The sequence below is a fragment of the Chinchilla lanigera genome, unplaced genomic scaffold (genome assembly GCF_000276665.1).
Source record: "Chinchilla lanigera isolate Chin_1 unplaced genomic scaffold, ChiLan1.0 scaffold00007, whole genome shotgun sequence".
Classification (NCBI taxonomy): Eukaryota; Metazoa; Chordata; class Mammalia; order Rodentia; family Chinchillidae; genus Chinchilla; species Chinchilla lanigera.
The window spans coordinates 2,454,766-2,509,693 of record NW_004955408.1 but is presented as its reverse complement, the minus strand read 5'-3'; the positions used below and the strand labels follow the sequence as shown (position 1 = coordinate 2,509,693).

The window sequence follows — 54,928 nt, the reverse complement described above, 5'->3', positions numbered from 1 at the left end:
CTTGCCAGGCAGGCGCTTTGCCGCTGAGCTAAATCCCCAGCCCCCTGCACAGAGTCTTGTGCAGTCACACACTGTGCTAAGTGGTGTGGGTGGAGCGGAGCAGGGAGCTCCAGGAGAGGAAGCCAGTACACAGTCCGGATCAGATCTCCGCTCAAGGACATAGCTGGAAATTCGCCAGGCCTCGGGCGGCTCCTGTGTGTCCGTTACTTGGGAAACATGGATTCTCTTCTTGGGAAACCTCTCCCCTGGGAAACTGTCCGCTAGAACTTGAGTTCACAGTGGTGACCCGCGAAGCTGCCAGGAACTCCCTCGACTTGACTGAGCCCGGGAGGCTGAAGCTAAGCCACCGCTCCCAGAGTGCCTGGCCCCTTGTGGGGCTCAGCATGGGAGGACGGAAAGCTCTGGAAGGCCGGGGTGCTAGGTGCTCGATGCCCTCCTTGGACAGCTGAGAAACATGGCACCCGGGGAGATGAGGAGGCACTAGGTCGGCCTGTGAATGGCAAAGCAAGAGCTGGAGTTTAAACTCAGCTCCTGAATCTCTGCGGCCTCTACCCACGATGGTGGACTGATTGCATCAGCTTGAGTCAGGAACGCCCAGCTAAGGGACCGGCTCAGCTCTGGGTGTGGCCGAGCGGATCTGCTGCATGTGAGTGATAGCGACCCCCGGGCTTGCCACCAGAATGGTTAAGAGGGAAAGGAGGAGGGGTGTGGCTGCTGTTCCCTCAGAGCCTCTCCAGTCTGTGCTCCCACCGTGGGCGTCCTCTCCTGCCTCTGTGCAGACCCTTCGCCTCCTCACATGGGCTCCAGCGGACACAGGGCTGAGCCCCAGGCCTCTGACTGCATCCTTCCCGTCCCTGTGTACAGGCAGTGGGGAGGGGAGTGGGTCAGCCAAATGGAATTTAAGCCTTCTTTTTTGGGGGAATAAATTTTATTTGTATATTGTTGGTGTACTATTTGTCTAAAATTAGTTTTTGGAAATACTACCTTTTTAAAAAATTTTATTATTTTTTTAATGCCACCTTTTAGAGCAAAGGTCAACAAACTTCCTGTGAAGAGCTAGACAGGAAGTATTTTAGGTGGGGTGGCCACACCATCTCCATCACGACATCACTCTGCTGTTGTAATGAAAAGCAGACCAGACAATGCTACAAGAATGGGTGTGAGCGGGGTGTGGTAGTGCAGGCCTGTAATCCCACACTCTGGGAGGCTGAGGCAGGCAGGTCAGAAAGTTCAAGCCTGACCAGGTTAGCCTAAGTTCAAGCCTAAGCTGCTCTTTAGTGGGCAGGCAAGACCCTGTTTAAAAATTAAAAATAATAAGGCCTGGGAATGTAGCTCAGTGTAAAGGCCCTGGATCCAATCCTCAGGTGTGTGTGTGTGGGGGGAGGCCATGTTCCAATAAAACTTTATTTGTGGACACTAAGATTAAATCATTCTTAGTTTATCAGCCACATAAAATAGCCTGGCAGCCAGATTTGGCCCGAGGACATCAACTGAGCCCAGCTGTATGGCCAGTACCAGTACATCTCCCACCCAGCCATCCCCCTGCTCTGTCCTCGGCCCTCCATAGCCCTCCCGTGACCCCCAGCAGCCCCTCCCGCTCCCTCCCAGCACTGCCTGTCCGTCCTCAGTGCCCTCCTTTTCTGGCTGCAGGACTGTTTTCTCCTGAGCAGGGCTCTGAGTAACCCCCTCACCTTGGCAGGGGGACCCAGAGAAAGGAATTTTGTTTGGAGTTCGGAGAAGCCGGGACCCGAGGCTGTGATTCACCTCTGAAATCACACTGTCGCTGGCCACACTGCACTGTCCTGCGTTCTGCACCACTGCTCCTGCCTCTCCGCTCCAGGCTGCGGCACTGGGGACCCCAGGGCCTCGGCTTCCTGGCCCCTTGCCTGCTCCCCTGTGTTATTTCAGGTAGTGATGTCTCCTTCCGTCCTGGACCCCAAGCTGCGCCCCAAGCTCAGCTCCTTTGCTCTGTGTGCATGACGGCTGGGCCCTCCCTCTCTGAGCTCAGCGTCCCCGTCCCTGCGTGACAAAGGTGGCCTTGGTGCTTTCCCAGGCCTTCTCACTGCCCTCTGAAGGCCAGGGAGCCTCGTGGCAAGTCCAGCAACCTGGGACTCTGGTGCTGGTTCACGGGGTGTGGCCCTCACTCTCAAACTGGATTGAACAGATTCAGGCTCCCTACTCACCCGCAAGGCTTAACAAGACCGAGTTTCAAAGGCCCTGTTACTTAGGAGTAAAATGGTATAACAATAATCTCAAAATTATAGCATGGTTTTAAAGATTAAATGATACACAGCACTCAGAGGCTGAAGCAGCAGGATCAGTGCAAGTTTGAGGCCAGCCTGGGCTACCAAGCGAGTTCAAGGCCACCCTGAGCTGCATGGTGAAACCCTATCTCAAAAAGACCAGAAAAAAAAAAAAAAAAAAGATGACATGATACAGCATTGAGAAACGTTCGTCTAGAGCTAATACATGCACACTCAGTAAGACCAGGACTCCCTACAGGAGTCCCTGATACCTGGCGCTTGGAAAGCGTCTTGGATATGCAAGGAGGTTGCTTTGCCCCCAGCCCCGTGCCTTGAGATTTTAGCTATGATCTTCCGCACCATCAAACTTGATGTCGACTACAAGCCCAGGAGCTCCAAAGCCAGGGCCCCTTGTGCCGGCTCCAGAGAGGCCTTCCCCAAGGGCGTGTAGACGAGGGCCTGGGACTGCTGATGAAGACGCATTTGCAGCCCTCCTGTAATCCGGGCTTGCTGTGGGCCCTGACAGAGCTGGGCCTTCACTGGCCCTGTCTCGGGAGCCGCTCCCGGTTGGATTTCAACTGCAGACTCAGACTGCAAGGTGGCCAGCGCACAGACCTCCTCCTGCCATCTGCTAGAATTCCCTCCCTTCAGGGCAATCAAAAAACCGACAGGTGCCCCTAGTCACCTCCCTGCAAGCTTGCTGAGTGAAAAAAAAAAGCAATTTTAAGAAAAACATGTAGTACGTAAAACCATTTACAGAAAAAATGCCACCAAACAATACTGTATCTTTCAATGGGTACACATCCGCATGTAGAAATGCAGGCAAAGGTCTGAAAGGCTTTTGATTGGCTAGCTTCTGCTTCACAGAAGGCCCCCTCCATGCGAGTCTGGCTGCCAATGCACTGGCTTTATATTTGTTTAAAATATACCACTTGGGGCAGGCAGACTACTGGCTCCTCAGAGATGATCCGAATCCTCAGAACCTTGCGGGGCTCATCGGAGCTGGGGTTGAAGATAGACTCAAGTTTGCTAATCAGCTCACATAAAAGAGGGGCCACCTACTGGGTTTTTCATGCCAGCGGTCCAGAGTCACCGCAAGTCCTTAAAAGAGGAAGAAGGACGCAGAGGAGAGAACCAGTCAGGTGTGTGGGGGGGTGCCCGTAACCCTGGCAACCTGTGAGGCCGGGGCAGGAGGATGGCAAGTTCGAGGCCAGCCTCGGCCACTTAGTGACACCCTGTCTGAAAATAAAAAAGGGCTGGGATGTGGCTCGGCGTGAAGGCCCTGGGGTTCAGCCCCCAGTACTGGAAAAGGAAGGAGATGCAGGAGGAGCAGGAGGAGGCCGGCGAGGGGGTGCCCTGGCTCCACAGTGTCGGCCTTGAAGAGGGGGAGGCGGCGCGAGAGCCGCGGTCCCTGCTCAGTGTGCACGGTGTGGCTCAGCCCAGCGAGCGGCTCCTCGGGCATCTGCCCCCCACAACTGTGTGACAGGAAGTCCGTGTCGTTTTGGTCGTTAGATTTGTGGGTTTTGTTTTGTTTTGTTTTTGGTCTTTTTGAGACAGAGTCTCGCTATGCAGGTCAGTCTGGCCTCGCGCTCACTTTGTAGCCCAGGCTGGCCTCAAACTCGCAATGATCTTCCTGCCTCAGCCTCCCAAGGGCTGGGATTACAGGTGTGCGCCACCAGGCCCTGCTGGTAATTTGTTACAGCAGCAAGAAGAAGCAACGCGCTGTCCACGCTGGCCTCTGTTACACGTGGAGCGGTGTCCTAAGGGCCTTGTACGTGTCTTCTCATCCGATGTCCAGAACAGCCCGCAAGGCAGGTCCTCCTGTTCTCATCGTCTAAGAGCAGAAAATGGGGCTCTGGGAAATTAAGTGTTTGGCTCGGGTCCCACAGCTAGTTACGGGGGAGCAAAGGGCTCCAAAGCCCACGCTCCCTCCGAGCGCTTGGGCTCCCAGCCTGCCCCCTCCTTAGAGAATCCTGCTCTTGGCTGCCAGGCTTCAGGGTCCTGGGTCACCTCGCGAAGTCTCTCTGTGACTGTTTTCGCGTGTGCACAAGGGGGTGTAGTGCTTGCTGGGTGCCCTTTGGGGCCTGGGACAAAGTCGAAGCTGGAACGTGGGTGGTGGGAGTCTCGGTGACCTGCTGAATGCTGTCCCCGGGGAAGAGACTCGGAACGCAGCTTGCCCGTATAATCAAACTCCCGGAAGCTGCTGTGACCTCTGATCTGTGACCAGGCCCAGGCCCAGGAGAGAGGTTCCCACGGGGACTCCAGCCAGATTGTTTCACTGGTGAGGCTCAGCGGCCTGGGGGTGGAAGCAGCGGCTTGGGCTCACCGTTAGCCAGCTGGGGGCCTGCGCAGGCTGCTGGTGTGGTTTGAGCCGTGCAGAAGGACGGCTCCCTGCATCGCTGCCGGTCAGCCCCATCATCCTCCCAGCGATGGGGTCGCCCAGGCACTGTGACTGGCTTTCACGCGGCTCTAAAATGCATCTGATGTGTGTCTGCAGACTGGAGGCTGGGGACAGCTGAGGCGATCCGCAGGGCTTAGGCTGAGTGGCGCTAGCAACAGTGACGGAGAGAGAGGGATGCCTCAGGGAACTCTGGGGAGGAAAGGAACGAGCCCGGGGACCCGGCACAAGTTGTACACCCTTCTCCGGATGAGGAGGGGGTTTGGGATTTGGGGTGCAGGGAGCACAGGGGATGATGCTGTTGCCGCTTCCTCAGGGCAGAAAAATGAGATGAGCGATAAAGGCTGAAGACAGCGGGTCTGGAAGGGCTTCGTAGCAGTCGCCGGGCTGCAGCAGGGCAGGCTATTAGCACGCGCTCCGGGCCAGGCTGACCGGGTTTGCGTTCGAGTCTCTCCTTGGCACAGCGCCTTGGGGAAGCTGGCGCCTTGTGCTTCAGGCCCTTCACCTACAGAATCAGAACAAGACTTAGCTTGCGCTCACTGAGAGGATGGGGTAAGGAAATGCACATAGAAGAGCTTATTCGTGTTCCGGAGATACCATAGGCCCCATCAGTGTTCTTTTGTTGTTGTTGTTCGTTTTTTCGTTTTTTTTTGTTTTTGTTTTTCTTCAGTACCGGGAATCGAACTCACGACCTTGCACTTCCCAGGCAGGCGCTGTGCCGCTGAGCTAAATCCCCAGCCCCTCCATCAGTGGTAGCTATGGATACCAAGTGCTGAGTTTCCCATTACCAGAGAATGTTCCAGAAGGTTTTAAAATACTGGTAAAGCTTGGATAAGGCCATGTATAAGGCTCCTCCCACTGCTCAGCTTCAGCTCTGAGGAATTCATAATGAGAAAGCAATCTCTTCAAGGCAGTGTGCAAGCCAGGCATGGTGGCACATGCCAGTCATCTCAGCACTTTGGGAGGCTGAGGCAGGAAGATTGTGAGTTCAAGACGAGCCTGAGCAACCTAGACACTTAGTGAGAGCTTGCCTCGAAATGAAAAAATAAAAAGAAGGCTGTGGATGTAGTTCAATGTAAAGGCCTTGGGTTCAGTTTCCAGGACCACAACCCCCGCTCCAAAAAAAATGTGTCCTCGAACTGTTTCATTTGGATAAAATGTGAAACAATCTAAATTCCTCACAACAATGAGATAAATTGGCTGGACTATAATCCCAGCCCTTTGGGAGGCTGAGGCAGGAGGATTACAAATTCAAGCTCCGCCTGAGTAGTTTAATGACTCAGTAAGATCTTGTCTCAAAATAAAAAACAAAAATACAAAAATGAAAAAGGGCAGGGGATGTAGCTCAGTGTAAATGCTTGGGCTTAATCCTCAGAACTGCAAAAGAAGAAAAAAAATTTTGTGATATATTCCTACCATAAAATATAATGGAAGTCACTTTAAAATGTTACTACATGTGTTCACCGACATGGAATGATAATCATAACATATTCCTAGATGAAAATGCTAAAATATGTATTATACTGTTCCATCTTAGTTTTAATAAACTATTAGTTTTTGGCCTTAGAAGTTAAAAAGTCTTAGAAAATATGCTTTGAAAGTGGTTATCTCTGGATGGCTTGCCGTGGGGAAAAGTTTAGTACTTTTTTGGGTTGTCTGCACGGTGTTTATTCACCGGTGCTGCAAGCAGAGAACACGTCCATCGCCGTGGAAAGTTCTGCTGGACGGCAGTGCCGACAAAGCTGCTCCCCAGAGAATTCCGGTTCATTGTGCCCTGGCGCCCCGAGAGCCTGACCTGAGACTGTTGTTAAAGTGCCTTGAAAAGGTGTGGTGAGTGTTTGCTTCCCCAGGCCGGGGCCTCTACCCAGTATCTCATTTGCTTCTTATCAGCTCTACAAAATAGGCCAGAATGGGATTATTGCTCCCAGCTGACACCTGAGAGGGCTGAGTCTCAGAGGAAGACAGTGACTTCTTCAGCCCCCGCAGGTAGTGGGCGGATAGCGGGACTGAGAATCAAACCAGAGCCGGGCGTGGTGGTGCACACCTGTAATCCCAACACTGGAGAGGCTGAGGCAGGAGGATCATTGCAAGTTCGTGACCAGCCTGGGCTACAAAGTGAGCTCAAGACCAGACTGAACTGCATAGCGAGACCCTGTCTCAAAAATACAAACAAACATAAAACAAACAAACAAACAAAACTTAGAACAAACAAACAAAAAAACTTAGAATGTGCAGACATTATATAAAATTGGCAACTGGAAAAAAAATAAAATAAATTAAAAAAAAAAAGACAGAATCAAACTGGAAATCTTGAATCAAGCCATCTGAACCTCTCGTCAGTTCTAATGATGACCAGAGAGGGAAAGAGAGCCAAGGCACACAGCAAGCTGAACACGGAGCTGGAACTACCAGGCCTGTCTTCAGTGTCCTGAGTCCAGGAGAGAAAGTGGAGTGCGGCTGAGCAGAGAAAGTGAGGTTTCAAGTCCCCCCGGGACCTCATGCTCATGGGTGCTGATAAAGCGCCAGGAAGCAGGGAGTCCTTCCCAAGCATATTTCTCTCCCTTTGTTCCCAGATGCAGAGGAGCTCTTTGTCCCCAGGGAAGACTGCTCTGAGGTGGTGCAGCCGGGGACCCATCCGCCAGCACTGCTTCCCACCAAGACCAGCGCCCTGGCCAGGAGACCACACTGGGAGTTCGCCCCGAAGAGGTCCGGCTGGGCAGAACGGACAGCTCTGATGTGAAGAAAGTCTTTACCCTCCACCAAGTCAGAGCTTCCCCTGCTAGCTGTCTCCCTCTTCTGCTTGGCCAGCCTGGGCGGCCCGAGGCAAATCTCTGCCAAGTACATGTTGACCTATATCAAGTGTGCGTGGGTCTTCGTGCTCAGTGTGGGCAGGGCAGGGGAGGATATGGGGACAGACAGCACCTTTGGGACCTCAGATCTGGAGTGCATGAGTTATGGAGCTCTCAACAACCCAACAGTTTCTTTGTTTGTTTGTTTGTTTTGGTCCTGGGAATCAAACTCAGGACCTTGCACTTGCCAGGCAGGCCTTGTGCCGCTGAGCTGTATCCCGGCCCAAGCCAACAGCTTTTAACAACGCTCTGTGCACTTAACCGTTTTGTCCAGAGCACCTGCGCGCTCCCTCTAGCAGCCAGTCGGCCACCAAGCAGGGCTGCATCAGTTCAGCCCGTCCGCCCAGCTCGTCTCAGCCCAGCCAACTCCTCGGTTCCTTCGTTCTCTCCCAGGCCAGCCACCCCGTCTATCGATGCTCCCCGAGGTTAAGTGCTCCATCACCCACCCATACTCCATTCATTCTTTATGTCTCCACCGAGCAGATCACCTCAGCCATTCAGTTCAACCTTTCCATCCATCCATTCGGTTCAGCTGAACCGTGCCACCCTTCGTGCCGTCCAGGCACCTCTCCATCTGTTTCCTGCCACCAACTCAAGCACTCTAATGGTTGGCCCTGGTCCCCCTCTTCTTGCTTTTCCTCCACAGCAGTCCCACCTTCCTGCCCCAAAGCCACCTTCTTTCCAAGTAGGGGAGGGCCGGGGATATAGCTCAGCAGCACAGTGTCTGCCTGGCAAGTGCAAGGTCGTGAGTTTGATTCCCAGTACTAAAAAAGAAAAAAAAAAAAACCAACTAGAGGAGAAGGTTGATGTCACCTGCAAGGTCCTGGGCGAGCCAAAGATTTTAGCTGGGCGTACCCAGGGAGGGCAGGAGGAGGCCGTGTGATGCGGATATGTGGTGGTCGTGCTGGGCAGGGGAGAGGAGGTGACCACTGCACCAGGGAACCACTGCCCGACTGGGAGTCTGCTGGATTCGAGTCCTGACACCGACACTGCTTTTCTGGGTGACCTGGAGCGGGTCACTCGCTTTGTCTGGGCCTCAGTAACCTCGTGTGTTGCACAGAGCCGCTCAGGGCCCGCCGAAGGACGTGTCACTCGTTCCTGTTCCTTTGTCCGATGCTCACTTTTGAGGCACCACCACATCCAATCACTGTACCGGATGCTGGGATTTCAGTGCTGGTCAAGGAGACGTGGACCCTGCTGCCCACACGCTTTGAGTCCAAGCAGGGAGGAGTGGGAATCATACGGGGCTGCCAAGTGCCAGCACGGAACAAGGCAGGCCCCCTGTTAGGTGCACTTCACACGGGGCTCAAGGACCATCTTCAAGGTGTGCGCAACCCCAACTACAGGCCGATGAGGCGCGCGAACGCTCCGGCCCTGGTGCAGTGAGTATGCGCCCGGAGATGGCCGGACTCATGACGACTGCTTCCCGCGCACACGCCCACCGTGGGCCCGGACTTCCCAAGGTGCTAGTGGTGGTGATGTTCTTTCCTCTCAAAGAACTTCAAACGTCTGGAGAGCAGCTGTGCCAAAGTGTGCTATGAACGCCGAGGGCTTTGGGAATTCTTAAAAGAACTTCCTGGAAGAGCTGGAATTTGACAGGTGCCTTGCAGGGCGGGCTTACGGGAGCGGAAGGCCTTGTGGTCCTTCAGCAACAGGAGCAAAGGCAAGGGAGCGTGTGTCCCTCACAGGAGAGCGCGGAGACTCAGCTTTCACACTGCGAGCTGCGGAGCAGGCCGGGGAGCAGAGGGGCCCGCGCAGGAGCCCAGCGCCACCGTCAGGATGCGCTGTTTCCCTGAACCTAAAATGCCACGCTCCGTGGGAACCTGGTATCCGTTCAATAATATCCTCAGTTATTGTGGGCTGATCACATCTGCAATCTCCTGAATGAGTATATGGTGAAGGCTAAATAAAAAGAGGCAAATGGAATGGTTTCAGAGCTCCAGGAGGGTCAAAGCCCTGTCACAGAATTGTAGATTTTCTCGGGGCTAAGACCATGACCTTCTCTGGGTGGCCCATATTTATCTGGCTATCAGAAGAAGGGAGGGGAGTACTCAAGAAGGGCACACTCACTCAAGGATTTCTCCACGTAAGGTATTAAATCAATCCTTAATAAGGTTTATGTTAATCCACCCAGGAGTGAGATGCCTGAAGCTATAGTCTTTATCTAGTTGAGCCCGGATTCACGTATCCTTTGCTGTGATCTTGTCTTATCCTTTGAGGCTTTCTGGCTTCATCTGCCATTACAGGCTTTAGTAGGGATTAGAGACACCCAGAGGTTCACTTACTACGAGTCCATCACCCACTTCCAGACAAGGGGCCGAGGCTTTGGACAGATTCACAAGTAAACACAAAAAGCCAGTTGGCTAATTTAAGTCCTGCTCTGGGCTGCTTCATAGTGGTCTCCATCAGCCCAGTCTCCGGGTGGCTGAGCCAGGGCAGCGGGAGCCCCCTGCCTTCACCTCCCTTCCCCCCCTGTGACTGGCCCATGCCTGCCCAGGCCAGGATGTCACGCAGGAAACTCAGAGGCCTCTGGGGATCATTCTTCCACCTGGCAGGAGTGGAAACTGAGATCCGAGGGGAGGAGAAAGACGCTTGGGAGCCCTGTGGCTTGGCCAGGCCAGTGTCCTCCCACGTGTGAAATATCAGAAAGTTCTCACTTAGAGAATCAGAACACACACACACACACACACACACACACATACACACACGAAAGAATCAGTGGTCTGTGTCCCCGTCCCCCGCCGTGTCAGTGTTTCCCAAACCCGGTGTTAGTGGAATGAGCACTTCACCTGCGGTGGGACAAACCAAGCACTCGTGACACTCCTTTAGAACCAGAGGACCACGCACCACCTCAGGAGGTGCTGTTCTGAGCCGAGTTACCTCCGAGTGCTTCTGGAGCAGGGAAGGGGACCCCAGCTACTCTCCAGGGTCTGAGAGGCATAAAGGTTTTGGCAGAGAACCCGGCCTCCAAGGAGCTTTGACACCAAGTGTCACCACGCATGACCTGGGACGAGTCCCTTCCCCTTTGCCTGAAGGGCTACCTGGTGCCTGGGCCAGAGATGGCCCCTGGAACAGCTAAGGGACAGTTACTTCGTGTCACCTGCAGCAGGGCCAACTCCCCATGCTAGCCAGCGGGGCAAAGTGACCCACCTCAAGGCCCAGGTCCAGCAGCGGCTGAGAGCACCTCGTGTGCGGTAAACGTGGGGGCTGGGCTGCTGGCGTCCCCAGGTCTGCAGGGCCACCAACCTGCTGGGCACAGCCTCTCGGCTGCTGGCAATCCTGCACAGAGCAGGAGGCACGGCCCAGTGGGTACCACGGGCACCGCAAGGTTCCTTTCGTGCAGGCTGTGTCCCCAGCAGAAGCCTTCTCACTCACCCGTGCATTCTCCCACCCCAGACTGTCCCCTCACCCTCAGCAGCCCTCCACCCTCACCCTTCAGTCCAGCCTGCACCTCACCCTGTTCCACCTCTGGTCTGGGAGCCGAGAGGGGAGCCCGGAAAGGTTGAGGGGCCCCAGGCCTCAGAATTTATTCCTTAACGGTCCTGATCACCTCTTTCTTCTCCCAGGAAAAGCAGACACAGAAACAAGGTACTTCGAGTTGATTTCAGCTTCCACAGCTTGCCTGCCCCGAGTAAGGGTCTGACCACGGTTTATTTCTGTCCACCACAGGCTGCGCGGGGGAAACCCCTGCTCCCCAGCCCTGCCCCTTTCGGCTAGCAGGTGCTTCCTCAAGTGCGTTCTGCAGCCGGAGGCAGTTTGGCAGGTGCTCCATACTCTGCCCCCTGCGTGAAAATTCGCAGGGCGCGGTAGCACATGAAAGGCTGCAGAGTCCCACAGACTGCAGATCTGCCTTGCTTTGGAAAAGCTGCATGAAAAACGACACGTGTGCTTCACCCCAGGGCTGTCCTCAGGCTTCGTGGAGAAGGCCCGGCCATGGCCGGAAAAGCGTCTCTGCATCCCAGCCTCTTGGTCCCCCTGCTCCCCGGGGAGGTGGAGAAACATGCTCGCAGGAACGTCTGGAGCTAAAGGGGCAGAGGCTGCGTCCAGGGCCCTGGGAAAGGCGGGTGGATGCTGACCCCTGCAGGGCAGCCACAGCGAACTCGGACCGGCTCCCTGCGAGCCGGTTCAGGGCTCATGCCGACGCTGGGCCTTAGCTCTGGTGATCTCCCTTTGCTCCGCTGCTGAGGACAAGAGCCTGCTTCAAGGACCGTTGAGGATTATGGGAGAGAGGGCTGTGCAAAAGCATCTCACAGACAGGCTCCGCGTAGGGCGAGCTTCCTGAGAAGAGCCTGAGGTCCACAGGCTGGCTGGCTGGGCCTGCTGAGGTCTCTCGCTGCAGCTCCCAAGCCCGTGTGTGAGTGTGAGTGTGAGTGTGTGTGTCATCCTGGGGACCGAGCTACAACCCCACACCTTTTTATTGTGAGGCAGGGTCTAGCTCAATTGCCCACGCTGGGCTTGACTTGCAATTTTCCTGCCTCAGCCTCCCAGAGTGTGGAGATTTTAGGTATGCACTACATGCCTGGATTGCAGTCACCCTTTTTCACAGATGGGGAAGCCGAGGGCCATGGGAGCCCTGGATGGCCGGAGGATAAAGGCAGACAGCAGAGAGAGCGGGTTGGGGTGGGGTAGGTAGAGAAGGGCCTCGTCACAGACTGATGTCCCCGGAGCCCAGGAGAAGGAAAAGAGCAACAGGGTCAGCCATTCTGACTCTGGCGTCTGCTCCCCACTCCTGTTTCCACTTCTGTTCAGGGACGAGGTTCCTGCTCGGCCTGTTGAGGGTCCTCAGACCCCCGAACGTGGCCCCTGAGACTGAAGGACCTGGAGCGCCGGCCCAGCCGCTCCCTGGCCCGGTCTGAGGCATGAGCTATGTCCGGCCCCCAGCTGCAGCCTGACCCTCAGTCAGGCCTGGAATTGGACACTGCCGCGACTCGAGCCACCCAACAGCGACCTTAACAGTCTCAGAGCGAGGTAAACCGAGGCTGGGAAAGACCAGGCTAGAACTGAGCTGGCAGCAAGGCTGCACCCTGGGGCCCGGGCGGGCTCTTTCTCAGGGCCTCGGGAGAAGCCTCAGTTTCCCTGATCTGGGTGACAGAGCGGGAGGCAGGGTGCTCCTCTTGCGTGTTCCCAGGGCCTGCAAAGCCCACGGGGTGATCCTCGGGACCCCAGGGCCAGGGCTCTTGGGGCGCACACCTGGACTTGCAGCTCACCGTGCCCTCGCGCCTTCCTGGGAAGAGAACCCAGAGGTTCTCGCGTCTTCTCCGAGAGCCTCGGTGGGGTTGGAACCACAGGGCCCGCAGAGGGCCCGGCCCAGCCGCCCCCTAGGTGGCCAGGAAGGAGACCTCCGTGGGGGTGACAGAGGCCAGGGGGAAGGCGGACGAGGCGTCCGCCCCGAGGACCCGGTACAGCAGCTCCTCCTTCTCCTGCTGCAGCTGCCGCCGTATCTGCGACTCCTTCTCCAGGGCCTCGCGGGCCAGAAGCAGGTCCTCCGAGAGCTGCCTGCAGTGCAGACAGAGGCCGGGGCTGCTGCAGGGACTCAGCCTTGCTCCAGGCCAGCAGCCTCCTCGGGGTCCCCAGCCTGCCCGTGTCACTGTCATTCCTGGGGACGGGCTCGAGGTGCCTGTGACCGCTCAGGGCTGCTGCAGACCTCTGTCCGTGACATCCCAGACGGGTCATTTGCTGTCACTGAATTTCAGTTTCCTCGTTTGTAAGGTGAGAAGGACACCCGGGGACCTACCCCTTGGAATCATCGTGGGGAGTCCAGGAGTGGTGCGATCTCTCGGTTACTCACCCGCAGAGCCCTCAGAACTGCTTCACCCCACCTAGGCCCGTTTAGCCCCACACTTCCTGCTTCCTCCCCCTCTTCCCAGGAGCCCATGGAGGCAGCAGCAACAGACTCAGATAGCGGCCGCGATTCCGGCTGATCAGGTCCACGGGGTTTCCGGACTCCCAAGGAAAGGGGAACCACATTTCCTGTCAGCCCACCCCCAGGCTCTTAGAGACCCTCCCAGCTCAGGAGCTTGACCACAGGGGGCGGGAGGGCGGAAAGGAGGCAGGACGGCTACCTGGACACCACCACCTGGTTCTGGGCTTGGACGTGCAGGTCCTCATTCTCCTGTTGCAGGGTTGTGATCTTTTCCTCTAACATCAGATTTTTTTCTTTCTGTAACAAACCAGAATGAGCTCAGAAAGCCGCCAAACTCACACGGCCCAGCGCCTGCTGTCACCTCCCTCGTGTCCAGGGTCCCCCAAGCACGGGTTCATCCTTGCCTGGACGCTGCGTTTCACGGAACAGTGAGAGAACCTGTGATAAAGCTACAGAGCTAAAGCGGGCGGCCATCGTTTAATTTGGCTACAGAGAGATGTGAAAATGAACACAGCCGTTACCCTCACCCATCACCATCCGCTTATAGAAGAAAGCGTATTGTTCTTGGCCTCCAAAAATCAAAAGGACACAGTCTATGTAAACAAAATTATGTTGTGCATTCCCACAAGGATGGCTCCACAGAATTTACAGGGAACGTCTGACATGGTTTGGGGATAGGTCTACACAGGGGACCAGGGAACCTTCCAGAGCAATGCAGTCGGTTTGGACTCAGCCCCAGGTTTCTGAGGCTTCTGTCTGCAGACAAAGCCACCTGTCCTCAGCGCCCGCCTGGCTTGTGACGGCTGCCAGCCTCTCCTGGTCAGCCAGGCTACCTGTCCGAGTTACAGCGGCGTGAGTGCCAGTAAAGGCACAGGACCGACGACCAGGAGCCACTGCCCAGCCCAGCGGGCACGGACTGGCCTCGGCACACAGGCCGGTGGAAGCTGCGGTGCCCGGGTGGGAGTGGGGCTCCTTCGCACACTTTCACAAGGGAAACGCCCAGAAAGCAGAGGCCCCTGCGGCACTCCCGCGCTTGCAGCCACGGACCACGGTTTCCATGAGGGTCAGCCGCTTGTCCAGCTCGCGGATCCGCTCACTCTTCATCTCGATGACGAAGTGCAAGCTCTCCAGCTCCTGCTCCCAGAACTGGTTGGGGCTCCCGTAGTCCTAGGCAGGGAGGCGGAGGGACCTCGTGAGACCCTCAGGGAGAGAAGGGCACGGGCTGCCTCCCTTCTCCCCACTCTGCCACCACCAGCTCGCTGACTTTCCGAAGACGCCACCCCCTCTTGGCTCCCGGTGAGCGTTTTATCCCGGTGACCCTTACGGCTGCCCTAGCACTTTCCCAGGTAAGGCGGCTGCCTTTCACAGGCTGGGTCCTGTGCTACACGGCAGGTTTGCTGTGTGCACCTAGATCTCGCTGGATCCAGGGGCTGGCGCCTTTCCCACCCATCTGCCTGTGCCGTGCCTTCCTCCCCGTCAGGAAATGACGCTCTGGCTCCAGGCCCCTCTGGAAGGAGTCAGCGCTGAGACTTGGCCTTGCCGAGGTGCCGGCCTTTCCCACCGCCCAGGAGCGAAGGCCCTACCTGGATGTGCTTCCTGTAGTCTCGGGTCAGAACGGACTCCTCCACCCTCCTCATCTTGGCCTGGAAGGCCTCCAGCTGGGAGGTCAGGGCTGCTATGGTGTCCTGCAGAAGGCAGCAGGAGGAGGGGACCAAAGTCTGGTGGGAAAGGTGGAGTGCACCACGTCCCAGGGCGGTGGGGGGAGGTTTGGGCCCTTCCGTCTGTCTGTGTCTGCTCCACACGATCGCTCAGGGGTAGTCTCCGTCAGCCCCTGCCTGCCGGTCCCCGCCCCGCCTCTTGTCCTCAAGGGCTGGAGTTTTCCTTGCCTCATCTCCCAGCTCCGTCTCCGCACTCTCTCCTGCAGCCTGGCCTCTCGGCTCTGCACAAGTTCGTGCTCCGCTCTGAACGCTTCCCTGCTCAGACGGCCTCCTCTTCAGCCCTGACCACTCCCTCCGGATCAAGCACAACCCTTTCTCGTGGCTCCCGGGCTCCCGCTGGCCTCACCCGCCTCTGCAGCTGCTCCCTCCCTGCCCTCAGACTCCGCATCCTGGGCATCTGGACTTGCCCCAGATCCTCGCTATTTTATACTTTCCCCCTCTTTTCTCCAGGTTTTAGGATAAACTGCTTTCTTCTGCTCAGGGCATTTTTCCTACCCTTCTTTACTGAAAAATTCTAACCCATCTTTCAGGTTCCAGCTTAGCTCTCGTTCCTCTGGGAAATATCCCCTGGGCAGCCGTGCTGAGCTGAATGCCTCCTTTCACGTCCCCACGGGTCCCTGGCCAGTCTAGTCATGTGATCTCCAATATCCTCCCAGCAGACCTTGCAACAACTGGGCAAACCCAACTGCAAATCAAGTCCTCTTGAGCAAGTGATGGTCTGGTCACTGCATTAGGGGGCTTTGGGACGTGCGGCAGGTGGCCACCTCGCCCCTGTCTGCTAGAGTCCATCGGTTTTGGCTGCTTTGGGGCTCCATGCTGCTTTTCTTTTTTTTGTTTTTTTGTTTTTTTTCCGGTACCGGGAATCAAACTCACGACCTTGCACTTGCCAGGCAGGCGCTGTGCTGCTGAACTAAATCCCCAGCCCTTTCCATGCTGCTTTTCTGCCAAGCCTGAGGCTGGTGTTGCTCACTCATCTTACCTGAAGGGCAGCTTTGGCCTCCTGGAAGGAGCGGGTGAGGGCTTCTTTCTCCTGTTCGTGTGATGCCCGCAGGACTGTGGGGAGAGGAGATCTCCATGAGCCCAGGTGGGTTTCCCCCACAGTCTTCTGGGAAACTCGTGGAGGGACAGAAGGGCAGAGAGGATCGCCTGGGGCCCACATGGCCAGGAGTTGGGGTGGGTCTTACTCATCCTTCTGTCTCCCAGGCTAGCAGGGGAGCCGTGCCAGAAACACTAGGTGTTCAACAAAAGCTCAGGGAATGGAGATAAACTATGTCCCGCGAGACAAACGACAGCTGCGAACCTACCAGGCTGTGGGTGCCGCCCACACCTCCCTGAGGCCCACATCCCGAGACCCTGCAGCAAGCTCGTCTGCCTCATGCGTCACACCATGGAGATGCCTCCGCTGAAATCACATGACCATGAAACGTCCCTGTCACCGCAGAGGACAGAGCTATGGTGAGCACATTCGACCTGTGCCAGGAAATTCACCTCAACTGGCTCTGCTTCTCCAAAACAGGGGCCTTGAGAAGATCACACCACACATCTAAAAGTCCTGCTGCCTCGACGGTGAAACGGGGTCAGTGCGCTTGTCCTGACTGTCTCAAGGGGAGACTCCAGGGTCACATGAGCGGAGGACGTGTAAGGCTTCCAGCTGGGGCCGTGCTGTTCAGGGCCGGAGCTGCTTGTCATTCCCCGAGTTCGTAGCTGTTTATTATCCCGTGGTGCCCTTTGGAAAATTCCAACCTTGTCTCAATTGAGAGAAGACAGCAGAGACAGGGCCAATCAGTGGCCAGGGAGAGAAGTAGAATAGAGAGGGCAGGAGAGTTTAACACAGCTAAAGAAGCTAGTCATTGCGGTACAGGCCTGTAATTCCAGCCCTACGAGAGGCTGAGGAGGTAGGATCACAGGTTCGAGCCCAGCCTGGGCAACTTAGTGACTTACTGAGACCCTGTCTCAAAATAGAAAATAAAAAAAAAAAAAAGCGACCGGGTATTCTCAGTAACACACACACACACACACACACACACACACACACACACACACACACACACGTATGCATGTGTGTGCAGTCAAAGGGCCCATGGCTGGGTGGGTAGTAGTAATACGGAAAAGAATGTACAGTGATATAAACGTGATGGAGTTATCAAAAACTACATCCTTAATTTTAGAAAACAATGGGCCTGTTTGTTAATTTGCCTATCAAGACCAGCTGTGGTTCCAGGTAAGACAGGAAGGACTTCGTCCACTCTTCTGATCCCAGATAGCTACAATCTGGATGGAACGGGAGGAAGTGCAGGAAGACAAAGTCTTGGCAAATGAGCAGGAGCGACTCAGAAGAGCCAAAAGGAAATTTTAGAAGTAAAAGAATTATTAATGCAACGAAAAACTCACCGAGCAGCAGCATCAGCTGCATGGAGATAATCTAAGAGAGACAGTGAACCTAAAGATAGATCAATAGAAACTACCCATTCTGACAACATAGAGGGGAAAATAATGGAATAAAAAGGAATGAACAGGCTCTTAGGGACCTGTAGATAGTCCTAAAATGTCTTAACATCTGTATCATCAGAGTTGAAAAGAGGAGAAAGAGCGCATTTCAGAAAGATTATTGAGGGCTGGGTGTGGTGGCCCACATGCCTGTAATCCCAGCACTTGAGAGGCTGAGGCAGGAAGATTGCTGCAAGTTTGAGACCAGCCTGGGCTACAAAGTGAGCTCAAGGCCAGCCTGAACTGCATAGCGAGACCCTGTCCCAAAAAGACAAAAGAAAAAAAAGAAAAGATGTTCGACAGTCATTATTAAAATGCAGACTAAACCCACAGGGAGAGTCGCCCCATAACCCGGACTAAATAAAGACACCGACAACTGCAAGTGTGGGCAACAAGGCACGTAGGCCTCCGTCACTGCGGGTGCTGAAGGGGGGTCGCCCTGGACGGCAGACAGCCACGTCTCATTACGCTAGTGGTGTATTTACTGTGTGATCTAGCGGTCACTCCCGCGCAGTCACTCCGGAGAGATGGACACGTTGGTGACCCCAAAACCTGTGCGTGGGGGCCTAGAACAGCTCTGTTCAGTCACCTCAACTGGGAATGACGCCCTGCGGCAAGTCAAGGAGCTGACTGGGAACTCCGCTCAGCAATAAAGAAGAGCGAGAGACCGCGGGTGCTCAACGGCTCCCGATGAGCGGGAGAAGCCCGCGCAGACGCGTTGTGTCTGTGTAAGGGCGCCCAAGGACAAAGTTGTAATTGTGGAAAACACCAGGCGCGCCACAGCCTGGGGACAAGACGAACACGAGAGCATGGAGGCCCTGGGGTGGCAGAGCTGTTTTATGTCCTGATTATGGAGATGGTCACACAAAACCACATGTGGGTTAGAACTGGTTTTTCCCTCGTGCTGGAGGTTGAACCCAGAGCCTTCTGCACACTGGCCAAGTGCGCTCCGCCGAGCTATAGCTCAAGCCTTTTCTATTTTTACTATTTTTTTTTTAATTTCAAGACAGGGTCTCACTAAGTTGCCCAGCCAGGCCTTGAACTTGTATCCCTCCTGCCTCAGCCTCTCAAGTTGCTGAGATTATAGGTGTGTGTCACCGTGCGTGGCTGCACGTTAGAATTTATAGAACTGTGTGCACACATAGATAATTTAAGATGCAAAAAATTGAAACAAAAATAGAAGATGAAAGACAACAAAGGATCACGGAGTATGGAAAGTCACCACCAGGCTTTCCCAGTTACTTCCGTGTCTTCCCAGGAGTAAATACAGTCTCACATATTTCCCGCAAGCTGTTCATTCCTTCATTCAATACATACTTGCTCAGTGCTTATTATGCTGCCAGTTCGAAAATAACTATAAAGGAATCTGACAAAGGAGGACAGGTACTCTCCTTTGGGTTTTATAGCAGGAAAAGTCTCATGAACATTTTTATAGTGATAAAAATAATACCGAAGTTTAGAGAATAAGTTTCTTTCCCCACAGACCCTTGTGAAGTAGAGAAGATGGATTTTAGAGAGAAACGGGACTGAGTGTCAAGAAGGTAAGGGACAGGCTGAGTTGCTAACGGCTGTGTTAGTGTCACAGCGCGGCTCTGGAAATTCTCCGGCAAGGGGCTTTAACTCTATTTCAAAATGTTCGCTGCTCGTGTTGCAATATACTTCGAGATTCCTAAAATTGCTCAGACCTCTGTTCCAGTTCCTCTCCTACAGAGCCTCTGCAGCTCTACTGAGAAATGTGGGCATAACTTTATGCAAAAGATGTTTACACCCGTGTTGCAAAGCTAGAATGGAGATGTCCAGACTCACAGGAAATAAGCAAACCTTGTATGTTACAGTCTAGCCCTTCTGCACTTTGATACAATGTTAAATGAAAAGATCAAGATATAATTTTTTTTTTTTTTTGGTCTTTTTGAGACAGGGTCTTGCTATGCAGTTCAGGTTGGGCTTAAGCTCTCTTTGTAGCCCAGACTTGTCTCGAACTCGAAATGATCCTCCTGCCTCAGCCTCCTGGGTGCTGGGATTACAGGTGTGCACCACCAGGCTCAGTTTAGGATATAAAATATCGCATGTAAAATAATCATGACTCCTGCTGGGCGTGGTGGCACACACCTGTACTCCCAGCACTCAGGAGGCTGAGGCAGGAGGATCTTTGCAAGTTCGAGACCAGCCTGGGCTACAAAGTGAGCTCAAGGCCAGCCTGAACTGCATAGTGAGACCGTGTCTCAAAAAGACCAAAAAAAAAAAAAAAATCATGGCTGTGTTTTTAAAAAGATAAATACTATGTTTCCTGGAAAATAAGACCCCTCTGGGTAATAGTCCACCTTGAAAATTAGAGGTCAAAAACACCAGCCCCGTCAGCCTGTACCGGCCTCCCCTGCCTTACAGAGCAGACACTGAGGCAGAAAACAGGGATGCAAGTACGGCAGGGATAGGCTGGCTGGGTCTGACGGTTTTGATCTCTAGTTTTCAAGACTGATTATTTTCCAGCTGGTTCTTATTTTCAGGGAAACAGGGTTAATTCTGGGGAAAAATCATACAAATACTGACGATGCAAGGAAAAATCATTTTCAGGGTTAACTTCAGTATCGCCAAAATATATACGGCAGCCTCCAAGGAAGGTGCACGGACGGGCAAGGAGCACACGGAGAGATGCTCAGCCATATCCGTCATCGTGGAAGTGCAGATTAAAACCGTGATGACCGCTTCACACACGTGTGCGACAGTGACTTTGGAAAATAAATGTCGATGAGGACACGGAGCAGTCAGGACCCACACCCGGCTGGTGGGAGCACAAAGCTATACAATCACTATGGGAAACAGCTCGGTGGTTCCTCAAAGGGTGAGGTACAGCTGCTCTTCGCTGGTGTACACCTGGGGACCTGAAGTCAGCAGGCAAGCGGGCGTCTGCAGGCGCTGCTCAGAGGGGGAGAGGGTGGAGGTGGCTTGATGCGCATCAACAGAGCATGGTCCATGCAGCGGAATATTACTCAGCCATAAAAAGGAATGGGGTGCAGATGCATGCTGAGATACGGATGGGCCCTGGGAACCTCACGCTAGGGAAAGGAAACTGGATGCGAAGGCCACAGGTCTTACAATTCTATTTCAGGGGTGCCCGGAGTGGATGGGGTGCAGCGACAGCAGATTCATGGTGGCCAGGGGCTGGCGGGAGGATGAGAAGCGACAACTTGGTGAGAGTATGCTGCCCTAGGGTGAGGAAGATGTCCTGGAACTGGGCTGTAAGCGAAGGCACTGCAGATGTGCTAGTGTCGCTAATGGTAAATATTATAGCTGTTTGACCAGCGGGAAAAATGTGTATACGCAAGTTTAGCCCTCCTGATTCTACCTGGAAAGTACTCTAGAAATATAATTAGGAATATGACAAAGATTTTACAAAATAGAGTTCACTGTCCAAGAGTCACTGTTATTATAAACAGTGGCAGAGATGTTATAAACAATAGCAGGAACACTGAAATGACCTACCCGTTACCCAAGGGGACTCTTCAATGAATGAAGATATAAATGGGAATGCTAGAGTTACTAGAAGTTCTAGAAGAGCTCAATGACACGGTCCTCACGGAATTCAAAGTGGAAAGGTAAAAGACCAATTTGTGTGTGTAGGTGTACATTCTACACATTTACAGAGAAAAAGACACCGAGGGGTCTGTATCCAAGCGGTAACTAGTAAAAATCATGAATGCTGATAGTTATCCACCAAGCATTCTGCACCGTTCCACATCCTCTCTCGCCTGTCTGTCATGACACTGTTGAGTGTTCATTAATACCTGTGAGGCAGACGAAATAAGTCTTTTACAGCTATACAGCTGAGAATAGCAGAGCCGGCTGGACTCACAGCCAGGGACCGCGGCTCTGGAGAACAGCCCTTCACCTCTACACTACAGGATCTTTTCATTTAATTCATAATTCTCAGTGTTTTGTGATGACCACAGTTGGTGATGTAAGAGGAAAGAGTTATTTATCAAAATCCTCAATATAACTAAATGTTAACCTTGTGGGGGTGGAGTGTGGGTACTTAACAATTCTCCTATTTATCTAGGCTTTGGACTATTCTTTAATGCATAAGCACTGCTTTAAAAAAATGTCAAATAAGGTAAACCAACATGGTGCTGGTTTTGTTTTGTTTTTGTCCTGGGAATGAACCTAGGGCCTCTGCCCTGAGCTACACCTCCAGCCTTTTAGTTTTTATTTTGAGATGGGATCTCTCTAAGTCACTCAATTGTCCAGGCTGGGCTCATACTTGTGATCCTCCTGCCTCAGCCTCCCAGAGTGCTCGGATTACAGGCGAGCACCACCACATGTGGCTTGGTGCCAGACTTTTAAAGCTGTGGCCCTGGAAGAAAATTCCACCACCCTCCTGGGGCCAAGGGAGTTCCTGCGAACTCCAGCTGTGATGGAGCCAGTGGGACTGCTGAGTTGCGGAGGAAGGGAAAGGGCTGGTGTTGGCCGGGGCGCCACTTCCGTCTCACCTCGCAGGGCCTCCTCTCGCTGTCCCTCCAGGACGCTGCGCTGCTCCTCCAGCCTCTCCAGGAGCTCCAGCTCCCTCGCCTTCTCCACCTGGGGGCAGAAGGCCCGAGGCAGTGAGATTTCAGAGCTCAGCCGGGAGGCTCAGCCCCTCAGGAGAGCCCGGACCTCAGCAATCGGAGCCCACACCTGGCTGACCGGTGGGCAAGACGGACAGAGGGACGGAAGGACAGAGGCGTGGCAGGTGTGGCAGACTTTGCCCTGCTGGGCTGAGAAAGGTTCCCAGAGAATGACCCGGCTACCAAGGAACTTGGCGGCAGGGGGAAGCCCCGCCCCCGAGCTCCTCTGTCGCTGTCCCCCAGGGCAGGCCTCACGGGCACCTGTGCCTCCATTCTCACCGCCCCAAACTGGAGCTGTTCCTGAGCCCTGCACTGCCTGCAAGGGTACAGGCGAGGGCTGCCCCGGAGCCACGGCCCACGGAAGGGGTTCCAGCCCCGCGCGTCCTGAGCTCCTGCTGCTGAGGCAGGATCCCACGGAGGACCCCGGGGACCCGCGAGGTCTCAAGCCTAAGCGTTCCCCTGGCAAAGGTCAGGGCCGGACCACATCAGGAGGTCACCACCAAGCCCAAGCTGTGTGTCTGAATAAGGTGTCCGAGCAAACAACGTTGTGTTGTGTTGGGGGCTGGAGGTCAGGTGCTCCAGACCTGAGCACCCCGCGCCCCTCAGAGAACCCTGCAGCTCCCTTCCACACGCAGCTCGCCCTCGGCAGTCTGGTCCACAGGAAAACCTTCTGGTAACAAACAGCCGCACAGTTTAGCAGGGCTGTGTTCCTAACTACAGAGTCTTTTTTTTTTTTCTTTTTTTGGTACCAGGCATTGAACTCAGGACCTCGCACTTGCCAGGCAGGCACTTGTGACACCGAGCTACATCCCCAGCCCTACAGAGTCATTTTTAAAAAGAGACTTTGCGTTTCAGGATTTTGAAGGTTCATGCCGAGTGTGTTTCACACATGCGATTAAAGGGAACGAGGAAGAGGATGTGGAGCAGACTTTGCACCCCACCTTTAGAGCTCCCCTGCTGGGGGAGGAAACTGAGGCGCAGAAGGGGAGGCCGGGTGGCAGAGCTGGGTCGAGGAAGATGAAATCCCGGCTGCGCCTGCAGGGAGGGCACATTGCGGCCCATGTGAGCCGGGAACACCCTCAGCCTCCCTTGTCTTCTGCAGCCCAGATGTCCGAGGAGTCCGGCGGCGGGCGGAGTCCTTCCCTCTTCACCCTCAAATCATGTTCTGCGGTCCTGGGAACTGAATCCTGGGACCTGGCACATGCTCGGCAGAGGCTGTATCACTGAGCTACGCTCCACCCTTTTCATTTTTTATTTTGAGACAGGGTCCTGTTAGGTTGCCTAGGCTGACTACCTTGAACTTGTGACCCTTCAGCTTTAGCGTACGTAACACATATACATATACATGCATATGTTTTTTTTTTTAGATAGGGTCTCACTAAGGAGCCCTAGCTGACCTTGAACTTGTGGTTCTCCTGCCTCAGCCTCCCAAGTGCTGGGATTACAGGCCTGCACCACCCCTCGAGGGTCTTAAACAAGCCATCACACTCAGCCAGAAGGGACGCTGGTGTTTCCTTCACAGCTCGTCAGCCTGCCCTAGTTTGGTGCCCCACCCAAACACACGGTGGCCCTGAAGGCGGCGAGCCCAGCAGCACCCGCACTCCGGCTCTTCTCAGCTGGAATGTCGGCTTGCGGAGAGCGGCTGCCCGCTCCGCTCGTGGTAGACCAGGTGTCTGGCTTGGAGTGACCAGAGATAAACACGTGTGCAGCGGATCAAGGGTTCCTTCCTGGCAAGAAATGCTTATGACACCGAACCAAAATCGCCAGGAAGCACAAGGGGAAAGAGTGCGGCGGGCGCGGGCCTACCTGCTGGGCCCGCTTCTCCTGCTCCGTGTGCTGCTGCAGCAGCCTGGCGATGTCCTCCTGGTGCTGCTCGGCCTCCTCCGCCCCGCTCGGCGGGAGAGTCGCGGCTGCGGGGAGAGAGCAAAACGCTGGAGCACCGCGGAGTGCAGGCCGGGCGGGGAGTGTGGGAGCCGCAGCGAAGGATGTGAGCCCCGGACACTCAGGGACCATCCCAGAGGGCCCCCAACCCGTCCTGCTTCAAGGCAGGGGCCGGTGGTCTCTGCAGCCTCCAGCACCCGGGAGCTCTGGGGCAGCCAGGCAGAGGGGGCTCGATTTGCTCCCACCAACATCTGCACCAGAAAATAGTTCCTGAGAATCATAACTGGGAAGATTTTCCTTGATAACACGGATTTAACCTTTTTCTGAAAAATTTCAGAGTTGGCAATACACGCCCTTATGTCAGCCTGGGCTGGAGCCGCCGGTCAGCTGCAGCTCTTGGGCCAGGACATGGCTCTGCAGAGGCCGCCGTCTTCAGGTTCCCCCGCTCAGGATGTGTGGAACGCGCCACCCGGTCCTGTGCATCAGCTGCCTGGCCTGAGGGCGCATCGTGGTGACCCCTCACTTTCAGCACTGCACCCCCAGCTGCGTGCAGAGGGGCTGCCTGAGACCAGGGAGGAGGCTTCCCTGGGGTGCCCACCCGACCTCTGCCGCCAGCAGCAGCTGGGGCTGACAGAGGCGGCATGGGCCCTGCCTGGGCCTCAGGCACCTGCATGCACTCAGGAAAGGCATGGTGCCCAGCTCGTGGGGTGCCTGGATTGTTCAGTCAGAAAACAATGACAGTAAAAGTAACAAAAGCAGGTACGGAGCCCTGGGGGTGAGCCCTGCCCAGCACGGCTCCAGTGCCCCACTAAGCCTCCCACACCCACGGTGGGGTGCACCGTGACCACCCCAGAGCACCCTGAGGCCACTGAGGCAGGCACAGACGGCCCGCCCCCTCCCAGGATCACCCAGGTCTCAATCGGGGCGGCGGGGACCCCGACTCCTAACTGTTCCCAATCCGCCTGCCTAACGCTCCTAACGTCCACCTCCTTCTGCCGCTTGCAACAGAAAGCACCGCGGTCGCTCACAGCAGAGGCGCTGAGTCCCCGGTCTCCGCCGTTCATTAAGTGCTTTCCCCAGCTGGCCAGCCGGGCTCATCACCGCCATGAGCGGCGGGCGCTGCTGCCGCGAGCTTCGCTGTTGTCCCGGCGATGTCCTGGGCAGGGTCTGGCCAAGGTGGCTGGAAGTAAGGACTAGGAAGCCTGCCCCATGGTCAGCCCCTCTGGACAGAGCGGGGAGCTGGTGTCGCTCAACCCTGGGCTCCGGGGAGTGACCGTCAGAGGTGGACGGCAATGGCTGTGACCAGGGAGCCAGCCGCTCCCCAGTCCCCCGGCTCAGCATAGGTCCAGGGGGTCGGGACCACACTGGCCCAGCAGGGGAGAGGCCTATTGAAAAAATCCGTTTAAAATGCGGGTCCTCAGCCCACTGCCGAGATTCTTCCCGAGTCAATCTGTGGCAGGCCCCGGGGTCTGCGTCTTTGACGTTGGCCAGGGAATCTTTATATACGATTGGAGAGCCTCCAAATTCGGATCCACCTGCTTCTCTGGGGCTTGAACCTGATCTACGGCAATATCACAGGCAGCGTCCAGGCTGTAATCCAACACCTCTGAGAGAGACACTCATTCTATTACCAGGCAGCCCGGAGCCCGGGAGACCAGCGGCCACACAAGCAGTTCTTTGAGACCAGGCTGAACTCGGTCTGCGCACCGTTGCTGCCTCAAGGGCCTGGTACCACCCTCTGCGGCACCCGGAACAAAGCTCATCTTCCTTCTCCCCCGGGCCGCTTCAGACCCTCGGAGGACAGCGTGGTTTTAAGGTAACATCTTCCTTCTGGGTGGACCATCCTCCGTTCCCTCACCCATTCCCTGCAGGACATAATATTTTCCGGATTTTTCACTAGTCTGATTTCTCTCTGCAGTACTTCCTCCATTTTTTCTGAATCCCTCAGAAATACTTTCCAGAAATAGGCACAGCACGCTAAGTATGGAACTGGCAGCTCAGAATGAGGAGGTCCAGGTCAAGGTTATCACCTCCACGGTCTTGGACAAGATGCTCCTGTTAATGTAACCTACCTGAGATCTCATGGGCTCTTGAGCTACATTGTTTTGTTGGTTACAAGGTAGGGTATGGGGTTGGCCACTCACCTGCATCCTTGCTAAGGGGACCCAGTTCCTGTGGCTCTGGCTTGGGTGGCTGCTCTTGTCCTCGGTGCCGCTGGAAGAGATGATTGACAGATGAGCAGAGGCTGGTGGGGTCAGAACTTGGTCAAGGTAGCTCAGGCCTCACCCCGCCTTGGCCACACCGGCTGAGTCTGACAGAAGGAGAAACTCGAAGAAAGGGCTTTCTGGGTCACAACCCCGTGCCAGCCGATACTAAGATGTCATAGAGGAACAATATTTTAAGTTAATTGTCAGCCAAGCATGGTGGCGCACCACTGTAGCCCCAGAACTCTGGAGGCAGGAGGATTGCAGCCTGGGGTACATAGTGAGTTCAAAGCCAGCCTGGACTACAAAGGGAAGCCCTCTGAAAGAAAGAAAGAAAGAAAAAAATAACCAGGTATGGTGGTGCATGCCTGTAATTCCAGCACTCAGGAGCTGAGGCAGGATGATTGTTGCAAGTTCAAGGCCAGCCCGGGCTACAACGTAAACTCAAGACCAATCTAAACTGCATAGCCTGAACTGTTTAAAAAAGACAAAAAAAAAAAAAAAAGTTCTAGATCCTATTTTAAGAACCACTTTTTAAAAAACCACTTTTAAAAGTCAGACCATGAAAAAAGTTGCAAAAATGTTCAATTGTGTATTAAAAAAGAGAAACATTACTTTTGACTATGGTAACACACTTGTACAAAGCAATTCTTAGGATGAAAATTGGCAATGATTTCCTGACCTTGAGACCCTCTGCTCGGACGCATGCCCTGACAGCGGAGGGCTGATCCCAAGGGAGCCTCCAGGACAGCTCCTCTGCCCCGTGGTGCTGGCATGGGGCCTGGCATGCTTGTGCCCTGGCAGACAGAGGGAGGCGTGGCACCCGGCCCAGGCTGAGCAGAGGGGCTGTCAGCGCAGGAATCTGGACATGACAGGAGCCAGCCCCACGGCCGGAGGGAGGAGGGAGACGATGGAAAATGCCACCCCTTCCCTGTTGCTGCAAGGTGAACCGGGTTAGTGTTCTCATGGAACAAGAACCCCTGGGTCCAGGCTTGGCTCTGCTCCTGGTGCCCGTGCGCCGCCCCCCAGGCCTGCTCCCTGCTGTGGGAAGTGGACGTCAGGTCTGGTCAGTTCGCCCCACGACCCCTCGGGTCCCGGTTCTAGGCATCTGACTCAGTTCTTTCTTTTTTCTTTTTTTCTTTTTTTTTTTGTCTTTTTGAGACAAAAACTCACTATGCAGTTCAGGCTGGCCTTGAGCTCACTTTGTAGCCCAGGCTGGCCTCGAGCTCCCAAGGATCCTCCTGCCTCAGCCTTCCGAGTGCTGGGATTACAGGCGTGCGCCACCACGCCCGGCTCGCCTCAGCTCTTTCCAGAGCACTGTAGACGAAGGTTACTACCAGCGAGGTGACTGAGACCTTGGGGGTTTGGGACAGCGTCACACTGAGGCCTCTGTCCCAACCAGCCTCAGAACCAGTGCGGAAGTGGGAGAGCCTGTAGAGCTGAAGGTTAAGAACTCTAGGACCCTAGAATCACGTGGACCTGGGTTCACACCCTAAGCCCAGCACAGGGACCGTGTGGCTGTGCCCGGTCTGGGCGCTGGCGAGGCTGTGAGGGTTACAGGGACCAAGGCACCCGCAGCGTCCCGAACACAGAACGGCTCAGCGACTCGGAAGGTTCTTGCTGCATCTCTGAGGAGCACCCAGAGTGGGCTCAGCAGATCTCTCAGGCTGCCGCCAGATCACACGCTTTGCCATCTGCACTGAGATCCGAGACCCTGCCTCGTTCCGAAGAACAGCAATCACAGAACGGCAGAGAACTCCTCTGCAAAAAAGGCTGCCAGACTGCCAGGCGTGGTGGTGTACACCCATGATCCCAGTACCCCGGGAGGCTGAGGCAAGAGGATCCTAAGTTCCAGCCCAGCCTGGGCAACTTAATGGCTTGGTGAGAACTTGTCTCAAAATAAACAATTTGAAAAGGGCTGAGGATGAAGCTTAGTGTGAAGGCCCCAGGTTCAAGGCCCAGCACCAGACGTATGAGAGGAAGGCTGCCAGACCACAGGCAGGACATGACCTTAGCATGAGTCCTCAAAGCCCACCGTCAGTCCCCAGGTAATCACCGCCACTACTCTCTTACCCTTTAAATATATTGCAAGCATCTTTTCCAGAATGGAAAATACAGAAAAATATAAAAATTAAATCCCACTACCCAAGGCAATCCCAGAGCACAAAGGCATACACTGTCTCCTCTACAGCTGTATTCAGCACCAGAATATCACATATGCTTGCTTACACTGTAGTTTTTCAAACATACTGTAAGCATTTATTACACAGCATGGCTATTGTATAAACATATTAGTTTCAAAGACTCAGGTAGAACATCCATATGAAGGAATTTATTGGCCAGGCGTGGTGGTGCACGCTTGTAACCCCAATACCCGGGAGGCTGAGGCGGGAGGATCTTTGTGAGTTCGAGACCAGCCTAGGCCACAAAGTGAGCTCAAGGCCAGCCTGAATTGCATAGCGAGAACCTGTCTCAAAAAGACAGAAAAAAAAAGAGAATGAATTTAGTAATTTAATCTACTGTTGAGTGTTTAGATTATTTCTATTTTTATTTTTTATTTATTTATTGTGGTGGCTTTTATTCTGACACAGTGCCTCACTACACAGTCCAGGCTGGCCTGGAACTTGGTATCTGCTGCCTCAGCCTCCCGTGTGCTGGGGAATTACAGTATTTCCATTTTTAAATTTGTTAAGTATGCTTTAGCGAACACACTAATAAAATTTTGCGCCCGGCTGGGGCCGTACCGCGCTATAGCACGTACAGCTGCAGAACGTGGGTGTAGCGTGCAGGAGTTTGTGCTTGGGTTCACGTCCCAACACCAGTAAACAAACAGGCCAGCCAGCCCGTGACTCTATCTAACACGAGCAGCCCCGCCCTTCAAAACTCACTCGCCCGCTCGTGGCTACACCTCAGCCAGCGTGAACTCTCTCCTTACCACTTCTTAAAAATTGTTGGCGACTTTGCTAGATCAAAACACTGGTCCCTCTTGGCCCCAACACGCATACGCATGTCCACCCCATGCTGCCCAGGCTGCTGTCAGGTGCCTGAGCTTCCCTGGCCTCCGGCCCTCTGCAGGCCGGGCCAGCCCCTGTCCTCCGAGCCCCAGGCTCCCAGGGTGCAGCGGCATGCGGTGAGCACTGTGTCTCCTGTCTGGCCCAGTCCTCCTGGAGAACAGAGACCGCCTGTGAAACCCACCCTGGGTGTGCCCCGTGTGCGGCGTGGTGACCCACACAGGACTTTTTGGGTGAGGGGCAGGTGGGCTGCTCCGGTCATAGGCTCTCCAGGCCAGTTCCGGACCCACGGCACCTGAGGGCAAGTGCATGCTGGGATCTCCATTCCCGGTCATTTCTGCAGATGACCCAGAAGCTCACGGCCCCTGGGGACACGTGGCCCAGAGCCGAGCGGGACTCAGACGACTGCTGAATGGAAGGCAACCCTGGGTGGGTGGCTGGGACGCTTCCTCCTCAGAGGTCAGAGGGCAGCACGCCCGCCTGGGAGAGGTGTGAAGGGGACGTGAGAACTTCCCCTTCCAACAGGAGGGCGTCGTAGGGAGGCCCAGGGCTGGGTGGGGCATCCGGGCTGTGCTCCGAACAGGGACAGCGGCTTCCTGAGTCACCGGAAGCTGGGGAGGGAGAGGGCTGGCTGTACGGAATGTGGGAGAACTTGGGATGGGGCGGCCTGGGACACCAGGGCTCCAGCTTTACTGGGGGGACTTTAGGTAAGTCACGTCCCTTCTCTGGGTCTCAGCTTCTCCACCTGTGAAGGATCAGGGTCTCCGCAGCTCTGCCCCTAAAGGCTGGAAGTGGAGCGCGGTACCTGGGTGGTGCACACAGCTCTGAGCCCTGCAGCTCGCCCAGCACTCACCGACCTGCAGATGGACCAGAAGCCCCCTGGGCTGCAGCGGGCACAGCTGTCCAAAGCAGACAGGAGTTGGCTAGGATGACAGGACGGGACCCACAGCTGTGGCGGAGCCCGACAAGCTCACCTGCAGCCAGGTGAGACCCCCGAGAAGACGCTCACAGTCTGGAGGGAGCGTGGACCAACCCGGGAAGAAATTGACAGGCCCTGGAAGGAGAGGAGACCCAGGACCAAAGCTGTGACCAGGACAACAGCTGGTCGGCCCGGAGAACCGGGGAGAAAGCCTGACCGCTCTCTTCAAACACTGGCAGGACTGGAAGTGGCTGGTGTGGCCGCTCCAGCCTCGTGCGGCAGGACTGTGGCCACGCGGTGCAAGTGCCCACGCCTCAGGAGTGTCAGAGCTACCCTCCGGTGGGCCTGCCTCGTGGGCGTGCAGGGCACGACAGCCTAGGACTCCACCAAGTGTCCCCGCGTCCAGCGAGCAGACCCCTCTGAGGAACGCAGGGTACTCCGCTAGCGTAGGCGGCACACAAAGTGCCAGCCTCACAGCGCCTCGGAGCTCTGTCCAGTACTCTCCGGGCTACAGCACGGGGGAGCGGCACCCGCACGCCTCTGGGGTGGGCGTCCCAGCCTCCCTGCAATTCTGAGCCCCGGCAGGTAAGAGCGACACGAGCAGAAGCAACTTGGACAGCAGCTGCCCAGCTGTCCCTTCCAGATGCGGTCAAGGGTGGCCCTGAGGAGGGCGTGCCTTGCCTGCAGGCACCTGGCCTGGCCCACCTTCCAGAACCTTCACCCCACTCTGCCTGTGGCCGCCCGAGCTCGTGTATTTCTGCTAAGCGCGTGGCAATCTCCAGCTAACCTAGAGCCCTCGGTGTACAGGGCCTGGAGTCCGGCCGGCCGCTGCCGGGTCCATAGCCGTAGCCCGGCTCCCACGGGCCACGTCCACCCGCCTGTCCTGGCTGAGCTGAGGAGGTGCACGGGGACCCAGAGGGCAGCCAGGAAGGGCCCCGGGGAGTTTGCTCCAATCTCCACGCCTCTCCCAGATAGGGAAACTGAGGCCCTGGGGGGGGGGGCTGGGCAGAGTGCCTGCCGGAGACCACCCGGGGAGAACCTCAGCATGCGCCCTCCTCCTTTTCCCGTGGGCATCTGGACACCAGTGTCAGCCGGGGGCTGGGCCTTCAGGGCAAGGACCAGCTCGCAGCCTCGAGGGGTGACAGCTGCCTTCCCGCTGCCCGGACTCCACCCAGGTGCAGCCCCAGGACCATTGGTTTCCGGTCTGAGCAACCACAGGCACAGCCGTGGGCCAGAGAGAGGCAGGAAGGAGGCGGCGGGAGCCCAGGGCGAAGGGCCAGGCCCGAGCACTGGGGAGGAAGGGCCAGGCCCGAGCACTGGCGCTGTGGGGAAACGTCGGCACTCATCCCCTAAGTACAGAGGCTGGAACACCACAGACCAGGCCTCCGCATCCCCGTCCCCAAACCGGCAGGCACGTCCCGCCAGGTCACGCCCGCGTGGGACCTCCTTCGCGCCCTGCCAGGGCCGCCGAGGCGCAGTGCATTCCCGGTGGTCGGCGCCTCCCAGGCCTGCGTGTGGGACCGACCAGAACCAACTGAAAGTGGGGCGCGGGCCGGGCTGCTCTGAGCACCTGCAGCGCCTGAGCCCTGGGGAGGGGCGGATGTGGTCTCCGCTGAGAGACTGCTGACAGGCGGGGCCTCCCAGAGGCAGGGGCCGCTTCCCTCCAGACACCTGCACCCGCTCGGCCCCTGCAGAGCCACGAAGGCCCCAGACGCCGACCCCCTCACAGCAGCCTCCCGACAGGCGCCTCACCGCCTCGTCCGTGCGCCTCCTCCCACACGCGCCTTCTCGTGGCCAGATCAGCCTCCCAGGGACCTGCCGCTTCTGGTCACCTCTGTCTGGGGGTCAGCCTGGCGGACAGGGGACCCTGGAGGAGCAGGCGGAAATGGCGTCGGCACTGCCAGGTGTCCACCTGTGTCCTCAGCCCAGGGGCAAGCTGGGCATCCACCGCTGAGGCCCTGCAGCTGGGCTTGGCACGCACCTGTAACCCCAGCACTCTGGGAGGCTGAGGCAGAAGGAGCCCACGTTTGAGCCCGGCCGGGGCAACTTAGCGACGTAGTGAGACCCTGTCTCAAAATAAAAACTTAGAAAAGGGCCGGGGGTGTAGCTCAGAGTGAAGGCCCTGGGTCCACTCCCCAGTCATGCGAAAGCAGAGCAGAAGCCCTGGCTTGCCACTTGCTGGCTGTGTGCCTCTCTGGGCTTTTGCTTCCTCCTCTCTACGGGAAACTCCAGAGCCCTTCGGTTTGGACACGCTGCGGCCGGGGAAGCAAGGCCACCTTGCTACCTGGGTTTCCATCCATCCTGTCACGCACCCTCGCTCTGGGCAGGGCAGGGACTGTGGTGTGGCACGCTCAGCTGCCAGCGCGTGTCACGCAGAGCACGCACGGGAGGGTAGGACAGGCAGGGCCGTGCTCAGGAGGCCTGGGTGAGGTCCCGAGCCCTCGCCCCTCCGGCGCTCAGCATCCTGGGTGTGAAAGCGAGGCGGAGCGGCCTGGACCCGGAGTGACAGCTCAGCACCACCTTCCAAACCACAAGCAGCATGTTCCTCGGCCCTGCCATTGTGCTCTGAGCAGGGAGAGGACCAACAGGACCCACTGAGTGCTCAGGGCAGGACGTCTGCGTGGGGAGCAGTAGAGACCAGCCCTCCCTCCAGCACCAAGGTCCGGCTCCACACACTAGGTTGCCTCCTGGCACGCAGCACTGCCCACACCTCCGAAGAGCGAGTGGCCCTCTGCATACAAGAGGTCAAACACCGGTATGCAAAGACGCTATTCCTCCGGCAGCTCCATCACAGGAAAAGAGCCTGGAGTGGCCGGATCGGGACCGGAGGCCTTATCGCCTGCCGAGAAAGGGCTGAAACGCTGTGCTCCAGGAGGGGGAGTTTTGGCCCCGGAGAACTCGCAGAACTCTTCCAGCAACAATGTATTCAAGGATGATGTGTGCGCAAGAAAGTAGCAGAACAAAGGTGTCCCTTGGGCCAGAAAAGCGGGCCAGGCAGTTCCTGCATGGACGGAGCCGGCGAGAAGTCCAGGGTGGAGAACAGGTGAGCATCGGGTGTCCAAGGAGCCCCTTGCTCCCTCTGTCCAGCATGGGGTGACAGGGCTTCTCTCCGCCCTCTGCCGGGCTGTGGCTCCCGAGCGGAGGCCGCAGGTTTTCGGCAAGTTCACTGTCCGAGCAGTGGAGCAGTGAGGAGGAGGTCTCCCGCAGGTGAGGAGGAGGTCAGACAGCACAGCACCCGTGAATCATGAGACTCTGGCCTAGATGCTCCGGAAGGCTCAAGTTTGAAAACAAAGTGACACAAAATAAGCTGTGTTCGGGGATTAAATTTCATCTGGCAAGAGACTCCGATGGTTTGTCTTCGGGTAATGGGAGGACTTAGATGGCTAAAGAAGGACGCATCCTCTTCCCACCTTTTCGACACCGGCCAGACTCCCACCGTGAGCCTTCCTGTCCCTCCTCTGCCCCGGTCATCCTGGACAGCATGTCAGGCTGGCGTGGGGACCCCGAGAGGCCAGGGGCCAGGCCTTGACACCTGAGACGTCAGAGCCAGAGGTGGGCTCGTCCATCAGATTTTTACAGCAGGGGTCCCTATTCTTTCAAGTTTATTTTTCTGAGCATGAAAACTCACGACTTTCACACCGAGACCCTGTAGAGCTGCTTCGGACAGAGCTGAGATTTCTGTTGTGAGCCGACTGACGGCTACAGTCCACACCCCAGAGAATTTCACCGTCTTGATTCACACCGCAGCCTGTTTCTGGGGAATTCATTTGAACTTCTATCCTTTCTGTCCTTTTCGTAACAAAAAAGAAGCGCAAGTGCTGACGTGCAGCGCAGACTGCAAAGATAACACCCGGCGGAGGCCAACGGAACGCCTTCCAGGTGGGAGGGAGCCTGTCGGGCTCTCGGCCCCTCCGAGCAGCACGTGAATTCAGATATGATGGGCTGGGGACGTGGCTTGGAGCCTGCCTAGCCTATGCAAGGCCCCGGTTCCACGCCCTGCGTCACTAAACAAGATCCGCACGTGTATACGGGTGCAGAGTGCCCGCCGTCACAGGTCCCATCTCAGAGACAGCGATCACTAGGAATTATTCGAGTGCGTTTCAGGGTGTAAAGTACGCCTGTCCCCTTATCACAGAGACATGCAGTTCAAACCTCCCCTGTCCTGCAGGCTGCTGCCCGTCTATGCAAGCCTGTGTTGACTTCAGCTTGCGTGATTATTTTCTGGGCCTCCTCTGCTGGTCCCTAGGGCAGCTTCCTTTCACGGCCCAGCCCGGGCAGACCCAGCGCCGAGTCAGATGTGTCCACTCCGTGTGATTTGGGGTGAAGGGCCTGCTCCCCTGTTCCTTCTGCCTCGGACACTCTGCTGCCTTGCTGTCTCACCCCTCCACTCCCAGAGCCCAGTCAATTGCCGTCTCCAAGGTGACCTTGCCGGATCCCCTCTGAGCCCAGGGTCATGCTGGCCCCTGCAAAGATGCTGATCAGTAACAGGCAGGAGTAGGGAATGTAAGCAACCAGGGGTCCCAACAGCTAAGGAACCTAGGGAATCAGGGGTCAGTCCAGGGACCTGAGGGAGCCACTGAGAAGACTTATTTGCATGAATGATGGAGTGTGGGAAAATGTCCCATGAGATAGTAAGTAACCAGAAGACATCCAGATAAAATATACTCCCACTTCTATAAAAATAGTCATACTCACATATGTTATCTATATTTTAAAAAAAAAGTAGAGCCAGGAGTGGTGGTGCATGCCTGTAATCCCAGCATGTGGAGGCGGAGGCAGGAGGATCACCTGAAGTCGAGGCTAGCCTGGGCTACATAGTGAGTTCAAGGCCAGCCTGAACCACATAGCAAGACCTTGTCTCAAAAAACCAAAAACCAAAAGCAGATAAAACAAAAACAAAATAAATCGAGACAAAAATGATCCCAGAACGTATTCAATGGGTGTGTCTCACAGTGAGTCTTGAAGCAGAGTTTTAAATTTCTTAATTCTCTTCCAAATTATGAAATTCTTTCTTAAAAACGCAATAACCGGGGCTGGGGATTTAGCTCAGCGGCACAGCGCCTGCTTGGCAAGTGCAAGGTTGTGAGTTCGATTCCTGGTACTGGAAAAAAAACAACCCCCCCCCCCAAAAAAGCACAATAACCAGCGAGAACAAGTAGATTTGCCAAATTTGCTAGTCCTAGGCTGGCGTCCCTTCTATAATTCTTTTCCAAATATCATCTGACTTCTGCTGAGTCCCTCTAGCAACGCGGACTCACTACACTCTGAGGTCTTTCTGGCCACATCTTCCTCCTGAGGAGCAGAACGCCAGCTGCTGACCCCACGGGCCACAGTCCTGCCTTCCGGAACAGTGGCGAACACCGCTGCTCTCCACACCGCTGGACCCCGAGGTTGGGGCGGCAACCAGGCGCTGGCTGCTTTCCCACACCACCTGCGCACCCAGGACGGCGTCGTCCGCCATCCCCGCATCCCTGTTTGCTTTTCGCAGGCACAATCCGGGCCGCGATGTCCTTAAAGTCTACGGCTGCACCGCATCACCTCTCTCAAGAGCTTGCCGATTGCTTGGCAGGCTACTGGGGACGCTGGCCCCTGCGTCCTCCCAGTGAAGTTACAGGACAGTCCTACGGCACCGGAGCTAACAGCGCGCCTGGCTTGCAAAGAAACGGAGGCACGGGGAAGCCGAGACACGTCCAGACCCACTGACCAGACCCACCGTGAGCTAGGACAGAACCAGAACCCAGCCCAGAGTGCGGTGTGGGCCGTGCAGACGCCTGCCAAGTTCATGGGAAAGTGAGCGGCTGCAGTTCTAACCCCCGAGCCCTGCGGTCCGCGGTTCTGCCTGAGGATTATTTAAGCCTGGGCCATCCTCTTCCAGGTTACTTACTCCCAGCTGCCTCCCCACCACCACCACCTGGACGTGCTCAGGAGTGCCCAGGGCAGGACGTCCCGCAAGCACCCGCTGCCTGAGGCCAGCCTGGCCTGTGGCACTGCGGCTGGAGCCCCTGGGGCAGGAGGGACTGGCAGCGGAGCGGGCACCAGGCGTCTCTGGCTGGCTGACCTCAGGATGCCCGTGACCCTGGGGCTGAGACGGCCCCTCCTCGCCCCACTTCAGCCCCAGGCAGGCCCACACCTTCCACCGGCCTCCACCTACCACCCGGCCTCGCCCAAGGCCCCCCAAGGGGCGTGACCCTGATGACCACAGTTTCTGCCAAGAAGAAGCGTTGGGAAGAACCGCAGGTTCCCGACGGGTCCCCGGCGCCCATCCCCGGCCACCCAGGACTGCACTGACTCACTCCCTTGTCCCCTCAAGGAAGGCAGAGGCACCGCCTCAGGCTGGGCCCCTGAGTGGCACCCAGCCGGTTGGTCAGGCCAGCCCAGAGGCACCGACTGCAGAACTCAGCAGGCCTCAGAACTCCGAGCCTGGAGGGCCCTTGCGAGGCCTGAGGGGGCGAGGGAGCCCCGGCCTGAGCGGCGGAGCCCCCCACCAAGCAAAGCTGTACCCATGGCCGCTGCCACCCTAGTCTGCACAAAGAGCCCCTCAGCCGCGCTCTCCCAGCGCGGGTCTCACTCGGCCTTGACGGGTGCCTCCCACAGATCCTCAGCCCGGCCCCAGGCGGGCAGCCTCGTGTGCTCCCGTGTGCTCCCGGCTGCAGGAGGCTCTCCCACTGCGGCTCTTCTCCGCCCTCACCCAGTCCCCGGCGGTTTACTTAGCACCTGCTCTGCGCTGGCACAGGGTGGGGAGGACCAGGGAGGGGCTGCTGAGGACCAGCCTCAAGCGCAGGCCCTCGCTGGCCCGCACACGTCCCGCTTGGCCAGGTTCCGTCCCCACCCGGAAAGGGTGCAGCCTGGCTTCCAGGGACCCGGGGGCAGGCAGGCTATGAGAGTGGTCTGCAGCTACGTCTCACCGGCCCTGTGACCTGGCCTTCTGGAGTCTGGGGACATCCCAGATTTACAGTCCCCTCTGACACGAGAGCTCAGGCTTCTGGGGATTGAACCTAGGCCAGGGCAAAACCTAGAGGGACAGCGACAGACAGGAAGTTTAGGTGAGAAGCCAGCAAAGCCCGTACAAGGGCAGGGAAGACATGCCAGGCTGTTGGGAGGCCATGAGGGTACAGGTCTTCATGCCCAAGGGCTCTGTGGCTGGCCGAAGCCTAGGAGAGCTGAGGGTAAAGACTGCTGGACCGGGAGACCAGATTCTACCCCAGGTGGCCGTATGGCCTAGGCACAAGAGAGGCAGGAGGGTCTGGGTCGCAGCTGGTGAAGTTTTCTGACCCGAGAATAAAGGAGGCGCAAGGTAAGCCAGGGGCACTGCACTTCCGCCCAGAGCTGCCCGCTGAGGTAGGAGCCGGCAACGCCCTGGTCCCGCCCCAGGCAGAAAGCCTGCCTCAGCCACGCACAGAGCAGAGCGAGAGCACGCTCAGTGTGGCGGTCACAGCATTATCAAACGTCGTCCCAGTTTGGGGCGTCTGGGGATCTTGAGGGAAGCTGATCTCAAAGTGTAGCAGAGCAGGAGCTCATTGAGCTCAGACGCATCCTTTAGGCTCCAAACTCTGACCTGGACTCGTCAGACCCGGGGGGCAGCTGGGCCCTCTGCAGGAAACCTGAGTACAGTCCCCTGGGCCCTAACCCAGCTTGGGAGGCACGGGAAGACTTGCTCCCGGTGGCTCCAGCCCGGGGCGGCCGAGACAAGCACAGCCCACGGAGGCTGCAGGAGGCCCAGCCTGGCGAGGAGGGGCTGGCACGGTGTGCGGTGCCCTGGCCTGCGCCCTGATTCTGAGTTCCTAACAGGTCTGAACCGTGCTGGGCTGTGACCCTAGGATACCACCCGCCCCTGCCCGGCTCTGGGAGGTGCAGTACCTGTCCCGGACCTCGCAGTCTGGGGGGGCGCGGGTTCAACCTGCAGTCTGGCCTGGGGTCCCTTCCCGGGGTTCCATCCGACCTGGGGTTGGGCCTGGGGTCCTGGGCTCGGGTCCCTGCCTGGAGTCCACGCCCTGCTCCAGCCAACTTTCCCGCCTACCTTCCGTTCCTTCCCGGGGTGCTTGCAGCAGCTCAGCCGGCTGGGTCCACAGCCCATCCTCCTCCTCCTCCTCCTCCTCCTCCAGCCCGGGCGCCGCCCAGCTCGGGCCCACTGCGCCCTCCGCGCCCGCCTGCCTGCCTGCCCAACACCCTGAAACTGAAGCCGCGCACTGGAGCCGGCCGGCCAGTGCCGTAAATACCCGAGCAGCCGGGCCTCCAGCCGGCCGGCAGGTGACCGGGACGCCGTCCAAGGACAGGCTGAGGCCAGGGCAGGAGAGGGCTGTCGCAGGGCGGGGGGCGCCTAAGGGCCCAGGGAAGAAACGATTTGGTTCGCACGGCAGCCGCCCCTTCTCAGGGCTGTTTCCGCCCCGTGGTTTCACCATGGCCCTACTCCTCCTCTCCTTGCCCCTGAGGGATGATTTTGCAAAGTGATTGTTGAACACAGCCGAGCTAGTAAGTACCAGAGCCCAGGGAGAACTTCCCAGAACCTGATGCCTGAGTCCCTTCCCTAATAAAGACTCAGGTTAACTGTAGAGCTCCGTGCTGCCCGGCCCGTAGCCTCTTCTGGCTCTGGAACACGCTGTGTCAGGACAGCCGCAGAGACGGTCAGATCCGCGGGAGCGAGGACTGCGGGCGCTGGTTCTGAGAAAGGAGTTTTTTGCTGGGAGTGGAACCCAGGGCCTTGCGCGTGCCGGCAAGCGCTGCAGCACAGAGCCACGTCCTTGCCCAAAAAGGAACTTTTATCAGTGTTCACTTCGTTACTAGCCAGAGTTTCTGAGAGTCACAATGTGGAAGGAAAAGATACAAGTTTTGGAAAATCCGTGTGCACCTCTGTGTGTCTGTTAGAAAATCAGCGTCAGGCCGCAGAGCTCCCGAGCAGATGTTTTGATAAAAGGGATTTGGAGTCGTGGATGGGGAAGAATAGGAAGTCTCATAGGACACAGAGTATAAAGCCAGCTGCGGGTGGGTCTAAAACAGCAGAGGGAGGAGGCAGGTGACACTGGCTTCTTAGAACTGCGTAGGCTGGTGGGTGTTTGCCTAGCTCAGGTCCTGCACCAGCAGTACAAGCCCTGACAGGGAGCACGGTTAGGAGCACAAATTCTCTAGGGCCAGGGATGTAGCTCAGCAGCATGAGGGCTTGCCTGCAAGCCTGAGGTCACACGTTTGATTCCTAGTACCAAAAAAAAAAAAAAGGAACGCAAATTCTCAGGCCCTGCCCCTACAGCCCCCAAACCCTTTGACCCAGGTGAAATTCAGGAGATCCTGCTGGAGGAAGCACCCTGAGCTCACGTGGGAAACGAGTCCAGTTTGGTTTATTGAACAGTGGTCTGGATTTTAAACAAGACAAACAAGCAAACCCCAAGCAGCCTAAGCATCCAAGGAAGAAGCTCAGTTAAGTAAACTATGAGAACCACAAACATGGAGATGCCGTGGGCAAGGCTGTGGGTCACCCCAGCAGCAGGGGGAGGGGCGTGAGACCCCAACAGCACGGGGAGGGGCGTGTGACTCCAAAGTACTGCTGAATGGGCTTTGTTTTAAGACAGTCACCCTGTGTAGGTGAGGCTGTCCTTGAACTGGTCTGGCTGAAGATGGTTTTTTTAAAATGCTGAAAAATGTAACAAATTCACTTTTAGTGAGGGAAAAAAGTATTAGAGCTGGGCGTGGTGGCGACAGCCTAAGCACCCAGAGACTGAGGCAAGGAGATTGAAGGTTTGAGGCCAGCCTGGTCACCTAGTGAGGCCCTGTCTCATAAAAGGGGGCTTGAGCTTGGAGCTCACTGGTGGAGCACCCCCGGGTTCTATTTCAGGATCAAGAAGACAGAAAAAAAGGGGCCGGGGATATAGCTCAAAGGCACAAGCGCCTTCCTGGCAAGCACAAGGTCCTGAGTTTGATTCTTGGTACCAAAAAGAGAAAAAAGAAGAAGACAAAGAAAAAGTCTTAGTAATGATTATGCCGGATTAGATTTTGGATTTGTAGAGCAGTTCTTTTATTTAGTATTATTGTAATAAGAAACCTACTATTAAAATAGAAAAAGATTTTTAAGTTTTTTTTTTAACCTTCTTTTTATTTCTTATGCAAAACAAAAATTTTATAATCAGAAAAGAACCTAGTTAAGCAGAGGACAAGACAAACCAAAAAGATTCTTACAAGAAAGAAACAAATAGCACAAAAATGAATGGCTGTGTAAATGGAAGTAGTCAGCCTTTGTACTGAGATATTTTTAGAACAATGGAATTTGCAGGTTGGGGAGTATTTGAACTTCTCCTCACTTCCTGTTTAACTCTCTTTCTTTGTCTTTTTGAGTCAAGGTCTCCCATGCAGTTCAGGCTGGCCTTGAGCTCACTTTGTTGCCCAGGCTGGCTTTCGAATTTGTAACAAGCCTCCTGCCTCAGCCTCCCCAGTGCTGGGATTACATGCGTGGGCCACCATCCTTGGCTCCTATTTCTTTTCTATTTTGCATTCTTGTTCTCTCTCTCTGTCCATATATATAACATAATGTATATATTAAACCTAATATATATATAATATACTATATAATGTATTATACATGATATATAATGTATACACACATACATGATGTATATATTATATACTATATTATATATGTATATATAATACAGTTTTTTACATAGGAGAAACATAATATTTGAGTTCGTGTATCTGACTTTTTTCACTTGTGCTGCCACATCCGGCTTTAAAGTATGTTTTAAAAACATACACGGAGCCAGGTGTGGCAGCACACGCCTGTAATCCCAGCACTTGGGAGGCTGAGGCAAGAGTATCGCTGTGAGTTGGAGGCCTGTCTGGGCTACCTGGATACCTTGCAAATGGACAGATAGGCACTTCTGCTTCGAGCCAGACCTCGACAAAAGATTAAACAGATGCACCCACACACCTCCCTGGGGATGGACCTCAGGGATTGATATTCTAAATAGGTAGCAGTCACCTTGAAGAGTCCCTGACCCAACCCCCTACAGGAAGGGCCCCAGTTCCGTATTCACGCCCTTGCTTCCCCATTTGATCCCGATTTAATCAATTTTACCTGAGCAATTATACTTGTAATCTTATTGGCTGACCATAGTTTTGTCCCACCTCATGCCCACCTTGTAACTTCCCATTTTCCCCACCTTGGACCCACCTCGCCTCATGGTTTTGCTGGAAAAGACAAGTTCCCCGGGCAACCCACTCGGGCCCCCTTCTGTCCCTCTCTCAGACAGAAGCTTTCTTTCCCTCAATAAATATGTTCTGCTCTTAACCTTCGTGGTTCCTAAAATTCATTGCTCGAGTTTAGAGAACACGAACTCGTCCCAGACACCGTTCAGCTTGGGAGTTTCTTTCCCTGTATCACTGCGAGCAGGTCTCGAAGACCTGGACGCTGACGGCCGGCTTAGCTGGGAGGACCAGCCACACAAAGCAGACAGCAAGCGGAGGCGGTCACGGGTGGTTCGGCGATCCTGAGCCGGTTGTTCCTCCTTCCCGTCACTTCCCCATCTGCACCCTGAAGGGTCAAACGCTCTGAAATCGATCTCAGATTTCAGTGTCAGCCACTGAAAGCAATAACTTGCTCAGTTGGCATGTTCTGTGCTGGACCCTTGGGTCTCAGGGACTCGCTCCCGGCCTCTCCCGGCCTCCTGGGAGGTCCGTTCAGATTTCCTAAAGTCTTTTATGCCCGCTTTGATAGTTCTGCCTGAGAAAAACGCAAGAGTTTTTGTTTGAGTTGAGTTTAAGAAAGTTTCCAGTGAGACCCTTGAAGGGTTAGTGTGCAAGCCAGGTGTTATGGTTGATACACTGTGTCATCTTGAAAAGTTTAGAAGTTTAATGAAAAGAGCCAGCAGAGGTCAGGGTCCTCACTTTGTTGTGGTTTTTTTTTTTTTTTTGTCTTTTTGAGACAGGGTCTTGCTATGCAGTTCAGGCTGGCCTTGAGCTCACTTTGTAGCCCAGGCTGGTCTCAAACTCAGCGATCCTCCTGCCTCAGCCTCTTTTTTTTTTTTTTTTTGCCTCAGCCTCTTGAGTGCTGGGATTACAGGCATGCGCCACCACGCCCAGCAGGATCCTCACTTTGTAAACATCCTCATCCTGAGCAAGAAGAGGGCACGGAGATGGTGTGAGGGCTACACCCGCCCTAGGGTGGGTAGGCTGCTTACATTGTAAGGGGGGAAAAGAGGCTTGTTTTCCTCTTTTGCTCTTGTTGCATTTGCTGTCTTCTGCCACCTTGAGGTTTTGCCCTTGTGCCGTGTGCCACCCTGCCATGGAGCCAGCTGGTTATGGACTGAAACCTTCGCCAACTATGAGCTAAATAAACCCTTCCTTCCTTAATTCTGGGCGTCAGGTATTTCACCTCAGCAACAGGAGAAAAGTAACCAAGACACTAGGTTAGGTTAGGTTTTGCCGCAGTAAGGAAGGATCTCAGTGATTTAACAGGCCAGAAGCTCCATTATCACTCACGCTGCATTTCGCGGGACAAGGAGAGACAGTCATATCATTCTGGGGCACATCCGTCCCACCAGGTGGCTGCAGGTTACCAGGGCTGTACAGAGAACAGTGCATGGGGCCCTAAGCGCACCCATGCAGAAGTGACAGGTGACACACAGGCCGCTGACCAAAGCAAGTCGCAGTCAAGCCAACTTCAAGGGATGGAGAAGAGCAAGGTCCACCGAAGGAGAGGAGAATCAGGTACATTGGTAAGGACAGTCATGCCTTCCATAGTAGCGATCAACGAGCAGGTCTAACTACTACGTGCCCACTTCTTGGGCAGTCAGGGTGACTCACTCCTCCTGGTTTGTCTGGATTTCCCCATTTCTAGCCCTGCAAGTCCCAAGTCCCGGGCACACCAGGACAGCCGGCCACCCTCAGGCGAGGCGTAGTGAAGGTACAAGATAAAAATCAGTCCTTGCTCTGGAGTTAGCTATGATCTATGTTTTTGACACTAGACCTACACACAGGGGGAAAAGGGAAATGATACAAAGCAAGTCACAGGGCTGACGCCGTGCCATAGGTACTAGCGCTTAAAATGAGGTGAGGGGCCGAGGTGGGTGCGAGGGTCAAGGAGGACTTCCTGGGAGACTAGAGCCACAGCACTGCACGCCAGAAGGGATTCTCGAATCTCAGGCTGGGATGGAACGCGGTGCTTGGCTTAGTTTGGAAGTAAGAGCTTGACTAATACAACCCTCTGTTTCAGATTGCCCTGTGGGTGATTATGCAGCTGCGGTGTAACGCTTGTGCTGATGGGAAGTCAGGACCTGTCTTTCCGTGGAGGGGGGCGAGTCAGGCAGGAGAGGGTGCAGGCTGGGAGGCCCGCAGTGAGGGACGGAGGCGTTCGCTTCTTTGGGGAAGAATGACACAAGGATCACCGTGAGCGCCTTCCACCAGAAAGGTTTGATACGCTGGACATAAAAGGCCTTGTGTGGACTTTGAGGCATCTCAGGGACCCCTGCAGCCCATGGCGGGGCGGAGGTGTGTGGACTCTCTGGTGGGGCCGTTTTGCTCTGCAAATTCTGACTGAGGGCAAGCGTTCCCCAAACATTCGTCCTCAGCCCAGGTGATTTTCTTCAGTCCCTTTCTGTGGGGTACAATTCTCTCTGCCCATCAAAGAGCAGCTCAGTTGCCCTCTGCCCTGAAAGTCCCGCCAGCCTCCCCCTGCAGCTCTCCGAGCGCTCGGGGTTCCCCCGAGTTAGACCCCTGGATGAGCTACGAGTCCTCCCCGCGGGCAGTGTGACGGGCTCTTCCTCCTCCTCACGCGTCCTACTCGTCTGGCGCTCAGTGGATGCCAGTGCCCTCCTCGGCTTGTACCTCCTCTCTTCCCGCTCTACGGAACCCCGGGGTCCCTGGGCAGCAATGTGCTGGGCTTGCCGGTTGCTGCCCTGAAGCTCTGCGTTTAGGGTCAGTCAGTGATACTCGGGGCGCCCAGAGAACTTTTACGGGGAGACGACTCCGCCTTTTATCGCCCCTTCCTTTCCCAGCCAGCAGTCATCTCCCAGCCCCAAGCGCAAAGTAGAGCCCTGGGTCTCTGCTGACGTCATCCGGCCTCCGACCCCTCTGGATCAGCTACTTCCACAGGTTTTCGCTGTAAACGGCAGGTTGGTTTCAGCCACTGCCATTGAGATCCTGGCGCCAGCGGAGAACGCAGTTCTAGCCAGGACAGAGGTCTCACCAAGGCTTGTTATACGTTTCACCCATGGGAGGCGTCCAGAAGGGGTGGATGCGATGCCGCGTGCCGTGTCTTTTTTTTTTTTTTTTGTCTTTTTGAGACAGGGTCTCGCTATGCAGTTCAGGCTGGCCTTGAGCTCACTTTGTAGCCCAGGTTGGTCTTGAACTCGCAATGATCCTCCTGCCTCAGCCTCCCGAGTGCTGGGATTACAGGTGTGCGCCACCACGCCCGGCTCTCAGGCCGTGTCTTAAAGTAAGAAGTTACAGTGCATGATCTAGCAAAGCAGTTGTGTGACATCTGCACGTTTTTATAGACCTGCTTCTGCTCATGCAGTGCTCTTGCTAAAATACTGGAATTTTGGGACATTGGAAGGGTTTGTGGGGGTGAAGAGGTGGCGCTATTTCTAGTGTCTGCAGACACAGCGTGTGGCCGAGGTCTGCAGTTTGGCATCCAAATGTCCACCAGAGCCTTGGCATGTAAATAGAAGAGGGCCCGCCCGCACGCAGCGTGGCTTGGACTGGGGTCGCCGCCCACCGAGACGGACACGGGAGGGTCTGCGTGGTGTGTGGGTGCAGGGAGAAATGAGTGTCTGCGTGGCCTTGGTCCTCTGATTTTGTTTCTGAGGCAGGGTCTCGATATGTGGCCCAGACTGGCTTTGAATTCTCTACGTAGTCTAAGCTGGTCTTGAACTCATGGCAGTCCTCCTGCCTCAGCCTCCCCAATACTAGGATTATAGGTGTGTACCACCACACCTGGCTGGAAATCCTTATAAATGCAAAATAGTGCTCTCTCCCTTTCCCCTTTCCTTTACACACACGCACACGCGCACATACACACACAATCACCATGCAATTTAAATAAAGTACTTGTAGGCAATGCGATCACATCCGGCCCAGGGAGTTAGACAATGGACATGAGGGATGGAAAAAACCACCCGAGCAGGACGAGTGACTAAGTCAGTGTGGGAGGCGAAGGTCGGGCAGCCTCACCGGCCGGGAGGTTTGGGCTGGGCTCTGTAGATCAAGCAGGAGTTCTTGTGAGCAGTGTGGGGAGAGCATCTGTCTCCGGCCAGGCCTGTGTGACTTTCAGGGCTGGGGAGCGGGCAGGGGGAGAGTGTGGACCGGGAGGCCTGACGCAGGTCTGGGTGGATTTACCCTTAGGCAGCATGGACAGGTGGTGCGCTGAAGGTCATGGGGCCCCGGTGGAGGCAGAGGGCCCCCCACTTACCTTCCGGAGCTGCACTCACAGAGCTGCCCGGGGCGCCGGCCTGGTGTAATACGGTAACTCCGCCGGCAGCGTGGGGCGCCCGGTAGGCGGTAGGCGGGGAGCAGTTTCCTCTACTGTCAGTTGGGGAGGCGTGGCCAGCAGTGTTGTGGTTACCAGGGCTTTGGATTACAACACATGTTTGTTTCTTAAAAACATTGCAATACCTTTTAAATCAGGGCCCTGGACACACGCCAGAGCAGAGAGGGGGTGGCCGCGGCCTTCTTAAAGCAGCAGCGCGGGCGGTGCAGGACCTGGGCGCCCGCTCGTGGGGACCCAGCTCACCCGGCAAGGGGTATATCAGCTTCCCAGTCAGCCGCTCCCCGTCTCCTTCCGGCTGAGGACGCCGGGAGCCGGGATGTGGGGTGCAGCTGCTCTGGAGGAGAGGGATCTTCCGCCTTGTCAGGTCGGGGTCCAGCGTGGCAGGGAGTTGCAGAGGGCGGCGTGAGCACTGGCGCGGCACCACATGGGCTCAGGAGAGGCGGGGCTGACGCACGGTCCGCTTTGATGGGGGTCAGGAGGCCCCACCACGGACCTTTTTCAGAGAAGTGCTTCCTTCAGGGAGCTAGGTTGGGGTGAGCGCTGCGGACACGCAAGAGGCCCGTGTTCTCATCCAGCACGGTGGGTGTGAGCAAACCACACCCGGTGCACTGCCGGTGAGAAACACCGCGGAGGCTCGTCAGAAAGTTAAAAGTGGGATTTCTATATGACCCAGCAGCTCCAGTGCTCGGTACTTAGCTAAAAGAACTGAAAGCAAGATCTTGCAGAGAGAGCTGCTTTTCCACGTTCACCAAAGTTCGCAGCAGCAAAGAGGTGACAACAACCGAATGTCTGTCTACAGATGAGTAAAGTGCAGTAGAATATTATAAAGCTCTAAAAAAGAAGGAAAACTCACTACCTGCCACAACATGAGCGAACCCGGAGGACATTATGCTGGGTGAAACAAAGCAGTCATGATTTATGTGAAGTACCTAAAACAGACTTGCTGGATGCAGTGACACACACCTGTAACCCCAGCACTCTGGGAGGCTGAGGCAGGAGGGTCACAAGTTCGAGCCTAACCTGGATAACTTAGTGACTTGGCGAGGCCCTGTCTCAAAATAAAGAATAAAAGAGGGCTGGGGATGTAGCTCAGTGTGAAGGCCCTGGGTTCTGTCCCCAGTACTGGATGGAATGGCGTCAGCACGGTTAGGAGGAAATGGGGATTTGTTTCTGGGTAGGTATAGAGTTTCTGTGACACAAGTTGAACTAGTTCAAGAGCCCGTGGTTAATCGTTAATTATGCACTTAAAGCTTCATTAAGAGGATAGATCTCAAGTGTTTTTACTGTAACAAACAAAACTATAACCCAAACAAAACAAAACACAAGGGTGCAAGGAAGCTTTAGAGGCAGCGAGTGTGTCTGTTCCTTTGCTTGTTATGATGGTCCCAGGGCTGTAGGGATGTGACCAAATTTATCGCACTGTGTACATTAACCAGGTGGAGTTTTCTGTACATTGGTTATATCTCAATAAATTTTATTTATTTATGTATTTATTTATTTTGGTCTTTTTGAGACAGGGTCTTGCTATGCAGTTCAGGCTGGCCTTGAGCTCACTTTGTAGCCCAGGCTGGTCTCGAACTCTCAAGGATCCTCCTGCCTCAGCCTCCCGAGTGCTGGGATTACAGGCGTGCGCCACGACAACCGGCTTGAATAAATTTTGAAAAGTAGGCCTTTTAGAGCTGGGCGCGGTGGCCCACAACTGTAATCTCAGCACTCAGGAGGCTCTGGGCTACATAGCAAGACCCTGTCTCAAATAAATAGACTCATTCTGACCCGCGGTTTGCTCTTGATTTGCAGCCCAAGACTCATACACTGACTTCTCTGACCTCATGTCCCCACCCACGCTGCCCACGTGCTTGGTAAGGAGCACGTGGAGGGCTGAGCAAGCCCAACACTGCTGTGTGCGTTCAAGGCCGCAGCCCCGGGGTGGGGGTGGGGGTGGGGGTCCCCTCCCTGCTTTCACCCCCCTCCCCGCCTCCACCGAGGCTGTCCCGGACAAGCTGAGCTTTCACGCAGTTAAGCTTGGTCCCCGGGGCGGGCACAGGCTGGGGTGGACGGGAGGTCACCTGCCCAGGGTCGTCCCTGGCTTCCAGGCCAGCCTGCGGAGCGGGCGAGGAGGTGGGAGCTGGACAGCGCCCAGGCCGGCGGGTGCTATTTCGAGCAGGGAGCCCCAGGGGGGCAGGCGCAGGGGAGCAGTTGTGAGAGGCGCGGCGGCGCCCCCCTCTCCGGCCCGCCCTGTCGCCTGATGTCTAAATAAGGCTCGAGGAACACTCTGGGCGGCTAAAAATAACCCTTGCCCCTCCTGCCCCTCCTGCCCTCGGGCGCCGGGGACACCTCCCCGGCCGGGGCTCCCCCTCGGCGGGCCCAGCCCCCCAGGAGGCCCAGCCCGGCCCGTGGGGCAGAAGGACCTGGCCCAGAAGTCAGGAAGTGCCCTCTGTCCCCAGCTCAGTTTCCCACGGGTAAACTGAGGACTTCGGAAGGATGACCTAGCGCTGGCCTCCCGTTCTCCTGATGCACAGCGGAGTTTGTCCACTGTTTCTAGGGTACATCGGTCCTGCAGACCCATTTTTAGCTCAGGCATAAAAACGTAAATTAAAGCTGGGCCCGGTGACCCACGGCTATAATCCCTCCCGACACTGGGGAGGCTGAGACAGCCTGGGTTCCACAGTGAGTTCAAGACCAGACCAGCCTGAACTACAGAGCAAGACCCTGTCTCAAAAAAAAAAAAAGCTGGGTGTGGTGGTGCAGGATGGTAATGGCAGCATTTCAGCAGGCTGAGGCAGGAGGATCATATGTTCCAGCCTATCTTGGGCAGTTTAGCCAGATCCAGTCTCAAAGTAAAACAACAGCAACAAAAAAATAGTGGAGATTTAGCTCAGCGGGAAGACCCTTGATCCAATCCCCGTGAAGCGCGCGCACACACGCGTACAGTGCAGAGTGCACTAAGCGCCCGTCCTTAAATATTTACACAGCTGGTTAGACTCTGAGCGCAGCCTCCGAACTCTGCGCCCCGCGCCGGGCTACGGGGAATCCAAGTTGGTCGGCGCTGCACCCTGCTGGCGAGACTCGTACACTACAAGTAGCCTGCCGCAGGTGTCTGGTTTGGGCCCCGCGGAGTGGCCTTGGGCTGAGGTTGCCGCAGACGCTGCAGCCCGGAGCTGGGGACCCCGGCCTTGCTCGGCCTGGCGCAGGGTTTGTTGCAAGGGCGGACGAGCTGGGTGCTAGAATGCTTTGCAAACCAACTGTACAGGGCTCATGCGGGGCCAGTGGCGCGGGCGAGCTGAAATGTGACTCCCCTCTCCTGCTGGTCCCAGGTTTGGAATTCAGGTCCCAGGGCTAAGAGACCCGACTGTCACACCCTGCGCCCCGGCCCCCTTCTATGGGCGTCCCCGGGGGGCTCGGTTTCTCCGACACTGCTGACCTCCCAAGACCTGGGGCTGCCCCTCTAAGATGACAGCAGAAACAGCCGGGGTGCTGACCCACAGTCTGACCAAGGACAAGGTGGCCCCTTAAGGAGCGGAACAGAAATAGGGAAGCTGAGAAAGCTCAGTGCGCGGGGAGCACCAGAGGGACTGACCTGGAAGAGAAGGGGCCGCAGTCTTCTGGGTGCGGGCTGGGCCTTCGTTTTGTAACTCCGGAGCGGTCCTTCCGCAGGGGGCGACTGGGCCCCCTCAGCTGCCTGTTCTTGCTTGGGAGGGGTGTGGGTCCCCGTGGAGGACTCGCTTCTGGTGGGGAGGTGGCCGGTGAGGCCCTACCTTCCCGACGCGGCTTAGGACAGGACTGGAGGCTTGTAGGAATCTCTCCAGGCGTCTGTCCTGCTCTGTAAAGGCTCCTGATCCAGAACAGTACTGTAGTTATTCTCCTGTTGGTGTCTGCTGTCTTGAAAGGGGAGGGGACAGCAGGGGACATTTAGGGCTAGCGAGCCTTGCATTACAGACACTCCTGATTAGCACATCTATGTGCTGAGCGGAGTAGGAAGTTGACCTGGAGTTTTAAGGTAAAAAAGGAGAAAAATGAAGGCAGAGATGTCAAGCTTCAGCCTGCTCTTGGTTATACATCAGGCGCTGCAGGTTCAGCCTCTAGGTCCCTGTTACATTGTGAGCATTTTTTGTTTGGTTGGTTTTGTTTGAGACAGGGTCTTGCTCTGTAGCCTCATGGTGATCTTCCTGCCTCAGCCTCCTGATACTGTGAGCATTTTCGAAGAGTGGGCTTCGGTCATTCAACCTCTGTCCTCCCTGTGTGATCACACTGAAGATAAAACTTTTCCGACCTTGATCCCTGCTTGCCTCTCTGATTGGCTTTCCGGGATGGGTGGCCAAGCCTGGTCTACCCGGCTGCCCTGGAGCTGGGTGGCGGTGGGGGTGGGGTCCTGACCTAAGTTCAGTAACAAAAGTGCTCAGTGTGCCAGAGTGCCATACTTTGGGGTATCGTTTCCTGAGCCCCAGCACTGTCCAAATGGTAGCTTTCAGCATCGTCCAGCGGCCTTGGCCTCGTGGGGGAGGTAGTTGAAAATGTAGTCTCGGGGTCCACTTGCTGAACCAGTCCTCACTTCTGAGTCTGGGTGAGCGGCCCTGGTGAGAGGTGATCTTGGGGATGGAAACGTTGCCTCTCGCAGGCTGGCGGGGAGGCTGCCCCGGGCCCTCTCCTTGCCTGCAGGGAGCCTTCGAGTCGAGGTGCTCCGGGGTTTCAGACGGGTGAGTGAGAAGAGGGAGGTTTTCCTAGTCTTTCCCCTCCGCCTCCTCTCCTTCCTCCTGTCTTGGGGGATGGGACCCGGCTCTTGCACGCGTGTGTGCGCCTGAGCTCAGCGTCCCGCTCCCTCCAGCTTTGCCTGTGTGCTCAGCTCTTGGCGTCCAGCCGGACTGTGGGGATTATTTGGTTCGGCCTCTCCTTACAGATGGGAGGGCAGAGGCCTGAACACCAGCACCATGGGGAGGAAAATTGTGCCTTGGATGGAAAAGCGTTCACTGTCCAAGCAGCCTTTCTGGCTGTCTGCGTCTCATTGTACGGGCTCTGGGGCTGGCATTGCCTGAGGTATGGGTGCTCAGATCAGTGACCCAATAATCTTTGCTCTGCACCTGCAAAGTTGTGCCCCAGACCAGGAATAGGCTGATGAGGTATAAATTGTCTTCTTTCTTTTTCTGCTATGGGACAGGTCAGTTTTGCTTTCACATTTAATTATTATCTTAATTAAAATAAAGTTTTTTAGAAAGGGGGTCCATGTATTCCATAGTTCAGGCTGGCCTTGAGCTTGCAGCAATCCTCCTGCCTCAGCCTCCCGAGTGCTGTTGATATAGGACTTATGATATAGGGATGATATATGGGCCTCCAAATATAAGGGAAATATTATAACTCCCAACCTGCTAGATGTCCAAAACACCGAGCTCATGTTCTCTAATGTCAGAGAATTAATTCTAGGATCAACGAAGGGTAAGAGAAGGAAAATTTATTGAGAGGAAAAGAGCTTCTGTCTAAGAGAGACAGAAGGGGACCTGGAAAGTGGGTTTCTCGCCAACCCTACTTCTCAAGGGTTTTATTGAGCAAAGCCATGAGGTGAGGCGGGTTCAAGGTAGGACAAAGCTATAGTTGACTAATAAGATTACAAGTGTAGTTGCTTAGGTAATATTGTTCCAGAGGGGGCTGGGGATATAGCTCAGTTGGGCTGGGGATATAGCTCAGTGGCATAAACACCTGCCTGGCAAGCGCAAGGTCCTGAGTTTGATTTCTGGTACAAAAAAAAAAAAAGAAAAGAAAAGAAAAATTGCTCCAATGGGAAGTCACAAAGTGGGTGTGAGGTGGAACAAACCTATAGTGAGCCCATAAGATTACAAATACAGTTGCTTATGTAATACCGATTAAATGGGGATTAAGGGGGAAGCAAGTCATGCAGCAAGTGCTTGGGGACGGAACAAGGATTTTCCGGCAAGGAATGGGCTAGGAAGGTTTCGGTCCCGCACCCAAGGTGATCTGGAATATCAGTCACCACAGTCCAGCCTTAGGGGAAGTCTGTAGGTGTAGTCCTTCCTCTGGGAGCCTGGCCTTCAGGGAATGTGCCTCCAGCTGCTGCTGCCTTCTGTCTAACTGCCTGTACCACTTGTAACTAATTCGCTGTCGGCGTGCCGTGTCCAGCTCTTTATATTGATGGTATATAATTATTCCTGGCCTATAAATGTGGGTCTTTTTTCTTTTTTTTTTTTGTCTTTTTGAGACAAGGACTCACTAAGCAGTTCAGGCTGGCCTTGAGCTCACTTTGTAGCCCAGGCTGGTCTTGAACTCGCAATGATCCTCCTGCCTCAACCTCCCCAGTGCTGGGATTACAGGCGCGTGTCACCATGCCTGGCCAGTGTGTTTGTTCTCTGGATCATCTTTGAACTGATTGTAAACTGTCTTATAGGTGCCCTCACTGAATGAACAAAATAAAATCTTGAATGCATGTGCCTTTTATATCTATATGAGAGGTATGAACTTTTATTTTCTTTCTGAAAACTGTCTTTTAGTAATGGCAATAGTGAAGATTTAAAATCAGAAGCCCTGGCTAAAGTTGGGATTGAAATCAGTAGGCCAGGTGATAATGACAACTGGAGATGTTCCGAGGGGGCAGGAGCGGGTGACATCTCAGCTCTGTGCACTGTTGCCCAGTTCAGGCCAAGCTAGAAATCCACACCAATGATTTACAAGTTATGCATTAGACACTATGTAAAAATATCTAAGAATTAGCCATGCAGACAAATCATGCCTGAGGTTTGTACCTTCTCTCTGTGACGCTATACCTGACCCTTGTCTGCTTCATACAAATTTTGTTTTGTTTTTGGTTTTTTTCTATGTGGTTCAGTCTGGCCTTGAACTCGCTATGTAGCTCAGGCTGGCCTCAAACTCACAGTGATCCTGCCTCAGCCTCCTGGATGCTGGGATTACAGATGTGTGTTACCACATCTGGCTGTTTCATACATGTAATACTGGGTCCCCCCAACACCAGCAGGGCTGTTAGTTCCTCCTAGGCCAAGTTATCCCAAGTCCCAGCCCCAGTCACTCACTCAGGAAGCTCGGTGTCACCATAGTGAAGTGGCGACAATTTCTAGTGTTCTAAAACATTTCCCCTGGAAGGCGAATTCCTCAAGGAAAATTAACCATTTACTGCTGTGATGGCGGACTGCACCTGAAGCCAAGAGAAAGGAATATCCAGGAGGCTGGAGGGAAGGGCTGATGTGGGGCTGAGGGGTCTGGCAGCTGCCAGGATGAGGGAGGCACCCTGGAAGGGAGTCTGTGGCTATTTCCGGTGCCCTCCGTGGAGGACCAGCATGGGTACAGCACCCACCACTGCCACCCGCATGCACGTCCACCAAGCAGCAGGCCACACAGCCCCTCCCATTCAAGCGTGGGCTCAGCTGCAGGACAGCGACTTCTAGTTTCACTTCTTCAGGGGAACTTTGAGACAGTCCTCCTCCTCTCTGCTCTGAAACTGCACTTGTACATAGGGAGAGGTCTGGAGTTGGGACAGGGGAGAGCCTGTGCTAAGGAGAGGCTCACTAGGGAGGGCCTGGAGCCTGTACCAGTGTCACGTTCTTGTTCTTCGGTTGTACAGAAGGACCTTTTTTTTGTTTCTTTGTTTGTTTGAGATAGGGTCTCACTATGCAGTTCAGGTTGGCCTTGAGCTCACTTTGTAGCCCAGGCTGGTCTCGAACTCGCAATGATCCTCCTGCCTCAGCCTCCTGAGTGCTGGGATTACAGGCGGTGGGGCCTTAGAAGGACCATTATTATAGGCAGATAAGTTAGACAGACATTAATGGGCTGTCCAGGAAGTCAGTACCATAAAATAAGGATGTCAGAACTGGGGCCCGAGGCACATCCGAAAGAGCCAGGGCTCCACCGAGGAGCAATAGCCAGGCCTGCAGGCCTCCTGGGAGAGAAATGGCAATTTAGGGTTATACTGTGATTAGCACCACCTGGGCTCCTGGGCCCAGAGAGGCCCCCAGCGGATAGGTGGGGATCAGAGCATGTGGGCTGCCCTCTTCTCCTTTCCCAAGGATTCTTTTGATCTTTCCCTGCATCCCTGCTGTGGGACGCCCTTCTCTGTTGGATCAGTATTAGCTGAGCGGCTCTATTGCACCTGTAACCCCACAGGTTGTAGTCTGACCCACGCTGTCCCCACGTGGTGACTTTGCTGTGTGAATTCCCCCCCAGGGGAGGGCTGTGGTTGCCACCCACTCGACACCCCTCCTGGAGATCCAGGAGCTGCTCTTCATCTCATGTCCAGTAAAACGCTCCTAACTTCCTCCTTTGATTTGTGATTTTATTCTGCAATGGTGTGAGAGCACATCTGACATCTGACCGGTCAGGAGTTAGGTTTTTCCTTTATTTTACTGTGAGTTTGAGGCTATTTTAATGCTAACAGTGGGGAAATGGGAAGAGGATTTGGAACTATTTTGCAACTTTTCTATACATCTAAAATTAACCCCAAAATAAAGTTTATTTTAAAGAGATAGTGAGTTGAAAATTCTATGCATGCATTAAACTATTCAGCAATGTCGGGCAGGCACTAGATTTCAGTCACTTTAGGGACCACAAGGCATGGTCCCACCTCTTGTGCAGTTTATAATCTAGGGGTAATTTATTGGAAATATTTCTGTTTTCTTCTTCTTTAAAGGGAACCTCAACTAGCATAGTGACCTAGTCAAATCTTCTCCACGCTCTGTGACTTCTGTGTGACTTTGTTAAAGTCAACCTCGGGGAAAAAAAAAAGAAAAAGTCAACCTCGCAGATATCGGTTTCTCCAGCGCTAAAATAGGGGGAGAAGAACACCAAAACCCCAGGTTTTCTGGTGAAGTCCTCAGCCTGCCATAAAGCGCCAAAGCGTTAGTTACTGCAATAACTGCAATAAAAGGCAGCGATTTCTTTTAGTGAGTGCGTTTACTGGTGGTGAGCAGCGTCGCCACACTTGACGTTTGCGAGTCTTCTGACATTATGCATACACGCGGGGTGACATCGCGTATGTGCACTTTATTGCTACACGCTTGCAGCACACAGTGGCCACATTCCTCGGGCGGCGTGGATGCAGGGACTCGACACCAGCGCAGCTTTTTCGTCCCTCCCCTCCCGCCTGCCCCCTCCCCCTCTCTTGGGCTCCTTCCTGTTTTTCATGCACGTTTGTGGTACAGGATGATCACATTCCTCGGACACAACAATTTGTAACACGGATATGGGGAAGCACAACCTCGGCAGGGAGCATGACATTTTCATCAAGAGGGACTTGCGTGTGACAAAACTGGCCACGCTGTCCGCAACCATCGCCCC

At 55.3% G+C, this 54,928-nt stretch overlaps 1 protein-coding gene across 1 annotated transcript; it reads right to left on the bottom strand.

Moving 5' to 3' along the window:
* Window positions 1–11,082: 11,082 nt before the first annotated feature.
* Window positions 11,083–38,537, bottom strand: Ccdc69 (coiled-coil domain containing 69). The gene is made up of 9 exons (XM_005376057.2): window positions 38,189–38,537; window positions 26,182–26,251; window positions 23,963–24,066; window positions 22,043–22,130; window positions 16,051–16,124; window positions 14,937–15,038; window positions 14,401–14,520; window positions 13,553–13,650; window positions 11,083–12,986 (listed from the first exon to the last, which is right to left on the bottom strand). The coding sequence occupies exons 1-9, from the start codon at window positions 38,243–38,245 to the stop codon at window positions 12,809–12,811; spliced, it is 891 nt and encodes a 296-aa protein (XP_005376114.1). The 5' UTR covers window positions 38,246–38,537; the 3' UTR covers window positions 11,083–12,808.
* Between the last annotated feature and the right edge of the window lie 16,391 nt (window positions 38,538–54,928).

Bases quoted from the DNA above. Each gene is read 5' to 3' on its own strand.
- Ccdc69 (XM_005376057.2), bottom strand. From the start codon at position 38,245: ATGGGCTGTGGACCCAGCCGGCTGAGCTGCTGCAAGCACCCCGGGAAG. The intron at 22,131-23,962 runs GTAGGCCCGCGC...TTCTGCCCCCAG, and splicing joins AGGAGAAGCGGGCCCAGCAG to GTGGAGAAGGCGAGGGAGCT. The intron at 12,987-13,552 runs GTAGCCGTCCTG...TCTGCACTGCAG, and splicing joins AACCAGGTGGTGGTGTCCAG to GCAGCTCTCGGAGGACCTGC.